Source organism: Schistosoma mansoni, chromosome 4 (genome assembly GCF_000237925.1).
Source record: "Schistosoma mansoni strain Puerto Rico chromosome 4, complete genome".
Lineage (NCBI taxonomy): Eukaryota > Metazoa > Platyhelminthes > Trematoda > Strigeidida > Schistosomatidae > Schistosoma > Schistosoma mansoni.
In genome coordinates, this window is record NC_031498.1 from 602,953 (window position 1) to 664,675 (window position 61,723).

The 61,723-nt window shown below is 34.7% G+C and overlaps 1 protein-coding gene and 2 non-coding genes across 3 annotated transcripts; 2 read left to right on the forward strand and 1 right to left on the reverse strand.

Annotated features, from left to right (window-relative positions):
- Positions 1-14,864: 14,864 nt before the first annotated feature.
- Positions 14,865-14,930, forward strand: Smp_tRNA_00638_Gln_TTG.1.1. The gene has a single exon. It is a non-coding gene (tRNA).
- A 26,415-nt stretch (positions 14,931-41,345) lies between these two features.
- Positions 41,346-41,417, reverse strand: Smp_tRNA_00357_Pseudo_TGA.1.1. Its single transcript has one exon. It is a non-coding gene (tRNA).
- An 8,237-nt stretch (positions 41,418-49,654) lies between these two features.
- On the forward strand, positions 49,655-57,715 carry Smp_198050 (filamin-related; the record flags this gene model as incomplete). The annotated part of the gene is made up of 8 exons (XM_018796477.1): positions 49,655-50,006; positions 50,044-50,159; positions 50,797-51,187; positions 52,312-52,430; positions 52,963-53,206; positions 54,271-54,474; positions 55,734-55,874; positions 57,555-57,715. The coding sequence occupies 8 exons, from the start codon at positions 49,655-49,657 to the stop codon at positions 57,713-57,715; spliced, it is 1,728 nt and encodes a 575-aa protein (XP_018651615.1).
- Positions 57,716-61,723: the final 4,008 nt, after the last annotated feature.

Here is a 61,723-nt window from a genome sequence, read left to right on the forward strand (position 1 = left end):
CTACTTCTACCAATATGGGATTTGAATCGACAACTTCATCTCTGTGCTAATGTGGTATGGCAACTCGAACTGATGTACGTACGTACGAAGTTCTACGTTGTAACTGACTGACTGACTGAGTCGCGTTATCCATTTAGCTATTGATTTCAGATGGCCATTAGCTTTTGCAAGTACATCCAGCTGACGAGTCAAAAGTGGGACGAAACACCTGAATTCCACTGCCTGCCACCATCCATTTTTGCTTAAAATAATTGTGGTTTAATGGCAATATCGAAGCAATTCTCAAACAACTGATCAATTTTAATCCTAAAAATCAATGGTAAGATTGAAATAACCAATACAAATGAAGTCTTCTCATTATTCATATGTAAATATACCATACTGGCGGTGTGGTTTGGGAGCGAAATATACCTACTGACACATTATATCCAGTACTAATGTACCAGGATGAAAATGTTAAATATAAAGAATATTGGTCTACTTGATTTTGTTCGGCATTAGTCATACACTTTTGAGATGTTAAACAGAACATATGAAAATTCTTGGGTCGTACTTATCCTTGATTTATGTATATATGAACATATAATTTTTCATCAGACATGCTAGAAATTTTTTAATACATCTGTGGTATATGCTACTTATGTTGATGATTATAAGCAGTGTGTTGCAGTAACTGAAAGTGAAATGCTTGCCAAGAAAAGATTGAATTGAAAAGAATAGGAATGGAAACAGAGAGTAAAAGGAATAATGTTCGAATTCGAAGAATCATGAAGCATGTAAAAGACAACAGAAGAAAGAAGTGCAAATAATGTATTCAATGTATGATTTTCAAATTCTCCAAAGCACTATGTAATTTTAGTTTTCCTCACCTAAGTTTTTGTGCACTTTACATCTAACATCCCGATTTGATCCTCTGTTGGAATAAATCGATCAACAACAAGAGAGTATAATCCCTAATAACATTTGTGGATGCAAGTTTCAACTGAAATCCTTGTCGCTTGTGAGGCAGTTATTTACCGAAGAAAATGGAGGATGGTTGCGCAATATCATGGATTAGTTAAAGTTAGACTCTAACACCGTTGGATGCCGACTGAGTGGTCTAGAGGTTAAGCGTTCGCGCACGAGACCGAAAGTTCTGGGTTTGAGTCCCACATGTGTGGTCAAGGGCGCTCACCACTGGAGAGTCCCATACCAGGACGAAACGGCCTCCCAATGCTCCCAGGTTTTCAATGGTGGTCCAACATTGACCGATCCATGATCTCGATCAAAACTCAACAATCTCCACAACCCTATACTGAAATTAAGTAATCGATAAGCTTTGAGGAAGCATAACTTACATTGTTTTCTATCTTCTAACATTCTGAATTCTTTACTGGAAGTTCCTTCTCTCAATCACAGGAATCAAATTTTATGGATGTAAAAATGTACAGCGAATATCGTTAGTAATAGGTGACTTTAATGCAGAAAATAAAAATCTAGCCTAACGTTCCCACTGCTGTTCTTGAACGATATTGGCCATTAGTCATACTATAAAAAAATGACTCTCACTTCCGATCAATTACAGTTGCTATTCCGGCGACAATAGCAGCGTTTCAAAAAGAGCCAGATGGAATTTATTGACAAGTTACATGCAAAGCTGCTAAATCACCCATGCTTTGGGGTGTGACGGAAGTTAACGAATTAATTTCTAAATTGCGCACAGAGCTGGAAATTGATTGCAGAATGAATGAATATGCCGGTGAAAGCCTCAATGAATCCTTGACAAACAGTAACTTAAGCGAAGCAGTAGTAGTCATACATGATCAGCCCATTAGCCCAGTACTATCTGTTTCAGAGATGTGCCCTATACTTGGTTCGAATTCTATTATCCCCAAAACAGAACGTGCAAACAATGAATCGTCCAATTCACAGAGAGAAAATATCTTGTTAAACGCCCACAAAATTGATGCGACAACCACCCATGTAGAAACAGAAAAATCGAGCAGTACACTGAATGCAGCCACATTGATTGGAGCTCATCATCCTACAAAAGAAATTTCTGGTGAATCTAATTGTCCAGATTCTCATGCTTTACGAGAAAATATGTCACATGCATCAAATGATAATCAAGAGCCTTGTTCAGTTTTGATGGACGCTGATTATCATAGTGACTCACCATTTACTAGCGGTTTTTCCAATAAATGTGATGACAATATTTCAGAAGAACCAAACTCTGACTTCATGTCAAATGTCGATCCTCACCATCCAGTCAGTCCTAGCAGATTCTCTATTGAATGCAGTAAAAATGTTATAGACAGAACCACATTAAACGTAACTTGGGAGTATGAGAATCCAACGTTCTTTCGTGGGGGAGGATAAGTTCGGGAAATCTAAAATCCGGGTCTCAAAAAGGGGGGTGTTATATCCCGTGGAGATTGGTGAATGGTGACTTTGAGAACTATCTATGGACCAATATGTAATGTATATTTCCTATTGCATGATTGATAAGTAACTCAACTATTCATATTCGTGTCCCTCTTATTTTAAGCTTTATTTTGATCTATGATCTATTATTATACGATTTACCATTCATTAGTTATCCCTAGTCCATTAATTACTGTTCCCACTATTCACAGCCACATTTGAACAAATCTTGTACAAATGTTATTGTCTATTTATGGTACGATGTGGTCAGTTTGTTTGGTATATAAACCCAGTATGTTTGAAAATAAATAATGATTCATATTACAGAGGCAGAGATTGGTGTTCTGGACTTAACTGGCTGGGCTAGGCAGAAAGCAGGACTGACAAGTACTCAAGACTGCTCATTCGGTTTTCGTGTATCATTGCTCTGATCGATAATTCACTCCTCTCTGATTGGCGGGGATCAGCACGTTCATATACTAAACAGGACACGTACTCACTCACTCGATATAACATTAACGAAATGAACTTCCTCTCTCACTCTTCATCTTTTCTCTCAAGTGATCAAGTTTGTATGTATCAGTATCGGCTGCTAGACACCGTGTCTCAAGAGCGGGAAGTTGAATTTCGCACTAACATAACAGGTTTTACGTTGCTTGTATCTGAATGACTGAGTTAAATAATATGGTCTGTTTAATCAACTAATTTGAGAATGAGGCTCTATTTATAACACAAATCTTTTTGAGTCGGAAAATTTTGACCAAGTATCTAAAGATGTATTTTCCTCATCGCAAGGTCTAGAGTTTCTAGGTTTTAAGTTGTGTACGTAAACTTCAGAGGAGCTCATTCTTTAACTACATCGAAACACCTATCTAATTATCCTTAGTTTTATTCAGATCTTCGGTTGGCGTCGATTTTTCATGACAACTTTGTTTAAACTTTCCGAACGTCATCAAAATATCTCAGTAAATTATATATCTAATTTTCAAAAGGGAAACTTCAATATTAACTTCTATGAGCCAAACATTCATCTAAAACAATCATATCAATCGGTTTAGGTTGATTATTTCTGAAATTAGTGTATTTCTTCTAGACATAAATAGTCCAAACCTTAAATAACAACACCATATGATAACTTGAGAATCGTTCAATTATAAAGTACCATTTTTACGTTATTTGGAATTTTTTGGCGAGACTATAATTTATGGACGACCTTTGAACGAAAATTAAGTGACCTTGAGAAATGTGAGCCAATCAGTAAACAGTCAGCATAGAGTAAAAATATATCATACAAAACCATTAGGACTGTCTTGACGTTCGTATTGAAGATTCTCACTTCGAAATTAGTTGACAGTTGTTTTGAGTTCCATACGTTCTTCAATTGTAGAAATGCTGCCCTTGCTTTGCCAATCCTCGCTTTTACATCTGCATCTCCTCCTTGTTTATCAACGATGCTTCCCAGGTACGTGAATGTTTCCACCTCTTCCAGAGTTTCTCCACCAAGTGTGATTGGGTTGGTGTTCTCCGTGTTGCATTTGAGAATCTTGCTTTTTCCTTTGTGAATATTGAGGCCTATTGATGCAGAGGCTGCTGCTACATTTGCTGTCTTCGTCTGCATTTGTTCGTGTGTATGATAGAGGAGGGCTAGGTCATCTGCGAAGTCCAAATCATCTAATTGATTCTGAGAAGTCCATTGTATTCCGTATTTCCCTTCAGATGTCGAATTCTTCATAATCCAGTCAATCACCAGAAGGAAGAGGAATGGGGAGAGTAGACAGCCTTGTCTGACTCCGGTCCTTACTGGAAATACATCTGTCAGCTGTTCTCCATGCACGATTTTGCACTGTAGTTCATCGTATGAGTTTTGGATAATGTTGACAATCTTTTCAGGAACTCCATAGTGTCGAAGAAGTTTCCATAATGTTCACCTGTCCACGCTGTCAAACGCCTTCTCATAGTCAATGAAGTTGACGTATATTGATGAGTTCCACTCAACTGATTGTTCAACGATGATCCGTAGTGTCGCAATCTGGTCTGTGCACGACCTATCCTTACGGAATCCAGCCTGTTGATCCCTAAGTTCGGCGTCTACTGCGTCTTTCATCCGATTCAGCAGCACTCAGTTGAAAACTTTTCCTGGTACTGATAACAAACTGATGCCTCTGTAGTTCTCACATTTGCTCAGATCTCCTTTCTTTGGTATCTTGATGAGATATCCTTCTTTCCAGTCCATTGGCACTTGTTCGTCTTCCCAAATCTTCTTGAATAGAAGGTGAAGCACGTTTTCAGTTAATCCATTGTCTGACTTCAGTGCTTCAGCTGGTATATTGTCAGGTCCTGCCGCCTTCCCACTTTTGATTTGTCTGATGGCCATCTTGACTTCTTCGATCGTTGGTGGAGTGACATCTATGGGAAGGTCAGTGTGTGCTGCTTCGATGTTCGGTGGATTCAATGGGGCTGGTCTATTCAGCAGTTCCTCGAAGTATTCTGCCCATCTTTTCCTCTGTTCTTGAATCTCAGTGATTGTCTTTCCTTCTTTGTCCTTGACTGGTCTCTCTGGTTTGCTATATCTCCCTGCCAATTTCTTCGTTGTATCATATAGTTGTTTCATATTCCCTTCTCTTGCAGCTTTTTCCGCCGTCGTTGCTAGTTCTCCCATGTATTTCTGTTTGTCGGCTTTAATGCTTTTCTTCACTTCCCTGTTTGCTTTTGTGTAGTCTGCTTGTGCTTTGACTTTCTCTGCTCGTGTTCGGCTGTTGTTAATTGCTAGTTTCTTGTTCTTCCTTTCTTGAATCTTTTCCAGGATTCCCATAGAAATCCATTCCTTATGATGATGCTTCTTAGGACCAAGAACCTGCTGACACGTTGAAGTTAGTGCTTCTTTTATCCCTTTCCAGTTGTCCTTCAAAGTAGTTTCTTGTTCATTCAGTAGATCTTGGAACCTGTTGTTGAGAGTTATCTTGAATTCATGGAGCTTGTCAGTATCTCGAAGGAAGGCTGTATTGAACCTTTGTAGTGCTGTTTGTCCAGTTTTCCAGTGTTTCTTTAGCTTCAGTCTCATCTTGGCCACAACCAGGTGGTGATCTGAAGCTATGTCAGCTCCTCTCCGGGTTCTCACATCTTCCATTGATCTTCGGAATTTTTTGTTGATACAGATGTGATCTATCTGGTTCTCTGTGGTTTGGTCCGGTGAGATCCATGTAGCTTTGTGTATGCGCTTGTGTGGGAATATTGTGCCGCCTATAACCAATTTGTTGAATGCACATAGGTTTGCAAGTCTCTCCCCATTTTCATTTCTCTCTCCTAGTCCATGTCGTCCGATTACATCTTCATATCCTGTGTTGTTCACTCCAACTTTAGCATTTAGATCTCCCATCAGGATGGTCAGGTCCTTTCGTGAGCACTTCTCTATAATTGATTGAAGTCTTTCATAGAACTGATCTTTATCATCATCGTTGCTATCATTGGTGGGTGCATAACATTGGATAACGTTCATTGTAATCCCTTGCTTCTTTGTTCTGAATGACGCTTTGATTATCCTGGGTCCATGAGATTCCCATCCTACAAGTTCATTTCGTGCTTCTTTGGACAGCATTAGAGCAACTCCCTGAGTGTGTGGAGCATTTTCCCCTTCGTGACCGGAGTACAGCAGCATCTCTCCTGTACCTAGCCTTAGTTGTCCAGTTTGTGTCCAATGGGTTTCACTGATTTCGAGTACTGCCAAGTTGTATCTCCTCATTTCCATTGCTATTTGACTGGTCTTTCCTGTCTCCCACATTGTCCGGACGTTCCATGTACCTATAAAGAGTGTTGCTCTGGTTGTTAGAAGGTGCATCGGTCTCGTGACTTCCGAAGAATTTCGGCTTTCATCATGAGACGTCATAATTATTCCTTCAACTCCCAGGTCAGAGTTTAAATGGTTTAAATTATTTTTTCTGATTAGCGTTTGTTTAGCGAGTTAGCTTTTCTACGGGATGGGGTCGCTAACCCCATGCCCAACCCTCCTCCTTCACCCGGGCTTTGGACCGGCAGTAACTCTAGAAGAGCTACAGGCTACAGGTAGAGGAACTCATCCATACGGCTCCATTATAGTTGGTCTCTGGAGCCTTTATAAGGTCATAAAAACCCTCTCAGCCTCGACCACATAGCTTCATTATTGTTTGTGTGTACTTCGGTTGTGTAAGTTTATCATTTTTATTATGGATATGTCCCTACAATACTCATACCGCGGAACAGCCGAAGCTTCAGTAACATCTGCGATTATTACAGCCAATGGTACTGGTGCTTTTATTGTACAGTTGGCGGCAATTATTATAGTATGCCTTAGTTTCAATCTGGATCGAGCAATAAAGGTTCCTATTCTAGCAAACGTCTTCCTTCAACATATATTACATCGAAGGACAACATCACGGTAGTCTGCACAAAGTCTATAAGTCATTTAACACTCGTAATTACAAATACAGGAACTTCTTAGTAGTTTCATTTGTTGTAGCCGCTTAATTGTCAAGTCTTCTCTAAAATTCTCTGTGAACCGATCGTACATGAGCATCGGGTACTGAAATTGGCGCCGTGACCTTGAAATCCCTCAAACGCTTCTGATTGGCTCGTTCATAAATTATAGTCTCTCGCCACTTTTTTTTCTTAGCTTTTCATACTAATCCATGTTTCTTCATGTATACTATATACTTTTCTAATAAAATAAGCTTAGATTTTATTCAGTCATTTCATTTTCCTTTCTTTTTTATTCATTCTTAACAGACTGAAACTTCAATGTCTTCAATGCATCAAATTTATTTAATTATATGCGCTATAACTTTTGCATGTAGTTGGGGTCCATTACCATTATTAATCACATTAGAATCATTTGGAACTGTCAATCTTAATTATGCTATTAAATCATCTTTAACAGTTGGTTGGATTGTTGGCTTTTTTGTTATATTTATATTTGAACCATTTATATCATGGACAAATGTATCCGTTCTATTTTGTATATTTTCATTATCATGTTTATTGTCTTGTGGTTATGTTTCTTTTAATATTCATGATGTGAAATTAATGAATACAACCTAATTTGCTTACCCTTTTTATGGGTAATATTAAACTAAATGAAGTAAACATTTCACTATAGTTTTGTTCATTTATTTATGATGGTTAACTCGGATAACAATTATTTTGTTGACTGTACGTAAGTTTTGTTCTTGTTGAAGTCGGTGAAATTCCTTTCTTTGAAATTGAAAATTCATCAATTATTTATTATCTCTCTCTCTGTCACTGGACTTTACACTTCCCACTTCTACCACTATGGGATTTGAATCAACAACTAAATCTCTGTGCTAATGTGGTATAGCAACTCCAACGGATGTACGTACGTACGAAGTTCTACGTTGTGACTGACTTCTTACAACTTATCGTTGAGCTGGTTTTATTCTCTTCATCATCTGCATATAAATTTGAAAGTGTATATCATAGTATTTAATGAAGTTGTAGTAATTGGTTTTACTATCATCTTCTTCACCTTTGGTTCAGGTGCAAATTCTTTTAAATCGTAAAACATGAATTATACATATAGGGTAAATATTCAATTTTAAAATTTTCATTATGTTATCATTGAATAAATAAAAATGGATTATTAAACTATGTGTACATTGTTACAATGGAGTGTTTTCATTAGTTATTTTTATTAGAAACACTACTACTACTAATACTACTTAATCTCCAATTTTCAACTACATAGTAACACTTTGAATAGGAAATTAGCATCCAACTTGTAAGTTTCTAGCAAACTGAAAAGATTGTAGTGCATATACAACAAAGAGAACTGTAACTAGCCCTGATAGATCAGTCAGTTAGTCAGCCTAATAGATCAAATTCAGAATTATTCAAGAATGATAATCTGGGATTATATATTGGATTGATTGTTTCTTGAGTCAAAATTTGTAAGTTACATATCATTCCATATGACTGGTCGTTATTGTTCCAGTCTGTATTGAAGAAAACAAATCTTCCTGAAAAGAAACACTTTGAATCCTGTTATTTCAAAGCTCTTAACGTCTCTAATCCTAAAAGTATTAAACTCAAAGACTTCCAGAGGGCTTCAGGACTTATCTTAGGTCATAAATGTCTTCATTGAAAAGTCATGGAACATAAACCAAATTTAGTTCAATTAACTGCTTTTTATCAGATGAAGATGTCATTCGAAGTCGGTTATCAGAAGGTGTAATGTCCCAGTGTATATCATTAAAACATATGTCGAAAAATACACAATTTACTGATAATTTTTACCCGAAAACTAATTGTTGAATCAGAGATTACAGCGAAATGTTTGAATTGAGTGTGATAGGCAGTATTCACCATAGTTGTTTGCTATACTAATTTCTATTCAGAGTTATGAATATACTCCTAAGGATAAATGTTTCAGAGTATGTTTTTAAAGTAATCACTTCCTACCTCGAGACGTTTTCATAACCTTAGAGTATTTAATGTATATAGTTTTTTGGAGAAGACTAAAGAGATGCCAAGTTTCCTGAACTCCTTGAACTGTTATGACCCAAGAATATTTAAGGTGTATTTTCTTCTCGGTACGAAGTACTACTTTAGGATTGTGTTATATCTTGTAACCTGCGTTCCCTGTTAATGTATAACGTGTTAATACCGCCAATCAGAGAGCTGTGATTCATCGATCGAATTAATGACGCATAAAAGCTCGTGCGAGCAGTCCAGAGTACTTATCAGTCCTGCTTTCTGCCTAGCCCAGCCATTTAAGTCCAAAACACCAATCTTAGCCTTTGTAATATGAATCATTATTCTTAAACATACTGGGTTTATATACCCTGTGACAGATCACATCGTACCATAAAATAGAAAATAACATTTATACAATATTTAACCAAATGCGGCTGTGGATAAGAGAGATAGTGATTGATAAACAGGAGATAATTCAAGAATGGTAAATCGTATAATAATAGTCTATAGGTCAAAATAAAACTCATAATAAGAGGGATATGAATATCCAATACTTCAACATAATATGTTGACTTCTAATCTTTTATTGTTGCACCTAAACTCTCTATGTAAAATTCTTGTAATCATACCGTGGTGTGTGCCACTAATTTCGATAGATATAAGTAGTATGCATCATCAATCGAAGGTGAAATACATGGAGGCAAAAGTTAAGGAAATCAAAGAAAAGAGAACTAGAATAGAGAATGATTGATGTGGAAACGAAGGAACAATGAAGTCTGAGACAATTGATTGACATTTTGCAAATAAAGTGTTTACTGTATGGTTCTCAGATTTCACCAAGAGATTGTGTAATTTTGAGTTCAAATACATTCGATTGTCTCCATTTGTGTTGTCGTTCACTACAATACAACCAAATGGTATCAAATATAGTCTAGGATAGAAATTATTCTCGTTCCGTTTTTTATCTTGTTCTTCGAAATCCACAGCTTAAAGTAATTAAGATGGAATGAGAAAGGGGTTTGTGGAGATTTCATTATTTTCATAGTTGAAATCATGAGTCAATTGAAACTAGACCACCATGGAAAACCTGGAAGCACTGGACTGCCGTTTCGTCCTATTATGGGACTCCTCAGCAGTGCGCATCCACTATCCCGCCTCGCGAGATTCGAACCCAGATGGAATGATTGTTAAAAATACCATGTGTGATAGTACCTTTCATTGATGTTACTTCTAAATCAATTGATTTTCATCTTTATAGTGTTATAGTATTTTGAATGAGTAAGTGGTATTTGTTGTTCAAGTTGAATATCGTGTGTTTAAATAAGTAAATAAATAATACAAGAAATTCTTAAATATTTTATACTGTCATTCCAAACCAATCGATTAAGTATAAGAATAATAATATTAAACAAAGCCATTAATAATAATCAAGTAGATAAATAAAGATTTAGATCGACTCATGAATTTAACTAATGAAATTACTACACTCTCCACAAACCTAATTCTGATCATAATCATCATATGTCCGCTAGTAACTGGCTTCAAGATGATTTCCTGGAGTTCTAATGAGAAGCCGTGACCAATACAGTCTAAAACGTGTCGAGTAGAGACAGGTATCTGCCTCAGACGATAGATGAATGGTTGTGCAGCTATTCATTGATCGATGGATGTTAGACATTAACACCGTTGGACCCCGGCTCAGTGGTCTACAGGTTAAGCGTTGAAGAAAGAGAGATTAGAGGTCCTGAGTTCGGATCCTGCGTGCGATATCATGGATGCGCATGACTGAGGGGCCCCATACTAAGAAGAGATGGCCTTTCAGTGCTTCTAGGTTTTCAATGGTAGTCTAGCTTACATTAACTCATGAATTTAACTATTAAAATTACTATATTCTCCACAAACCCCATTCTGATCAAAATAAAGAATTGCCATAATCGATTGAAATTTTCTAACCATAAACCAAAGACTACTTGTGTAGTGAACAAGAACGCTGGTGGGGACAATCGAAAGTATTTAGGCACAAATTACAAACTATCTTACTAAGATCTGATAACCATACAGCAAACAGTTAATTTGCAAAATAACAATCAATTGTCTCAATCTTCACTGTTCCTTCTGTAAATATCAGTCTATCTTCTTTAATTTCATTGTTCATGCATTTTCCTACCAATTGCGCTTCATTTCAGTTCATTCGTTATCGATCTTCTGTCAAAATACATTCTATGTCTGACCATCGCCATATACAACTTATAAGGATATAAGTAGACCACACTTGGACCTTAGAGCATAAATAAGACTAGTTTCATTATGACAAATCGATATTTTCTCTTATGTCACTCCTTTTAGCCTGGCCAACTTCAGGGTCAACTTGTTAATAATTAATTTTCTAATGTCAACTCAGAGGACTCCTCTTTATTAAACCAAAAACTTAATATGTGTTTTTCTTTTCAGTCTATGCAAATATCCTATTTCGAAGCTGTTAGAATAGTTCATTTTAATGTATTTGAGATAGAGTTCTTTTTTGCTTAGAGTGAATCGATAAAGTATAGATTGTGATTAAATAACACTGAGGACTAAATGTGATATTAGATTATTGGAGACGGATAATGTGATGCACTCCTTTTTTGGTTTACCAGGTTATGGAAGGACAGATGTTGTAGGAAATATTTGAATGTTTATCATCTAATATCTTTATCAGACATTATTCCTGTGCTTATTTAACCTTAAGAGTTGGGATTAAAAGATATCAATAAGTGAATATATCTTAGTAATATTGATGGTCAAGCATTTTCCGAATAACTTATTATTGAAATCTCCTGGACTAAAGGAGGAAATTCTGAATTTTTAAAAGGCTTATCAACATTTACATGAGTCTTAGCCGTCATAAAACCGATCCCCGAAAATTCTTTCCAGTTACCTCTTATCCAATAACTGCATTATTTCTGAATATACACCTATCAACTGAACTGTTCACTCATTTTTTAAAAATAAAAACTCTATGAAATCCAACTGACTTTTCTGCAATTGTAAAACATTTGGATATAATGTGATATATGTATTATATTACTTACAGTAGTTAAAAGTGTTAAAGTGAAAGTATTTTGATTTCCGAAACAATCTCATTAATCCCTCAGATATAACAGACAATATATTGTTTTCCTTCAGAGAAGAATATTATCAACTAATTATCAGTTAAATTATGGTTACAAAAGATCTAGAGATTAAATGTTCGCTCGCGAAACCGAAGATTTTAGTTTGTACATTCCTGAGGAGTCTCATACAAGAAAGAAACAGTCATCTTGTGTTATCACATAATAACAAATCATAGTATTTAGTAAAGTACTCATCACCTTAGGAAATAAAAGTACTTTATCATTGATCAATAAGTAGATTAGATTAAAATATTTAAAGCAAGTTACTCCAATTGAGTATAATTAAAGTAAACCGAACCATTGAAAATATTAATTACTAACTTATAAAAAGTTATATATTTTTCGGTTAAAATAATTACTTATTTTGATTTCAGTTAAGTTAATAAAAGTGGCTAGATTCAAACAAGGCTGCTTACTCTACCCCTTCCTCTTTTTTCTGATGATCGACTAGATTATGTAGACCTCGACATCGGAGAGGGAACACTGAATACAATAGACAGCTCGGAGTCATTTAGAAGATTTGGACTTCGCAGATGACCTGGTCCTTCTATCCTATACACACGAACAAATGCAGATGAAGATAACTAGTATAGCAGCAGTCTTTGCATCAATAGGCCTCAACACACACAAAGGAAAAAGCAAGATTCTCAAATGCAACACGGAGAACACTAACTCAGTCACACTTGATGGAGAAACTCTGGAAGATGTGAAAACATTCACGTACCTGAGAAGTATCATCAACGAACAAAGAAGATCTGATGCAGATGTAAAGACAAGGATTGATAAACCAAGGACAGCATTATTACTGTTGAACAATATATGGGACTCAAAACAACTACCAACAGATATCAAACAAACAATCTTTAATACCAACGTAAACACAGTTAGTTCTATTGTATGGAGATGAAACTGAAACAACTATCACAACAATCATTAAAATTGAACAAGTATTAATAAACAATTATCTACACAAGATACTCAATATCCCTTGACAGGATACCATCAGCATCAACCTATTATGAGGAGAACAAACCAACTACCAGCTGAAGAGGAAATCAGGAAACAACATTGGAAGTGGATAGGAAATCATCATTGAGCATCATGAAACAAGTGCTATCTTGGAATCGTGAATGGATACTGAAAAGAGGAATGCCAATGAACACACTGAGTTGACAACTGGAAGTAGATATGGATAGGATGAATAGGAACTAGAGAGAACTGGGTAGGATTTTCCTGGACACAGTTGGATGGAGAATGTTGATGAGTGACCTATTCTCCTCCACGTGAGGTAACAGACGTAAGTAAAATAAAATCAATCATATGATAAATAATCGATACTTAATTTGTTTAATCTGACTAATTTCATGAAAATAAATCTTATTCTTATAGTGATCCTGTTTGTAAATAAAGAAACTGTCAAAGATCATCTGAAAAAAATGTACAAATTTATAAAGTTTTTTCTACTACGTCTTGAATCGATCTCTTCAACTAAATGTTTTTATTACTTACTTTAGTGTTAAATTCATTTAGTATTGTTTGTTTAAATCTTCCCATTGATATTTAGGAGTACAACTGATCAATCTCTTATTGGCATATGTGCATCCTGTGCGTATTTCCTCAATATTACCTTAATTCCGAAGCATTATCCCAGAGTGAACATCAACTCTGAGATTCATGTACATTCAGCTGACGAGTCCCAAAAATGGGACGAAACGTGCATCCTGGATTCCACTGCTAGCCACTTTCCATCTTTGTTTATAATAACTTTAGTTTTACCTTCAAATAAGAAACATATAAACGATTATTTTTTTATAGAGTTGAAATCATGAGTCAATTGAAGCTAGACCACCATAGAAAACCTGGAAGCACTGAACGGCCGTTTCGTCCCATTATGGGACTCCTCAGCAGTGTGCTTTTTTTAATAAAATAACATTATGAATAAATAGAAAGGGTTATTTGATTATTTTTCTAACGAAAAAGTTAAAATGTGATCAACTAATGAAGTAAACAAACTAGTCTGACTCATTTACAAATTAAATACTGAATTAATCTTGGTTTTTTTCTTTTCTTTTTTTCTTTTTTTTTTGGAACACCATTACAATAATTAACATAATGATGAACATTTTTGATAAACAGCATTAAATAATACTTTGATTTTCTGTATGATATATACATATACATGTTTCTTGGCTGAATCATCATCATCATCATATATACAGAGGGGAATGAAAGCAAGAGAGATAGAGAGGGGGGGAGAGAGTTACTATGTAGGTGTCAGTAACAATTTTGAAACAGAATATAATCTAGACTAACATATTTTTGTATTTGTATCTACTTCATGTATAAAGTCAGTATACATTTGACTAAGTTTGTGTTATGAAAAAAGCAAACTGGACAGAAGAGATTTTTACGCTTTGTCGATGGTTATGTTTTTTTTTTGGCATAAATTGTAGTAATTAGATGCCTAGTGAGTGATTGAGGTCACTAAATACCGAGGTTTGTATAAGTAAAAATGAAAGAACACATGATTTTGGTTAATTTCTCTTAATGATAAATAATTTATCGGTAATAATCAATCAACACAATGGAATAGTCGAGTTTATTTACTCTTGACTAGTTTCTGTTTTTTTTTTATTTCTATCAGTGTTTCACTTCATGTTTAGCTATGACCTCATTTACACAATTACGTGTTAGAAACTATGCATATGTCATGTATTATAGTAACTAGATAATTTAGTTAATTGTAAGCCTTGTTAGGTAACAAAATTAATATATTACATTTCAAATAAACAATACTAAGTGAATTCAAACTTCACCCCATCGCACAAGCAAGTGGCTATCAGGACTCAGTGGCCGAGTGGATAACGCGATGGCGTTTGAAGCGAGGGTACTGGGTTCGAGTCCCAGAGTGAACATCAACTCTGAGATGGAGGTACATCCAGCTGACCAGTCCCAAATAGGACGAAACGCGCGTCAAACTGGATTCCATTGCTAGCCACTATCCATCTCTGCTTACCATGCTTGTGAATTAAGGCTATATCGAGGCAATACGCACAGTATGCACATATGCCAATAAGAGACTGACTAGTTGCAGTCCTAAACATCAATGGGAAGATTCAAACAAACAATACTAAGTGAATTTAAATTTCACCCCACTGCACAATCAAGTAGCTATCAGTACTCAGTAGCTGATTGGATAATGCGATGGCGTTTGAAGTGAAAAGTACTGGGTTGGAGTCCCAGAGTGAACATCAACTCTGAGATGCAGGTACATTCAGCTGACGAGTCCCAAACAGGACGAAACGCGCGTCAAACTGGATTCCACTGCCATATCCATTTATCATTTCTATTTTAGTTCAGTTTCTACTGTCAGGTACACTGTTTAAAGCATTATCACTAAAACGTCCCGGAAATTTCCAAATGTAAGTGAGATTATGAACAGATATAGTTTACATAACCATTAAAAACTTTGAAGCACTGAACTGAAGGAGTGAGGAAAGCACTCACCGAAAACAATAGAAAATGAACGCTCAATATTACGGGCTGATTAAGGTTAGAGTTGTTCGCCACTGGGTCACTGTTCAGTAGTCCACATGTTTGGAGTCAGCGTGTGAGGCCAAAGGCCGTATACTTGATTCCTAGCTTCGCAGTTATGGATAGACAGTACTCAGGTGTCTCATACTAGGACGATGGGGACGTCCAGTACTTTCAGGTTTCCAATAGTTGTCCAAAGTTTGATCTTTGATGTTGCGATTACTTCCAAAATAATATTTAACGGGGTGAAATAGCAAAGCGGAATCAAACGTAAGTTATTAGAATTAAAAATAAACTACAATTATTGTTTACTTGAAGGGATTTTGTGGAGATCGGTTCAATGTGTTAGTACCAAAGAACAATACCTCGCTCATTAGTTACTTACTTCAAGATGTCCCTTAGGTTGTAGTGGTAAGTCAGTAAGGGTAGAGTTCAGACTTGCATGACGTGAAACAGCTGTCACCCATGAGATTGCATGGCCATCGTACTATATCACAAATTGATTTAAGTTCAAATCACACCATTGGATACTGACTCACTCATTCTAATAGCTAAAGGTTCACCAAGATAACTGAAGTCCCTGGCTTCACTCTTTAGTATGATGTGATATGCTACTACTGAACAGCTACATACTATGGTAAAACAGCTGTTCAGTGCTCACCAGTTTTCTGTGGTATTTCAAATGAGATCACTCTGTGGCGACTATTGCTATTGTCGTTACCTTCGCTAAAACATCATTTGATGAATTGAATGAATCACTTAAATGTAAAGCATTTAACGCTATTTATAGTTATCAAGAGTTATCTGCCCCATATTTTTTAATTAACCTTTGACAAATAATACAGAACGCCAATAGCTTTCCATAACTTGTACTCTATGTCAGTTTATTCATTTATAAAAACCGCATCTTTCGACGAACTTACTGTAGAATCAATCGATATGATCAATTCAGTGACTGATATCAATCTGACGTTATTTGTTTCTCAATGTATTAAATCCACTTGATACTGTTTGTTTGAATCTTCCCATTGATGTTTAGGACTGCATTTGAACAGTCTCTTATTGGCATATGTGCATCCTGTGCGTACTGACTCGATATTGCCTTCATTCACAAACTTTATATTCAGAGATGGATAGTGGATAGTGATGGAATCCAGAACGCGCATTTCATTCCATTTGAGTCCCACAGTGAACATCAATTCTGAGATACATGTACATCCAGCTAACAAGTCCCAAATAAGACGAAACGAACGTCCTCGATCCACCCGCTACCCACTTTACATCTCCGCCCACCATGTTCTTTAATATATTGTATCTTGAATACACAAAGCAATCTGAACAATGGTAAGTTGTTTCTCTTTCTTTAATTAATGCAGAAAAACATTTCTAAATTTATTGTCCAGGTATCTTCAACCACATATGCTACAATAATCTGGAATCTTGTTAAATTTAAAATAGAACTACTTCAGAGTTATGCATTGTATCTAATTAATGTCCTTGAACTTCTTTGTATATTCAAGTCAACAACGTATGAAGTACAAATGAGTACAGCGAAAAGTTTTCCTTTATGCAAAGTTAACAATATGAGACTCAGTGACAAGTAATGAATGGATAATTTAGGAAAGAGATAGACTTGAATCTGTAGTCCTGTAATCTGTCTCTCTTACAACTTACCTATAAGCTTCACTTACACATTTCGGGTTACTATTACAGTTAACCATGTAACAGGTTCAATTGAATTGACTGTTTATTCACTAGTGATAATCTAATAAATCAGTATTATTTCATGTGCAAATTTGTTCAAGTAACAACTAGTCAAACAAAGTTGAAGAGGTTTGAACAATTCATACTTTCATCAAGTTTAACTGGAAATCTCTAAAAGTCAATCAGCTCAATTGATTCAGTTTGTTAGAAGAGAGATTGTGTATGGAATAGTTGACTGTAATGGTAACTCATCAAAATGATTTAGACCATCCTCAATAACATCAGTCCACTGAATGACGAAGATTTAACAATTTAAATCTACAATACAGTACAACGGTTTGCCATCTCGTCAGATCTAAAATCTTACTTTTTTAATACATGACAGATAATACCTCAGTTGTTAGGAAATTAAAGTTTGATTTGGTTGTAGCTAGTCGACAGGAAATCCTGAACCTAGGTTTCGTGCTATTTGACACTCGTCAGCACGGTGTCCCTGTAATCTTGAAGGAACTGATGCTCTTTGACAGACTCTCTGACTGCGAAGCTGGGTGACACGGGATCGAATCTGTTAGTGAGCATCAGTTCCCTCAAGATTACAGGTACACCTTGCTGACGAGTGTCAAATAGCAGAAAACCTAGGTCCAGGATTTCCTTTTGACTACCTTCAACCACCATCGTATTTCAACATAGTATGCACAATGTCGAGTCACCTAGACTAGTAGCCACATTGCAATAGATAGAATTTGATCTGCACTAAGAAGGATCTGACATACATGACATTGATCACCACCCAGTGATCAATCAATTGTAAATTATGAACCTGATTATATACAATGAGTTTTAGATTTATTTGTTTGTGATATATCAAACTCATCTATAGTCATTAAAAATGTGTTAACTCCAGAATAATAAACATAAAATCGATATTAAAATGAGGGTATTGACTGAGATACAATGTCAAATACTTTCCCGTACTTAACTTGATGTTCCATTTTGTCTAGTCTTATCTGTTCATACGTGGGATTATAGTTTAACGAAGAAAAATTGTGTTCTAATCATGAGAAAGGAATTTAGTAGATCATATAGATGTATTAAAGAACAATATTATTTAATAAAAGGGAGACAATACAATGTATTTATTACTCAGAAGGGATTTTGTGGAGATTTCAGTATTTTCATAGTTGAAATCATGAGTCAATTGAAGCTAGACCACTATGGAAAACTACGTCTGTTGTGAGATAACAACTCACTGAAGACAATTGGTGAATGGTTGCTCAACTTCGTGGATTGGTTGAAGTTAGACATTAACACCGTTGGATGCCGGCTTAGTGGTCTATCGGTTAAGTGCTCTGGCGCGAGACTGGTAGGTCCTGGGTTCGAATCTCGCGAGTTGGGATCATGGATGCGCACTGCTGAGGAGTCCCATAACAGGTCGTAAACGGCTGTTCATTGCTTCCAGGTTTCCCATGGTGGTTTAGCTTCAATTAACTCATGATTTCAATGATTTATTACTGTTTATTAAGTTATTTCTAGATGAAAGCATTACTTAGTGAATAAAGTGGTAAAAATAGGATTCTAATAAATTCACATCATAATATAAAGTTTATCTCATATCCTAAGAATTTGTCAAAAAGAGCTATTCACTCGAAGGAAGTCATGGTTGCTTTCAAGGTTTCTTGACATTCACTACATATGTTATATCCGACATGTTTAATCATATTTCTGTTCAATGAGCAGATAATTAGTGGATTTCATTTCAAGCCCTAAATTCTATCACATTTACGTTTTTCACATAGCATATCAAGATACTTTGCACTGGATATGTTCATGGTAGACAGTTGTGGATAACTCTAAACTCTTGAAATCAGAGATTTAATGAAAGTCACACCATAATATACCTTAATTACCCAGTAAATGAACAAAAACGTAACTGAAAGTTTTTTGTACAATGAAAACTCTAAGGATAACTTCAATTATTTTAAGGTGTATAATTTCAGATTAGAAATATAATCAAATAATGTTTTAGGATCTTGGTTTTCCCCTTACATATGTTAAGGCCTACTGATCCAAAGGTTTCTGGTACACTAGTTATTTTCAACTACATTTTTTAATGTCTATGTGATAGAAGATCTAGGTCATCTACAAAGTCCGAATCGTCTAGCTGTATCCAGGATGTACATTTAAATTCCATGCTTCCTTTACGATGCATAAGTTTTCATAATCCAGTCGATCACCAAAAGAACGACAATAAAATGACTCATCTGACATCGGTCTTTACTTGGAGTACATCTATCAGCTAGACTTTGTAGTATAGTCTGTCATACTTTTGTTATATACTATTTATATATATATTAATCTACTTCAACAGAATATCGATATGATACATTCAAACTTGACATTTTCATTTTGTCTGGTATAGTCTACCAGTTATCCATGCATAACCGTTTTTTATAGTTTGATGAACATAATCATAACTTTCTTACTTCACCATAACACAAAATCAATATATGAAATTGATCAGCACAAATATCTAATAACTTTTGAAATGATTGAATAGGTAACCAAAAAAGGTTCTTGCTTTGTTCTGATAAGAGAAAATAAAGAATGTAGCTATATGTTCTAATAAATGGAATGAAACTAATTATATAACTATGACTAATAATTAATAACAACTTTTTATTTATTTATATATTTTATATATAGAAACTAAAAAAAACCTGTTAAAATGAATTTTGATAACGTTTTTTTAAATTTTTTTTCTGATAAGAGATAACATTAAAATCTGTTACCATGACAACAATGTACTTTGAAATTGAATTCTTAGAGACAAAAACAAAACAAAAAAAAACAGAAAGAAGTACTTATAAATCGTTTTGTATAAAATATGCAATAATGGGTTTTTTGATAATGTTTATCATAGGTTATATGATAGAGAGGCTATGGAGGAGGTTGAATATTTCATGTACATGGGAAGTATCATCAATGAATAAGGAAGATCTGATACAAATGTAAAAACAAGGATTGATAAAGCAAGGACAGCATTATTACAGTTGTACAACATATGGAACTCAAAACAACTACTAACAGATATCAAACATACAATCTTCAATACCAACCTCAACACAATTAGTTCTATTGTACGCAGCTGAAATTGAAACAACTATCACAACCATCAACAAAATGGTACAAATATTATTAACAATTGTCTACACAAGATACTCAATATCCGTTGACAAGATATCATCAGTAATAACCTATTATAGGAGAGAGCAAATAAACTCACAGCTGAGGAGGAAGTCAGAAAACAACATTGGAAATTGATAGGATATATATATATATTGTGGAAATCATCAATGTGCATCATGAAGCAAACGCTATCTCGAAATCCTGAAGGGAAAAGGAAAAGAGGAAGACCGAAGAACACACTAAGTTCAGTGGACTGATGTTATTGAGGATGGTCTAAATCATTTTGATGAGTTACCATTACAGTCAACTATTCCATACACAATCTCTCTTCTAACAAACTGAATCAATTGAGCTGATTGACTTTTAGAGATTTCCAGTTAAACTTGATGAAAGTATGAATTGTTCAAACCTCTTCAACTTTGTTTGACTATTTGTTACTTGAACAAATTTGTACATGAAATAATACTGATTTATTAGATTATCACTAGTGAATAAACAGTCAATTCAATTGAACCTGTTACATGGTTAACTGTAATAGTAACCCGAAATGTGTAAGTGAAGCTTATAGGTAAGTTGTAAGAGAGACAGATTACAGGACTACAGATTCAAGTCTATCTCTTTCCTAAATTATCCATTCATTACTTGTCACTGAGTCTCATATTGTTAACTTTGCATAAAGGAAAACTTTTCGCTGTACTTATTTGTACTTCATACGTTGTTGACTTGAATATACAAAGAAGTTCAAGGACATTAATTAGATACAATGCATAACTCTGAAGTAGTTCTATTTTAAATTTAACAAGATTCCAGATTATTGTAGCATATGTGGTTGAAGATACCTGGATAATAAATTTAGAAATGTTTTTCTGCATTAATTAAAGAAAGAGAAACAACTTACCATTATTCAAATTGTTTTGTATATTCAAGAAACAATGCACTGAAAAGCATGATGAGCAAAGATGCATAGTGTGTAGCGGTGGGATCCAGGATGGGTGTTTCGTCCTATTCGGGACTTGTTAGCTGGATGTACATGTATCTCAGAATTGATGTTCACTGTGGGACTCAAATGGAATGAAATGCGCGTCCTTTATTCCACCACTATCCACTATCCATCTCTGAATATAAAGTTTGTGAATGAAGGCAATATCGAGTCAGTACGCACAGGATGCACATATGCCAATAAGAGACTGATCAAGTGCAGTCCTAAACATCAATGGGAAGATTTAAACAAACAGTATCAAGTGGATTTAATACTTTGAGAAGCAAATAACTAAATATCAAGCGTCAAGTAAAAGTTTATAAAGTGGAATACTTAATTAATTATTTACTTACTTACGCCTTTCGCTCCCAATGGAGCATGAGCCGCTGAGCAGCAATCTCCAACCCACTCTGTCCTGGACCTTCCTATCTATTTCTATCTAACTTTGTCCTTCAGGATTTCATATGAGGGCTTGTCTTGTGACGCAGTTGGGTGCTTCCCTCAATGTGTGCCCTATCCACTTCCAGTGCTTCTTCCTAATTTATTCCTCCATTGGATGGAATCTGGTTTGTTCTCTCTGACAGTAGGTTGTTGCTGATAGTGTCTGGCCTGCGGTCCCGAAGTATTTTGCATAGAAAACTGTTAATAAAAACCTGTATCTTCTGGATAATGGCTTTCGTAATTCTCCAGGTTTCCGCGTGTTTGTTTGGACAGCATCAATGCAACTCCTTGTGTGTATGGGGCATTTTCTTCTTCATGTTCGGAGTATAACAGAAGCTACCTTGAAGCTGGTCGTTGTTGTCCAACCTGTGTCCAATGTGTTTCACCGATTCCAAGCACCTCCAGGTTGTGTTTCCTCATTTCTGCAGCAATTTGGAAGACTCTCTCGGTCTCTCACATTGTCGGACGTTCCATGTATCTATAAAAATTGTTGCTCTGTTTGTCAAAAGGAGCATCGGCCTTGTGACTTCCGAAGGATTACGGCTTTCATCCTGAGGCGTGATAAATCTTCCTTCAACTCCCAGGTCAGAGTTGAAATGGTTTTAATGATTTTTTCTGGTTAGCGTTGTTTAAGGAGGTCAGTTTTCTCAAGGGATGGGGTCGCTAACTCTATGCCCAACCCTCCTCCTTTATCCGAGCTTGGGACCAGCAGTAGCCCCTGGAAGGGCTACAGGCGGAGTTAAATATTTTGATGATCATACTATATTAGTTTAAGTTAAATATAGGACTTGGTTTTAAAAAAATGAGCTAACTTTAATGGGTAGTGATTTGGAGTTTGAATCTTTGGGTACTGATATTGTTCCTTTATATGAAAATCAACAATGGGATCTAAATACATCCAGCTGACAAGTCCTAAATAAGACGAAATGTTTATCGTGAATTCAACTGTTAGTCACTATTCTAACTTAATATTATCAGCTTATTTGATTCGGAAATTATTTTAATTACCAACAGAAATTGTCTAGTAATTGACTATTATAGAGATCTAATTATTTCATTACAACTCTATTCGTTAAATGTAAAATGAATTGAAATAGAGATTTTGGATCATATAATAATAATAATCATTATTTCAATACAAACTAAATATGATAGTCTAAAGGTAATTGTATGAAAATAAAGTCCAATTAGATAAGTGTATTCTATATGTGCATTTTACCATATGATACTATTATATTGAACCGTCATCCGATCCTGATCCTGATTTTCACTCTTCTTGTACGTCAGTTCAACTTCGTATTTGAGTGGGAAGATATAATTTGAATAAGAATCTCTATCAATGAATCGAATCAATCTACATGTACACAAACTCATTCCTAACTATCAATAAGTATCTACCGGATAATTGAGCTGAATTCCAACCAATAGCGTAGGTCTGTTTCTCTCGAATAATTGTATTGAGTTGAAACTAATAGCATATTCACGTATTATATGGCCTTAAACCAGCATATATGTAGTGTCATGTCATATATATATCTAATGGTCCTAGTCGATCAAATAAAGAATTCACAACAAAGATTGATTAACACCATGTCTATACTGTAACTATGATCTTTTATAAATGAAAAAATCGGATAATAGTATAAAGCACTAAAACATGACTACATGAGTTGTTAAATCATCCTGGTATGAAATGATGATCATGATCATGATCATTCTGATCATCATCATCATCATTATAAGAAAGTCATTTTCTAATTGAACCATTAACAATTAAATTTAAGTACATATTTACATCACAGTATGAAGCTTTTTTGTATAGTTGTACTAATCTTATTTTCAATCCACTTTTAATTATAACAATATTTTCAAAATAGAATAGATGTTTATGGCTGAGCACCTATTCATAAATGTAAACTAATCATAACTTATAGTTGTTTCATAAAAGATCATCTACCGACATCTCTGTGCATTACTACTAAAAATGTTGAGTGATTAAGAATTAGTTGGTGGGAATAGATAAAACTCTCTCTTTAATGGTCCAGTTTGTTCATTCCGTTTTTTTGTCTACCAAATTAATCTGTACTATTATCAGAAGGGGTTTTTTGGATTACTTACTTACTTAATCACTTATGCCTGTTACTCCCAATGGAGCATAGGCCGCTGAACAGCATTCTTCAACCCACTCTGTCCTAGACCTTCCTTTCTAGTTCTATTCAATTTTTATTCATTCTTCTCATGTCTGTCTCCATTTCTCTGCGTAATGTGTTCTTTGGTCTTCAGTATTCCATGTGAGGGCTTGCCTTGTGATGTAGTCGGGTGATTTCCTGCATGTGTGCCCTATCCACTTCCAGCGCTTCTTGTGGATATTATAGTAATTTTAACGACCGTTCAGTGCTTCCAGGTTTTCCATGGTGGACTAGCTTCAATTGACTCATAATCTTTATTACTTTGAGTTATCTTTTCTCTTAACAGTTACATTATAATTTTTTAATGCTTCTTATTAAGAGTTAACTTTTTGATAGAGTACTATTGGAAATGGTGATAGATATTTATTTTCACTCTTGGTATGATACTCGTCAGGAATATACAAACAAAATCCTGTCAGATTTTGGAAGAAGAATTTATGAATCTTATGGTTAGGATTTAAAAAACCAATGACTTACGGTGATCATTCAATGTTATTGTGATCAATGTCATAATCCGAATATGGTTGAACTTTGTCAAACATAGATTCTTAGTAGAACCATAGAAATACATATTAAATCAATTAATTACTAAGAAAATGTTTATATTATAGTTAAAGGTAATTTTACAGAAAAATTTAATTTCAACCACGTTTGTTGTAAGATAGTAACTCACTGAAGACAATGGTGGATGTGCCGCTCAATTTCATGAATCGGTTGAACTAAGACATTAACACCGTTGGATGCCGGCCAGCTCAGTAGTCTAGTGGTTAAGCGCTCGCGCGCAAAACTGATAGGCCCCAGGTTCGAATCTCATGAGATGGGATCATGGATGCGCACTGCTGAGGAGTCCCATAATAGAACGAAACGGCTGTCCAGTGCTTCCACGTTTTCCATGGTGCTCTAGCTTCAATTGATTCATGATCTCAACTATCAAAATTTAATTTTGTCAATAGAATTCTTGAAGTTGATATACTATATGATGATTTAGTTAAAAATTCTCCACTGAAACGTACTTCGATCAAAAGGTTAAAAACGCAATAACTATGTTGTACATCTAGAATTGTTTTAGACACAGATGACAATTCCATTGATGATGAATATGTCCCTTCCGATTCTAACTTATATCTTCAGAATAATAGAAGTTATTTCATGTAAATAGTTTGTTATTCTTGTCAATTTGAATGTTTATAGTGAATAACTATTCAGTTACTAAGAGCTTCAAATAGTCAATATATTGTAGAGCTTCCGATAATTTTCATTGCTTCATTATAGTTCTGACACAAAGAGAGATGAACGAGAGTAGGAATCTGTTGAAAAAAATGTCATTATTTCCGTTACTGTAGGGAACAATGTAGGCTGTGTTAGTTGTTCCTTAAATCTCTCTCTGTCTAAAATGTTTTCACTATAGTAAATCAAGATTATTCTTTGTTTTAACTGTTAGTCAACATCGGTGAAAGAACAAATTTTAAAATAGAATTCCATGAATGTTTGATATTTGCTTCCCTATTTTTTCTCTTTTTGTATATACATATATCTTTCATTGAACTCAGGACTGTCGCATTCTAAGATAATAATAAGCAACTATGGAAAATTAATAAACACTATTAGGAACCTTCTAAGATTCAGAATATTGTTCTCATTATTTTACAAACGGACTAACTACAACTAGTTACAATAAGAACGTCAAGACAGTTAGTTCTATTGTACGCAGCTGAAACTAAAACAACCATCACACCCATCAACAAAATGGTACAAATATTATTAACAATTGTCTACACAAGATACTCAATATCCCTTGACAGGATACCATCAGCAACAACCTATTTTGGGGAGAACAAATCAACTCCCAGTTGAGGAGGAAATCAGGAAACAACGTTGGAAGTTGATAGGACATATATATATATATATTGTGGAAATCATCAATATGCATCATGTAGCAAGCTCTATCTTGGAATCGTGAATGGATACTGAAAAGAGGAAGGCCGATGAACACAATGAGTTGAGAATTGGAAGTAGATATGAATAGGATGAATAGGAACTGGAAATAAATGGAAAGGCTTACCTAGGACAGATTCGGTTTTAGATTGATGGTTAGTAACCTTTGCTCCTTTTAGATAGATAACATGCGTAATTCATAGAATTCTATTTAAAAAGATAATCATTAAAAAATTTCAAACAAAATACTAATCTATATATTTTAAAAATTCGACAAAATGTCACCATGTGAAAAATTTCAATTTTTCAAATTTGATTTAACCAACTGATGAATACGATCGATAAGTCCATTTGTTATTATTGATCTATGAAAATAGATTGTAACTAACAGGTAATTGTCTTTACTTCTTTTTTTGGTTCTTCCAAAAAAATAAAAAAAAGAAGATAACAGACCTAATAATTAATGTGAAGGATAAATAAGTTAAATTTTCATTTTGGTTTTGGAATCACATCATAATGAAATTGGATTCATTTAGTCATGTTTGTTTGAATCTTCCCATCGATGTGTTAGGACTGCAACTGGTTAGTCTCTAATTGGCATATGTGCATACTGTGAGTATTGCCTCGATATAGCGTAAATTCACAGGCATTTGTAAGTAAAGATGGATAGTGACTAGCAGTGGAATCCAGAGTGGAAAACGCGATGGCGTTTGAAGCAAAAGGTACTGGGTCCGAGTACCGAAGTAAACATCAACTCTGAGATGCAGGCACATCCAGCTTACGAGTCCCAATTAGGACGAAACGCGCGTCCTGGATTCCACTGCTAGCCACTATCCATCTTTGCTTATAATGAAATTGGGTTTGTATTTTATATTCTGTAATCAGAATTATATTTTTGGTACAATATAGAATTTTTAGCACAGTGTATTTCAACATGTTACTATTTCTTACTTCTTAGTCGATCATGATGATAAATATTGAGTGAGATCGCTTGTTAGAAGTTATCAGTCTAGCCCCCAAATGCCCTGGTATGGCCGAGAGTGAGGAGAGTCCGCTCTCCCTCTCCAAAAGTACTCACATGGTCACGCATATACATCCTCTGTCAGGAAAGTCCTATTCACTGCATTCTCGTGCCATTACTGTTGTTTACAAAATTGAGAGGACAAAAAGCGAATATCCGGTGCTTTAACCGGGTTGGTGGACACGGAAAGTTCACCTAGTGGAGTTGGAAAACCCTGATTCCAAACCATTGGTGCACATGGGCTCCAGTATCCTGAGGGAACAAATGATGTGTTAATCAATGGTTGGTCATCGGCTACCATGGGACTGCAGCTCCTTAAGATGCTCCATCACCTTGTGGATCAGACCTTTAGGTCAAAGGCTCCGGGTGTAGCCCCCTAAGAAAACTACCTGCCTCGGGAAGTATCACAGCCCTCACACAAATCAAATGAGATTTGTGTGGCTCATATGTATCTGGTGCCCCTATGTAACAATATATATGTGTTTAAATAAATAAATAATCAGACATTTAAATAATGTGCATTCTTTTCTCAGGATATTGACAGCAACCAGGATATCATTGATTGGGCCTTTTGCAACTTGTAAAACGAAATGTTGTACACTTTTCAGAAACGCAGCTGAATAGAAAATTAGATAATTTTTTGAAATATCTGGATGGCAGGAACAGGTATCCACAAACTTGAAAAGAAGTAATTCCATAGCCTACAAGTTTTGTAGAGAATGCTTATCTTTCAGACTAGTAAGCCTTCATCCTATTTTAGGACAAAACATCTCTCTAGTATTTCATGGTTTCTAATGGCTGTCCGCATAACGTCAGTCAGTGATGTGAGTTATGAAATTTAACAATCTTCAAAAACTTCTTGTATCATTTAGTAACAACTTCGACAACTAATGGATACATTTGTGAACAACTAGCTGCAATGACTTAAAACAACTTATCCAAATAAATACAGAATGATATAACATGAACAATTAATTCAGTTCAGAAGGGGGTTTTGTGGAGATTTTAGTAATTTTATAGTTGATTTCATGAGTCAATTGAAGCTAGATCTTTCTTTGCTTGCAATGGAAAACTATCTTACACCTAACATGGTTGGCATTCATTCATTCAAAATTGCCTTCAGCAAAACCGATAGGGTAATAACAACTTTTTTTGACCGTTATAAAATAATGGTCCAAATATTGCATGTTATTGAGTTTCTTTTTAGGTTAACCCTATGCTATAAACGTTTTACTATATTCCTAATCACTAAACTCAAATTGAATAGTGACAAATTTGCAGTGTTTCTCATTTACTCGATTGGTGCCTTATAATCATGATATATAGATTTTTAGATAAACAAATCAAAAGCCGATTTTCGAAATGTTGATAATTTGGATGTTTTAACCTAAAAACAAAACAGAAATATAGGCAAAGATGAATAGTGGTTAGCAGTGGAATCTAGGATGTGAGTTTCATCCTATTTAGGACCTGTTAGCTGGACGTGCCTGAATCCCAGAGTTGATGTTTACTCTGAGACTCGAACCCAGTACCGTTCGCTGTAAACGCCCTCGAAATATCCACTTAGCCACTAAACCCAGACAGTTACTAGCTTGTACCAGCCACCATCCTCCCTTGCTTATAAAACAGAAATACTTATTATAATCATATTGAGTAAATCATAATGTATCAAAATATTGTTTACTTTGCATCGATTTCTTCATACATGTAAGATGAACAGTAATTCCAAGAACTGCTTTACAATCCTAATTTATCCCTAGTTAGGTGGACATTCTTGATATCACTTTAACGTCTGTGAAATGTCGTCCATAAGTTATAGACTCATCATTACTTTTTCTGATTAATATTTCTAAGAACTTACTTTAAATATTAATTTTATAGAAGTTGACTGATAATTTCAAAGACCTTAGTCTCTTCCTTTATTTTCATATTTAGATCAATATAGAAAGATAACGAAAATCAAAGTGCTATGAAACAACCGAATTTTAGATTAAATATCTTCAGATATCTACAATTCTCATCATAAGTAACAAGAATTTTTATGGTAGTATACTTTTTCTCTACAGTAACTAAGATTCTCAGTTCTACTGTATGGAGCGGAGACGTGGAAAACTACGAAAGCCATCCTTTTTAAAAAGTGTGCTGATGTTTTATGTTATCCATTAACGAATATCTTTAACAGATCCTTCTCAACTAATGTCTTACCGAAAATGTGGAGAAAGATAAAGATAATCCCTATACCACAGAAAGCTTCTGGTGATAAAAATGCGAAACTTAGACCCATAGCAATAACTTCACCTTTCCTTAAAATAATGGAAACATTACTGATACAACCACTTCAACCTGCAATAAAAGAGCACTGTGATCCATATCAGTTTGCTTACAAATGCAAAAGAAGCACATTAGATGCCGTTGCTGTTCTGCATCACAATATAGTGTTCGGGTTGGAAAAGGGTAAGAAGTATGTTAGATGCGCTTTCCTGGACTTTACTTTTGCTTTTGATTCTATTTGAAGACACCTCTTACTTAACAAGCTGATCAGCGTCGACACTGACAGCTGGATAACCAACTGGCTACGTTCCTACCTTTCTGGAAGAGAACAGTACACTGTATTTGAAGGAAAGTGTTCAACATCTCTACTGTCTACTGTAGGTGTGCCACAAGGAGCTATTCTTTCACCTCTGCTCTTCTCTTTCTTTCTTCACGATCTGCCATCTTCCACAAAAAACACTTTTGTAAAATATGCGGACGACCTCACTGTATGTATGCCGATTTCTACCTCCTTACATCCTATAGAAATGAATGAGTTTTTGTCTCGTATTGAAAGGTGGTCTGTTGGTAATGGTCTCTTACTCAATCCATCTAAATGTCAAGCTGTTAATTTTAGCTTGAGACATGGACAGAACCTACACTCTATTTTGGGATCACATAATGCTTGTGCCATTGGAGACTCCTTAATAAACACAGTGTCGAAGGTCAAATATCTTGGTGTCATTTTTCCTCTGATCTTTCTTGGTCTTCTCATGTTTTACTCTTATCGAAAAAAGTTTACCGTTTGACATACTACATAAAGAGGCTGCATGCTTTTGGGATTACTCGCCATTTACTCCTACAATTTGTAAATTCCTGCATATTACCTATTATTCTATATTGTTCTCCATTATTCTTTCCTGGGCTTTTGAGAAAAGACTTTGCTGTTTTGCGTAGAGTGCTGAAGGCGGTTTGCAAGGTATGTGGTGAATCTTTTGAAGTCATTATTAATATGCTTGTGGATAGACATCTTAAGTCTTGCAAACTCTTGGCAGGTGTTATCTTATCAGATACTAACCATCCTCTTCATTCATATCTTTCTCCTTGTATATCTTCTGGTAGAACTGTAGTGAACAGAACACGACTGGGGACAATCGAATGTATTTAAGCAAAGATTACAGACTATCTCAATAAATTCTGATTACCAAACAATGAACAGTCAATTTGCAAATTAACAACCAATTGTTTCAATCTTCACTGTTTCTTCTCTTATTCCATTGCTCATGCATTTTCCAGACGTTTGCGTTTCATTTCAGTTCTTTCCTCATCGGTCTTCTGCCAAAATACATTCTATGTCTGACCCACACCATATACTACTTATATGGATATAAGTAGACCACACCACACTCGTCCCCCCTTTAAAGCATTCGTTCATGCGGTGGTTCTGCTCGCCATGCCACTATCTTCTTTCACTGCAGTCTGTGCCAAACTCTCCGTCAGAATGTCGAGTCTGCGGCGCGCTGACCTCCATAGCTCCGTCGACCTGCCGGGGCACCAACATCCGCATCCACCCGGCACCTGGGACGTTCAACACCCGTACTCCACCGGCCTGCTGAGCCATCTACATCCGATGTCCGCCCAGCAGCCGCACGTCCCACTGCTCCTCTCCGTCGACAGCACCCGCTACAGCCAACGCCGCCCCGCCAGAACACTCCACTCGACGCCAACTCTCCACACCAGACTGCCCCAACTAGCACCTCAACTCCAGACCCGCAGCGGCGTCCGCAGAACAGCACCCTTCCTCCTCCTGGTTGGCAGCGACACCAAATGTAGTGAACAGAACACGACTGGGGACAATCGAATGTATTTAAGCAAAGATTACAGACTATCTCAATAAATTCTGATTACCAAACAATGAACAGTCAATTTGCAAATTAACAACCAATTGTTTCAATCTTCACTGTTTCTTCTCTTATTCCATTGCTCATGCATTTTCCAGACGTTTGCGTTTCATTTCAGTTCTTTCCTCATCGGTCTTCTGCCAAAATACATTCTATGTCTGACCCACACCATATACTACTTATATGGATATAAGTAGACCACACCACAGAACGAGACGTAAATACATTAAAATCCATACACGCAAGCAAGTCTATAAAAGTTCTGTAATACCTTACTTAGCAAATTTACTTTGTGATGAACAGGCTGTTAGAGTTGACCTAGTAAATAACCTGTATTCTTAAGCATGTTTCAAATTTGATAATTTGTATAAACTCAGTTTTTCTTACACCTTTTTCATTCCTTTTTCTGTTTTTTTTTTGTTTGTTTTTCTTGGGTTTTTTTGGTAAAAAACTTGTTGAGATAACTCGTGCTGAGAATTCTATATTGTATCAGATTATAATATTGAATAAAGCCATTAATAATAATAATAATAATAATAATAGTAATAATAATAATAATTAATCCAGAAGATACAGGTGTTTATTAACAGTTGTCTACGCAAGATACTTCGGATCTGATGGCCAGACACTGTCAGCAACAACCTCCTGTGGGAGAGAACAAACCAGATTTCAGTGGAGGAAGAAATCAGGAGGAAGCATTGGAAGTGGATAAGACACACATTGAGGGAAGTCACCCAACTGCGTCACAAGACAACCCCTGACATGGAATCCTGAACGCCAAAGGAAAAGAGGAAGACCGAAGAACACATTACGCCGAGAAATGGAGACAGACATGTGGAGAAGAATGAACAAACACTGGACAGAACTAGAAAGGAAGGCTCAGGACAGAGTGGGTTGAAGAATGCTGGTCGGCAGCCTATGCTCCATTGGGAGTAACAGGCGTAAGTAAGTAAGTAAGATTCTATCATAACTAAAAATTATAGAATTTATTCGAAATGATAACAGGATTGATTTATACTGAAACATTCTAGGGTATATTTAATCATTTATTTATTCAAATATTCTGCTGCTCACTTATACCTACATTCTGACAAAAAATTCTGATTTCTTGTATCAGTTACACATTTACATCTATTCTGTACAGAAGTCAGTTTATTTACGATCGATTGATCATCGGGTAGTGACCAATGTCATATTCTGCTTGGTGCAGATCGAATTCTATCGATTAATTTAAAATGTGTCTTGACATTGAGTACATTACGTTAAAATGCAAGGTAATTGTTGTAGGCAATCAACAGGAAACTCTGAACCTACGTTTCATGCTATTTGACACTCTTCAGCACGATGCACATGTAGTCTCTAGAAAATTAATGCTTTCAGGCTGATTCAATCGCGTGTCACCTAGCTTCACAGTCAGAATTCAAATCTTTAAATGAATAATGCCCTATAATACGAAAACTTCAGTTTACATTAAAGAAGTTTTCAGTAGTATATATACCATAAAATTTTACAAAAATGGCAAAACTCTTATCAAAGAAAACTAATAAAATTGACTGGCACAATTATTCCCTTTGTTCATTTATAGATTGATTGTGTGATTATATTATTATTATTATTTGTTTCATTATTATACGATTTGTCTATTAACTAATCGATTGTCTGCTTTTAACCAATCATCTACATTCTTCATATTTATATGTAGCCCACGCAGATTAGTTAACAATTCTGTGCCATACTAATAATAATAATAATCATCGTATTAGTGACATTAGCCAGAAGATTTAGTCACAGGATCATTAAAGATTTACAAATAAGGTGAATTATTTTGGTAAGTAGTAACTATGGTATTTATTTGATAATTTAATAATTATATACTATAACCTTTTCTGGTGCTTGTTGCTATGTAACTAAATTTTTTTCTGTCCGGCATAAAGTTTTGATGTAATTACTTATGTAAATATATGATCAGGGATTTATTCTTTACCGAATACTTAGCTAATACAATTCATCAGAATTGATTGATCACTGGGTGGTGATCAATGCCATGCGTGTCAAGTCCTTCCTAGTGCTGATCGAATGCTATCGATCAAGTTGCAATGTGACCACTAGTTTAGGTGGCTCAACACTACGTGCACTTTGTTGAAATAAGATGGTGGTTGGAGGTAGTCGACAGGAAATCCTGGACCTGGGTTTCGTGTTACTCAGCACTCGTCAGCAAGGTGTGCCTGTAATCTTGAGAGGACTGGTGCTTCCTGACGAATTCGATCTCATGTCACCCAGCCTCACAGTTAGAGATGTCACCACTGAGCTATTCGGGCCACAAGCTGATACAATTCATATAATAATTAAATAACCTGACCATACTTTCATTTCAGTATTTCTAATACAAATTAGGAAGAAATTAATGGTAATTCATAAATAGTACAGGTCATATTTATCAGAAAAGGTTTCATTTATTATTATTATTAATGGCTTTATTCAACATTATATTTTTGGTACAAAATAGAATTCTCATCACAAAGTATTTCAACAAGTTTCCTTTTCTTATTTCTTGATCGATCCTTGCGATAAATATTGAGTGGTTGCTAGTTAGATGTTAGCAGTTCAAGAATCGACATCTGAATAATGTATATTTTTTCTGTGCATATTGCCAGCAACCATGATGTCTCTGATTGGACTTTTTGTAACTTGTACAGCGAATAGTTGTAAACTTTTCAAAAACGTGCCTAGATAGGTTACATGATTAATAGACATAATGATATGTTAAACCAAATAAGAAAACGGGTAACTTGTTAGAATATCTAAATGGCAGAAACAGATAGCACAGATATTTAAGTATGCCACCTTATGAAGGAATAATGAGTCGATAAATAATATATATTATACTGTTTTGTCATATTTCATCAAGTCATTCAGTTACGGGTTAATTAAAATTACCAATTATGAAACAGTCTTTTTAAAAATCACATCAAACTATAAGTAAATTCAATGATAAATATACTTCGTATTTCTGACGTTTCCACCATGGAAAACGTGGAAGCATTAGACGGCCATTTCATCCTATTATGGGACTCCTCAGTAGTGCGCATCCACGATGTTGTGAGATATCAACTCACTGAAGACAATTGATGAATGGTTGCTCAACTTCATGGATTGGTTGAAGTTAAACATTAACACCATCGGATGCCGGCTCAGTGGTCTAGAGGTTAAGCGCTCTGGTGTGGGACTGGTACCTCCTGGTTTCGAATCTCTCTAGGCAGGATTGTAGATGCGCACTACTGAGGAGTTGTGCAATAGGACGAAACGGCCGTCCAATGCTTCCAGGTTTCCCATGGTGGTCTAGCTTCAATTGACTCACGCTTTCAACTATGAAAATATCAGGGATTGTTTCAATGTAAATATTAAAGTTAGTCAGTATTATGCATAAACATTATATGAATATTCTTCGTGTGAATAACTTCGAATATTCGGTAGTGAACAACTCACATGTTTGTATAAGGATTTCTGCTTTTATAAACTGACTTGAATGGCATGAGAATAAGGCTGATAAAGTTACGAAAAGAATTCTTAAAATGACTATGGTAGACAATTTTGGATAAAAGTTGAAAAATTATCCCAAGCACACAGAACACAAATTATGGAGTGACACTTTAATGGCTCAATATTCTGGTGTACAAATTATTTAATTATTAGATTTTACAAGGGAAGTTGTGTTTTTTTTTCCAAATAAATAAGTTTAAACTAATTCATTCGATTAATAAGGTCGGATAATAACTGTCAGTGAAAGCTTAGGATAAGCGTTTCATATTGTCTGGAACTGATAAAAATGTCATACTTACTGCTAGCTACTACCTAACTTTGGTAAATATTTGTGATTCAAATGTTAGTATCAAGAGAACTAGTTCAGGACCCACATATACCAGTTGAAACTGATCATTTCTAGTGCTTTATATCTAAACAGGGAAAATTATAAACTCTCACAGATACAATTTCTCTTCATTTATTTAACTTTTCTTATATTGTGTTTCCCCTTTCACTGCATTTTATTCCATAGTTTAGGCTATCATTTGATAACAGTTTTATCATAATAGAAGAGTACAGTCGAAAGAGAAACAATTTTAACTCTAGAGAAACACAAAACGTTACCTTCACAATTCCTGATATTTTAATTTATCAATACAGCTTATTTCTGTCAAACAAAATATAGGTCAATCAGAAATTTTAGTACCCATGATGAAAATAACTCAGTCAGTACTTGTGTTATTGAAGTTGTGTGATGATTAGCAATTGAATCCAAGATAAACGTTTCGTTTTATTTCAAACTAGTCAGCATGATATATCTGCATTCTAGTGCTGATGTTCATAATGGAAAACAAGAACTTAGTACCTTTCACTTAAAACGTCAACGTGTTATAGCATACAAATCTTTATAAATAAGTTTCATATTCGTTGCGCAAGTTAGTGGCTTTCTGGATTCTGTATCTTAGTGAGGTTTGAGTTAATAGGAACTGGGTTTGAATCTCGGTTTGAACAACACCACTGAGATACAGTAATGTCCAAATAATTATGAACCTCTATCCATTTTTTATTGATAGTCTAGGATCAATTGGCAATAGTGAGTCATTGGAGACTGATTAACTGCAGACCATAGCATTGACAATGTGAAAAAAACTAATCTTTACAAATATATTTGTAGCATATCTCCCTATTTGTTTATTTTTACTTACCTACTTACTTATTTTCGGTAGTATAATATTTACTTTAACTGTTGTATTAAATCGTGTGACTCTATGATGATGAAAAAGACAATCATAAATGTTTACATTGATGTATGTATATATGACGGTATGTATTTTTGCCTGGCTTTTTTTCTGTCATTCTGATCTACATATTGGAAGTGCATTATTCTTTTCTTAGTTTTTTCTAAAGTACCATTTATATTCCCAGCAAAAAAAAAACACCAAATACATATTCGAATTGAACTTACATTGTTTACTCTTTCATTGATGAATCGGCATGTGAAAAGGATAACTAGAAAATATCATTATGTAGCTACACTGTTTCAAACTTTCAATGTTCAGGGTGAACAAAATTTATCTCATTCGTATATGAATGTTTATATATCCATATACAAGAGACAGTAATTACATTTTCAGTTTTCTTTCTCACCATTTGTTTTCCCAGTACTTTGTTGTCACTGTTTTGGTTCTAACATTTCATTTCCTTCTAGTGTTTGTCTTGATATGAGGGTTTTAAAATGTTTTTACCGAAGTAAAATAATGCAAAATCCACATAACATGGAATAATATAACCTCATAAGTTTTACAATTACAAATGTTGAAACCGTATACATTTTTTGTAGGTGGTACTCGAGAAAATAAAGGAATACTGTTTTGTCCTAGTATAAGACGATTCAATAATGATTATCCACGAGATATCCATAAGGTATTTCCTGGAGTTTAGTGAGAAGCAGTAACCAGTGGATTTCAACCAGGTCTGTTGAAAGATGTCAACTCACTGAAGACATTGGTGAAATGGTTGCTCAATTTCGTGGATTGTTTGAAGTTAGACATTAACACCGTTGGATGCCGGCCAGCTCAGTGGTCTGATGGTTAAGCGCTCGAGCGTAAAACTGATAGGTCCCAGGTTAGAATCTCGTGAGACGGGATCGTGGATGCCCATAGCTGAGGAGTCCCACAATGGGACGAAACGGCTGTCCAATGCTTCCATGTTTTCAATAATGTTCTAGCTTCAATTGATTCATGATCTCAACTTTATAAAATTACTAAAATCTACACAAAACTATCTTCTGATATCCACGATAATATGAGAATTATTTTAAATGATCTATCATTTCTCTAAACAATGATACTATTTGAAACAAGAAATAATAGTACACTTTTATGAATAGTTTAAGAAAAAAAACTCAGAATCATATGATTTTCTACTGAAGTAATAAACCACTGAACGTTATCTTTATGTGAATTTAGAAATAACATTACGAAAAGTACAATCTTTTTCATTGAGCTATCATTGTTTAGTCTCAGAAACTGACTAGAAATTTTACACTGACCTTAATAATCTCATATTTCTTTTCTTTTCTCTCACGTCTGTCAAATATTCAGCATCATTATTATTAACTAACCGATCTGAACTGTTCACTTATGATTGATGATCGGTAGTTAGCATATGAGTAATATTTGAGGTACAATGGGTTATTTTGAACCTTTGCTAACTGCATTCTCCTGGCAATGAGTTAGTTTATCTGTAAAAAAATGTAATATTTCTATATTCAATAACCATTATCAGCAAAAATGGATGGTAACTAGCAGTGAAATTCAGAACGTGCGTTTCGTCCTATTTAGGACTAGTCGCCTGGATACACCTGCATCGATGGGAGGATTCAAACAAACAATAGAAAATGACAATAATCATTGTCTTTGAATATTTTCAAGTAACTGGATTCATACAAAACTGAAATAATATACCATATAATAAAAAACTTTTATCCTATACTCATTAGTACTAATGATATTTTCTGAAAACTAAATAAATCGAAATAGCCATTTGTTTTCCAGCATGTTATCGTACGATCATTTTAGATGATTATGAAAAGATCTGAAATGGGTTTTATGGAGATTTCAGTATTTTCATACTTGAAATCATAAGTCAATTGAAACTAGACCACCAGGGAAAACTTGGAAGCACTGGAAGGCCGTTTCGTCTTATTATGGGACTATTCAACTGTGTGCATTCACGATCCCGCCTAGCGAGATTCGAACTCAGGACTTATCAGTCTCGCGCCAGAGCACTTAACCACTACACCACTGAGCCGGCATCTAGTGGTGTTAATGTCTAACTTTAACTAATCCATGAAGTTGAGCAACCATTCATCAATTGTCTTCAGTGAGTTGATATCTCACAACATCGTGGATGCGCACTACTGAGGAGTCCCATAATAGGACGAAATGGCCGTCTAATGCTTCCACATTTTCCATGGTGGACTAGCTTTGATTGACTCATGATTTCAACTATGAAGATTATGAAAAGGTCTAATTTGGTATACAATCAAATAAATTCACTCGTAAATCCCACAATGAATAACAACCCTTCCTTAAAGTTTTAGATACACCTTGTTGATGAATGCCAACTACCATACGATTCATGTCATGACTTGTTTTATTAATTACCTTAAACCATCTATTCATTAAACATAATTCCATGTTTTCAATTACAAATATTTCATTAAGTTATCCATCATGTAATGTAAACTACCTGATGACAATATATACATAGATAGATGTAACAGTCCTTATAGTAAAAAGTATTACATCATTTCATTGCAATGTATGGTATTACTTTCATTGTTTATATTTTATTGTGTCATTTAATTTATTGATTTGTACAAACGGAGTAACCTTGAGTACCTTCATTTTTTTTGTAAAAGAAAAAAAACAGCATTGCAATGAAAACTATGTATATTACTGAAAATGAAATATGTATAGTTTAATAACATACCATAATATATAGATAGTACTGTCACCTAAATGTAATATCAACAATAAGATAGAATATTGTTGACAAATATAAATCAGTAGTTCATATAGAAATCAGTAGAGTTTATTAACATTTCTGAATCCCATACGCTGTTGATACTCCAGTGAAAAACACTAACAAACAAACAAACAAAACGTGTTCAGTAACCTTTTTAAAAATGAACTTGGAAGTATGAGGTGTTTTTTGGTTTGTTTGTTGCCTTATTTTAAACAAAATAATTTCAAAAGAGGTTTTATGGAGATTTCAGTATTTTCATAGTTGAAATCATGAGTTAATTGAAGCTAGACCAGCAAGGAAAACTTGGAAGTATTGGACGGCTGTTTCGTCCTATTGTGGGACTTCTCAGCAGTGAGCATCCACGATCTCGCCTCACGAGATTCGAACCCAGGACCTACCAGTATCGTGCAAGAGCATTTAACCGAAAAATTCACATAATCTTAAATCATCAATGTGAATAAATTTAGTACTCTAATCAGTTTTCAATAGTAAGTTGTAATAAGCAAAGATGGATAGGGGGTAGCAGTGGAATAAAGGATGCGCGTTTCGTCCTATTTGGGACTCATCAGCTGGATGTACCTTCATCTCAGAGTTGATGTTTACTCTGGGACTCGAGCTCAGTACCTTCCGCTTCAAACGTCTTCACGTCATCCACTCATCTACTGAGTCCTGATAGTCACTTGCTTGTGCAATCGAGTGAAGTTTAAATTCACTTAGTATAACATTCTACCTATTTGTAGTTTTTTTTTTTTTTGAAATAAGCATGTTTACAAGTATTACAAACTATTTTTGTTGATGTTTTGGGGGGGAAGTTGAATAGTTAGCGAAACAGTGGTTATATATATATATACATTTTTTTAAAAGAAAAACAAAACATAAATCTACAATTTGTTTAAACAAAACATAAATCTACAATTTGTTTAACACAGGAAACAGAATACTTTCCAAGGTAACACATAAGTTATTCGGTTATTTGACAATTAACTAAATCATAACCTAATCTAATAAGACAATGGAAGTGCTAAATATTTTGTTTTTGTTTTTGTTGCTACAATCCATTACAATTATGAAACTATCAATAATTTTGGTGTAGGTAATGACTAAGAATTTAAGGGGGAGAAGACGAAAAAACACATTCATTAACCATTCTTTAAACATATACATGTCATCATTATGATATACTTAAGGTTTATCTCTATGATGTAGAGATCAATCTATTTGATAAATTATTTGGCAATAGTAATGATACTTATAGATTCATAACTTTCACAGTTTGATACGAGGCTTTATTGATAATAAACTTTATATTATGTAATAATGATTACATAATAGTAAATTTTGATACTTTTTTTTAAGTTCATAATACCTAACTGATATTTTTCATAGATCAAAAATAGTTTTCAGAAGGGGTTTTGTGAAGATTTAGTATTTTCATAGTTGAAAACGTGAGTCGGCCGTCCAATGCTTCCAGGTTTTCCATGGTGGTCTAGCTTCAATTGACTCACGCTTTCAACTATGAAAGTACTAAATCTCCACAAAACCTCTTCTGATAATTAATATAATCCTATGCTCACTAGTGACTGACCGAGAAGTACATCCAGGAGTTCTAGTGAGAAGTAGTGACCATTGGAGTTCAAACCACGTCTATTGTCAGATAGGAACTCACTGAAGACAATTGGCGAACGGTCAGTCAAATAAATAAAGGAAAAAGCTAGTTATCAAAACATGACTGTATTTATTTAAAAGATTAAAGTGAACAAATGTTTTTCTAGAAGGGGGTTTTGTGGAGATTTTAGTAATTTTATATATAGTTGAAATCATCGTAGATTAGTTGAAGTTAGACATTAACACCGTTAGATGCCAGCTCAGTGGTCTAGTGTTTAAGCACTTGCGCGCGAGACCGATAGATCCTGAGTTCGAATCCCGCGAGGCGGGATCGTAAATGCGCACTGCTGAGGAGTTCCAAACTAGGACGGAATGGTTTTCCATAGTGGTCTAGCTTCAATTGGCTCATGATCTCAACTATATATAAAATGATTACAATGATTACAAAATAACATTGTTGAAGCTATTGGGATCCATGTTCACGAACTAACCTTTGCATTTAAAGAAAGCCTTTACAATTTCTTTCTCTCTATCTTGGATATCGATATTAAAGATAGTTTTAGTGGAACTTTGATGAATCACCTACTATAGAAAAATTATTCATACGCCTTCACAAATCCTTCTAATTTGTATTTTTTTACACATTCCGTCCCTTGATTCTTACATAGCTACTATAAAACTGACCTTTCATCATAATACTGTGCTAATTAATTTTCAATATTATGTAACCTAGCAACTGTCTGGTTTATTTTTCATTCTTTCAATTATTCAGTATTATTTTAGAATCATAGTGAAACTATATGATTAATTACGTAACCCAATTACTCAATGAGTATTACTTCATTGCGGCAAAACATATATATATATATATATCAGTGTAGGGTCATGGTGGAAAACTGATTAAAAAGAGAATTTTTCATAGTTGAAAGCGTGAGTCAATTGAAGCTAGACCACCATGGAAAACCTGGAAACACTGGACGGCCGTTTCGTCCTATTATGGGACTCCTCAGCAGTGCGCATCCACGAACCCGCTCTCGTGAGATTCGAACCCAGGACCTACCAGTCTCAAGCCGAAGCCCTTAACCGATAGACCACTGAGCTGGCATCCAAGGGTGTTAATGTCTAACTTCAAACAATCCACGAAATTGAGCAACCATTCACCAATCGTCTGCAGTGAGTTCCTATCTCACAACAGACGTGGTTTTGAACTCCACTGGTCACTGCTTCTCACTAGAGCTCCTAGAATTCTTGACTCTGTTCCTCTTCTAATTAAATGTCAAAATAGGAATTTTTCACCATATCTTTTAAAACATACAACATGGTCTATATAATCATGACACTTTCTCTGGAACTAGACTTTTTATAGACAATGAGGAGTGTTAAGATACTTACATAACGGAGAATATGGTCTATATAATTGGGAATTTTAGGTAACGATGGACAGTAATATACTGGTTGACTCCCTTGTATTCTTTAATTTTCAAACTGTATCTTTTGCAGACCCTAGAATAATTAAACACTGTAATCATCACATAGACAAAACGCTCTGATCAACTGCAATGAGAATAAATATAAATAAGTTTTTTCATTGTCAAAACTGTAGAACTAACGATCGTAGCAGTACATTATTATTTTGGTTTGTCTGTAAAACCAAAGCATATCTCGTTTATTTGTTTACTAACTAATATGATACATTAGAGTACTAAATAAAAGTTTGAAATTTATTTTAACAGTTGAATTCATGAGTCGATCTAACCTTGACCATGATTGAAAACCTGAAAGCACTAGACGTCCATTTCGTCCGAGAACGGATTTCTAAAAAAGTGCACACCCACGATCTCTCACATGGGACTCGAACTCAGGGCCGGGGTCGTGGATAAGCAGTGCCGAAGAGTCCCATACTAAGACAAAATGGCAGTACAATGCTTCCAGGTTTTCCATGGTTGTCTAGCTCAGATCAACTCATAGATTCAACCATTAAAATTACTACAATCTCCACAAACCCCTATTCTGAAATATATTTATTTTTGTATAAGACTAGAATTCAATAATCACTTGACATCAATCAGAAATGATTAATTTTGCAATACTGTGTTGTAAATTATCCGTGGATTCTGTAATGTGCAAATCATGAATGTAATATACAATGAAAAGGCTCCAAATAAGTGCAAGAATCTAGTTATTAAGTCAACTTGTTTTTTCAAATATTTACTTCAAACTACATTGTAATCAACTCTCTAATATAAGTGTACAAATTCATAGAATATAATTCATTTATTCTGTTTCAAGGCTCCCCATATATCTTTCATATATCTTCCTCAACTTTAATAACTGAATTACATTAAGTTTTTAATTCACATCATGTCTCTGGAACTAGACTTTTTATAGATAATGAGAAGCGTTAAGATACTTACATAACGGAGACTATCTATAGCTTAACATCAGGAACTTGAAGATATTGTGTTCTCTTAGATGAATTGACTAACTATAAAGCTGTCATTACCTTTCCCAATAACATCATCAGCACATGTTTCAAAAAGAATTAGACTGTTGAAATTTTGTTCACAGTTGACTAACAACTTATTCTAAGATAGTGGTTGGAGTTAATCAACAGGGACCGAATCTGTCAGGGAGCATCATTTCCTTCAAGATTACAGTTACACCATACTGACGAGTGTCAAATAACACGAAACCTAGGTCAAGGATTTCCTGTTCGCTACCTCCAACCACCATCTTATCTCAACATAGTACACACAATGTCGAGTCACTTAGACTAATGGTTACATTGCAACTTGGTCGATAGGATTCTATCTGCACTAACAAGGACTTGACATATCTGAAGACAATAAGAGTTTATTTTAGCTAATCTTATGCTTTTCTTCATTTTGTAAATCATTATTTATTAAATAAAAATAATATATATTTGTAATATCCCAATGAGTAGAAAAATGAAACTTTCTAACGTTTCGTAACTCAGTGTAAGCCACTTCTTCAGAGAATAAATCATTCATTAAATTATTCATTAGTTCTATTAAATACAAAAAAGAAACATCATGCTTATTTCATTGTTAGATTATGTTTTATTAATTAAGTTTATTTGCATTGGTCTTACAAGATACTAAAAAATGTGATCTTCAAATGTATCCTACCAAGAACAAATTCAATAATTACATATATATCTATATTACGTAATAAACGACCAAATGGATGTAATTAATTAGTTTTTCTTTCTTATTTTTGTTTAATTAACATAATCCGCCAATTTTAATTGAATTAATAAAGTTCACTAGGGAATTTCGCCAAAATTTTCTTTTATTCTAAAATCACTTTCTTTTTCTTCATGTATCTTTCTTATTTCTATCATCATTTGGATTGGTGATTTAGGCAGCCATATGAATCAGTAATAATAATTTAAAAGTTAATACATAGAATCTTTAAAATGTAAACTTGTCATTAAAGATAGATAAATCATTTAGATGTTAGAAACTAGTAAGCGGTTGATTACAAATGACTACAAGGCTACAAATATACTTTTTTATATTTTAATCGAATCTCCACTTTATGAATGAACCTGGAAGCACTGAACGGTCGTTTTGTCCTATTGTGGGACTCCATAGCAGTGCGTATCCACAGTCAGGCCTCGCGAGATTCGAACGTAGGACCTTCGGTCTCGCGCGCGAACGCTTAACCTCTAGATCACTGAGCCAGCGTCTAGTGGTGTTAATGTCTAACTTCAACCAATCTACGAAATTGCACCACCGTCCACCATTGTCTTCAGTGAGTGACCATCTCACAACGGACACAGTTGAACTCCACTGGTAATAGTTTCTCACTAGAACTCCAAGAAATACCTCTTGAAGTCAGTCACTATCGTACCCATTATCATTATTCTTAGAAAGGGAGTTTTGTTGAGATTGTAGTAATTTATTAGTTGAACTCATCAGTCAATCTAAGCTAGACCACCACCGGTAGCCCTGGGTTCGAATCTTGAGAGAGGGATTGTGGATGCACACTGCTAATGAGTCCCATGCTAGAAAAAAACGGTCGTCCAATGCTTCAAGGTTTTCACTAATGGTCTATGTTATATTGACTCTTGAATTCAATTATTAAAATACTACAATTTCCACAAAACCCCCTTTTTAAAATATATTCTTGTTATATTCCAATGAATAGAAAAATTGTATATCTAACTTTTCATCTAAACCTGTGTTAATTTAATGTCGGTTATTTATTTACTCTGAAGAATCGACCTACATTAAGTCACGAAACGTCAGAAATATAATTTTTCTACTCATTGGGATATAAAAACAAAAAAAATATATTTATTATGAACTCTCTACTCAATTTATTTGAAACTATTAAGGTCGACCTAGGTATGGATACCAATAATGATGAATGTTATTCAAATAGAAAAAGCAAATCTAGTTTTCATAAATTCAGGTAAAAAAAACTTAATGTACAATTATCATTAAAGTAGTCTGTGAATTTCGATAGTAATTCATTTAATAATACTGAGGAGTCTCACAATAGGACGAAACAGCCGTCCAGTGCTTCCATGTTTTCCTTGGTGGTCTAGCTTCAAATAACTCATGATTTCAACTATATATAAAATAATACAGATTTAGTTAAATTGCTATAGTTGACTAGAACATTTAATGACCATTGGTGATATGAGTCACATTTTGCGAAAACAATACACTAAGTACTGTATAATCAGGCATATTTTGTTGTTGTTTTTTTCTCTCAAAATGGAGAGCGATTTCATTACTGTCAACTAATTATCATCATCTGAAACAACTTGAGGCAGATAATCGTTTTGTTTTTTTTTTGGCAAAAAACGGATAAAATCTCTTTAAGGAAATTCCTCGACTGTTTAAGTGTCCACTATTAAACGATGTTCTATCACTTACCATGAATAGTTCTTAAAGTAGTCTCATTTTTACTATGAATGGTTACTTCATTTAATCGTTTTTATTAACCACTTATGTTGCATAATAGTACTAAAACAGAACTAATGTAAAAATAAAAAAATTCATGATATAGCTACTTACAATATGGGTACTTATTAACTAAGAAAGTCTTTTAAGTATATTGTGTACAATAGTTGGTATTAATCGAATAAAATCCCCGTCTATTAATTCAGTAGGTATAAACTATACACTTTGAACTATTACGCAACCTTCTTTAAATGTTTTAAGTCTCAGATTACCTCATAAAGCTACTTTTATGAATATTTTGACCGTGTTCATTCTTCAGGTTACATAAAATTACATATGACATACAGTATATTGCAAATATGTGTTCATACATCTAAATTATACAGTGCCTAATCACCTTTAATGAACATGATATTCATGATGAAAAACTTACAAGTCCAAATAGACGGAGTTGGTTTAGGCAAAATGCACCAGTATCCCGAAGTGAAAATATCGTGAGTTAGACACTAGAAAAACGTACATTACCTTGGGTCTTCATCACTTTAATTTCTTGACAATTTTAGTATGTGGTGAGAGTCTTAAGAATCCTATTAATTTAAGTTATGAACTGCTTAACAGCTGAAATGTGATAGAACAGTTTAGGAAAGCTATTGTTTCAAAAAATTATAAGAGGTAGATTTGTTTTCAGAGAATAGCACTCCGTGATTGACTGGTGTAACACAGCTCTAGAACGCGAAATCGGTTACTAATCGATATCCATTCTCCATGAAACATCCTTGAAAAATCATTAAAAGTCTACTAACTTACGTAGCTATGCAGCCTTTATTCATTTTATGTTGACACTTAGTCACGCACACCTTCACTATTGTCAGAATCTAAGGATTCTTCAAAAGGTGATTCGGATGTGACATAATAACAAATAATCTTCAGATGAAAAATAAGGTTACTGTAAAGTAAAATTATCAGAAGAACATTGGAAGAAGGTTACAAGTGTAGACTGCATAAAAATCTCTTCACATGTACCTCTTGGTTCAAATCGAAGAAGATTATATTTTAAAGGCTATAAAAGCTGAGCTTCCATTTCCAGAAACTTTCTTTGGCAAGTAGTTGAAAAAGTGACAAATTATCCTATGGAAATTCTCAGGTGAACTCTATTTAGTATTCCATTATAAGGTAAGGCTCACTTGTCTTCCACATCAACGCAAATGAATTCAGATTCGAAATACAGAATACTGAAATCTACATATGGACATCAAGCCATATATTTAAATACTAACATCAATTTGACGCTAACCACAACGAACTGATTATAGAGGTCAGTGCTCCTTATATCAACCTAGACAAAAGATGTTCCTACTGATCCGTTTATCCAATTTAGGAAGCTACGTTTCTAGAAATTGCTATTGAATTCTTTGTATACAGTCGTGGACACAATGTTTAAACAAGAAATTAGGACACAAGTAGTATGAAAACGTGTTTTTGTGAATCGTGTACCTGTAAAAATTGAAACTGGTGTAGTGATAAATGAAGTAAAGTAAGAATCAGTATGGAAGGCTAGATTGGATAAGAAAAGTAATAAATAGGCAGTCACTCGTAGTCTGCCTCACGGATGTAGGTATAAAGATTAAATAGATATTATGAATCTTTGTCATGTTATTCAATTAGTAGTCTTAATCTACAGTAACTGGCTGGAATGATGTGACTGTTCAACTTAAAAGATCTGATGTGGAAGTCATACCATCAAACGATTTTTTAGACTGACATTCTTTAACTGATGGTCAGTCTAGGCTGTTACTTCGGTACTTTTAGGTGATATGAAGAATTTTGCCGGTGAAATGATCTATTGAATAGAATAGATCAACAACAACTAATAAACATAAGCTAGAAATTCTCTTCCAATAAAACCGGAAGCGCATCATGAGCTTTATGGCCTTATAGTGTGAAAGTTTGTGAAAGAGGGAGACAGTGAAAATTACAAGGCCTTTTCTGCATAGGCTGAATCAAATCGTTTTCTTAAAATAACTACTCCTGTAGTTCTTGCTAATATTCAAAACCTCTCACAAGAGTAGTTGTCGGTTCTTCGTTGAGCCTCAAGAGCAGGAAAAATGTGCCATAGTTGAATGTCGGACCGCCACATCTAGCTCATTTCATAATTATTTCGAGTATCTTTGGAGCTCACACTGGTGCTACTCACATGCAGTGACTCTCCTTAAATGAAGTAAGTGTTTGATTGAGCACTTAAGGCAATTCCTCTGAAGCTATGGTTTTCTGTTGAGGCTAATTAAAACGGCTTTGTGAATAGTTCATTTTATATTTACGATAATCACCGGCTTATAACGATATCCATCCTGGAGTTTTTAAAGTATGATCCAGATACCCTCTAATTATGAGGTAGATCATTTTACTGTAACAAAGGGAAAGTATTTTTCCACAGTGCATAGTCAGTGACCATGTCAATAACCATACATCACATCTTAGTTTGTTCTTGGTAATTTTAGTCCAAGAAGCAGAGATCTGAGCAAATGTGAGAATTATAAGAGCATTAGTTTGTTATAAGTACCAGGAAAAGTTTTCAACTGAGTGCTGCTGAATCGGATGAAAGACGCAGTAGACGCCGAACTTCGGGATCATCAGGCTGGATTCCGTAAGGATCGGTCGTGCACAGACCAGATTGCGACACTACGGATCATCGTTGAACAATCAGTTGAGTGGAACTCATCACTATACGTCAACTTCATTGACTATGAGAAGGCGTTTGACAGCGTGGACAGGTGAACATTATGGAAACTTCTTCGACACTATGGAGTTCCTGAAAAGATTGTCAAAAATATCCAGAACTCATATAACGGACTACAGTGCAAAGTGGTGCATGGAGAACAGCTGACAGATGTATTTCCAGTAGGAACCAGTGTCAGACAAGGCTGTCTACTCTCTCCCTTCCTCTTTCTTCTGGTGATTGACTGGATTATGAAGACTTCGACATCTGAGGCTAAACACGGAATACAATGGACATCTCTGAATCAATTAGACGATTCGGACTCCACAGATGACCTAGCCCTCCTATCTCATACACACGAACAAATGCAGACGAAGACAGCAAACGTAGCAGCAGCCTCTACATCAATAGGCCTCAACATACACAAAGGAAAAAGCAAGATTCTCAAGTATAACATGGAGAGCACCAACTCAATCACACTTGATGGCGAAACTCTGGAAGAGCTGGAGTCTCTCACGTACCTAAGAAGCATCGTTGATAAACAAGGAGGACCGGATGCAGACGTACAGGTGAGGATTGGCATTGCAAGGGCACCATCTCTACAACTGAAGAACATAGGGGACTCAAAACAACTGTCAACTAACTTCAAATTGAGAATCTTGAATACGAACGTCAAGATAGTCCTACTGTACAGAGCTGAAATGTGGAGAACTACATCCATCGTCAAGAAGGTACAAGTATTTATAAACAGTTGTTTACGCAAAATACTCAACATTCACTGGCCGGATACCGTCAGTAACAGCGTTTTATGGGAGAGAACAAACCAGCTTCCAGCTGAAGAGGATATTAGGAAGAGACGTTGGAAGTGGATAAGTCATACATTAAGGAAACCACCAATGTACATTACAAGGCAAGCCTTAACTTGGAATCCGGAAGGGAAGCGGAAAAGAGGAAGGCCAAAGAACACATTACGCCAGGAAATAGAAGCAGATATGGAAAGGATGAATAGCAACTGGAAAGGACTGGAAAGGATTGCCCAGGACAGAGTTGGAGGGCGAATACTGGTGAGCGGCCTATGCTCCTCGACGAGGGGTAACAGGCGTAAGTAAGCAGTAGTTTACAGGGAGGCAAACGAGTTTTGATTTACCCTGTCTTACCCAACTGACTCTCCTGCTTCCGAACATCTGGACGTTTTTCTAGTGTTTCGTAAACCATGTCCATCACCAGTACAAAAATCCAGGAATAAGTCACTATAGCTTCGGCAGAGACGGACTGATTTCAGGAAGCTGTCAGTCAAATTCGTTGTCAACTAGGAAACAGCTACATACTGTTCCTATCCATACTGAAACAACACAAACTAGATACCAATGTGTAGGCTTCTTGACTCTCAATCACGATATGTTAAAAACCCTACTCCCAATCTGCATTCCTTATCTCGACCTGCGTAGATCGTTTGTCTTTATAAGATTCATTAACTCGGTGATCTAAACTTTCAGTCCTGACTATCAGTTTAGCTTGAAACAGGTTAAAAAAGTAAGACGATGCGAAATATAACTCGAGCGATGCAAAACAATTGTGAAACTCACTACTTTTTATTTCATGTTTGATTTTGTTTAATCGTTCCCACTACTGCTTTACATAGGTTAATTGTCTTGGAGCTGCCGCTAGTTTGACCAATCAGAATAATGGATCACGATGAAGATATCAGTGATAGAGAGTGCGGTCTTGTTGAATCAGATGAAGAAACTCGGATGGCTGAAAAGGAATTGGCTGAGGATGCACAATGGAAAATATTCCAGAAAAACACTTTCACACGTTGGGCGAATGAACATTTGAAAAAAACTGATTTTCTTATTGAGGATTTAGAGACTGATTTGAGTGACGGTCTTCGTTTAGTTGCTCTTGTCGAAGTCTTATCAGGACACAAGTTTCGACACGTTAACAAAAAACCAACGTTCAGAACTCAAAAGCTTGAAAATGTAACTACTGTCTTAAGATATCTTGAAGAGACTGAAGGCTTGCGCCTCATCAGTATAGGTATCTATGAAAATAAACCTTTTAACCAGTATTTCAGACAGCAGCCATATTGTTGATTGCAACTTAAAACTCATACTTGGTTTGATCTGGACCCTTATTTTACATTACTCTATATCTGTACCTCTGATAGCGGATGAAGAAAACGTTCTCCAAGTAAGTGTTAAATCTGTTCTTATTAATCTTACGTTTTCGGCCGGTACATTTCTAAGTACAAAATACCTATTGTTGTATGAAGTATTCATTAACACTTTTGTCCGCAATCTGTATATGACCAAATTACATTTTATTACTTATTTTATCTAACTTCCAGTAGAATAACGACTTTTGGAACCGTTCACTGTTTGGCTACACCCATCAGTATCTTAAAATGTGTTATAGTAGCTTTGTGACGTTAATATTCTAACTAGTAAATACCCTAGGCAATCGTTATTTTTCCGTTCCTAACCACTGGGATCTTTGTCGATCAAATAAGTTGGTATTTGTTGTTCTCTTTGTCTTCAGTGGCAATTTGTCAAATCGACCGAATGATCGATAATGTAGCCCTAATTGTTTGGATATTTGGGGTCTAACTATCTGTGGAAGTGAATTTTTAGTTAAGTATCTTGTTTGGTTATTTAAGTGTCCTTATAGTGTATCTCGAACCTAGCTATTAAATTCAGATGTTTAAATCTCAGTTTGCTGGTGACAAGTGGTCAGTATTCAGGCAGTCATGATGGAATTTTCATTTATTGATTGTGATACAACATGATTCAAGCCGTATTTAGATAAATTGTCCTTGATTTGTTAGCAGGATGATAGAAACCAAACTCAAGGTCCTAAACAGCGTTTGCTCAGTTGGGTCAAACAGAAATTGCCAATGATCCCAATTCGAAATTTTACTACAGATTGGAATGATGGTGTAGCTATTGGAGCCCTCGTTGATGCTTGTGCTCCTGGACTTTGTCCGGATTGGACTCATTGGGATCATCAAAATCCCTTGCGTAATGCTACAGAAGCTATGACAGCTGCAGATGACTGGTTATCTATCCCCCAGTTAATTCGGCCTGAAGAAATGATCGATCCTAATGTTGATGAAAAGTCGATGATGACTTATATTAGCCAGTTTCCCAATTCTTGTTTAAAAGAGGGTGCACCACTGCGAGCTAAACTGAATCCTTCGAAAGTACGCGCGTATGGTCCAGGTAAGTTTGGTTCATCTTAATAAACCCGAATTATACTTGTCCATATTATGTAATTCCAGACTTCATTAAACTACAAGTTGCCGTTAGTGGTTGTTTTACGAGTTATACGTAACTCATAAGTACTTGGTATTTTTTAATTCTTCCATTCAATGTACTTTTATACTAAGTCGAATATTCCGAGTTATCTAAACAGAAGTCCCCAGTTGTCTTTGTTTGACAGCATATTCATACACATATTGTAGTCTAAACAAGCAATATTAGTTCAAGCTGTCACCAACTTTTGTAAGCACAGACCCAAAGCACAAACTGGTTTAGTATTCAATAATTGACTTCTATAGAAGAAATATCTCATTTATCTACTATATATTCTTTTCGCAATAACGTTTTCTGAATGATTTTGTGATTTCACACAATACCTACATTAGACCATAGTGTTGGTCTCCGTTGTGTTCCCTCAATACTTGTTATAAACCATATGGAAAATCAGGCGTGGTAAGTTCGGGTACCCAAAGCACTATGGAATTTACCATGTTTTATTTTGCACATAGTATCAGAAGGGGTTTTGTGGAGATTTAGTATTTTCCATAGTTGGAAGCGTGAGTCAATCGAAGCTAGACCACATAGTATTAAATAATACTTTAATGTCAGAGTTGTAAAGAAAAACTACTGTTAATGTTGTGATTTGTAAATATTTGATAATGACAAAACAGTAGCGTATAAAGTAATTCTCTGTGGCGGTTTTCATCGATCCTATAGTTTAGCTCTCAAGTCAACTTGCCTAAAAATAAAGAAACGTTCAAAGTCCGGTAGGAGTTTTAATCAATAACAAATTGTTCCCTGATTTGTTTAACTATTTATAAGTCTCCACTTATTGCATTAACTAAATTGTCGAATCATATGGCAATGAAAAGTTTGGTAATTTAAAATTTTAGAACATCTAAACTTTCGTAACCGATGTTGGTTGGAAGTTTAGTATAAACGGTGTGTTCGGCCACCAATTACTTCGCTATTGCTATCATAACCATCCCTAAAAGGAACGGCCGTGTTTCCCTCCCTTTCTTATCCCATTTTAACTCAAATTCCTTGTATCTTGAACTTTTTTGTACATTATTGTAACTGGCTAGGTTTGGATTCAAACGAAAATAGAATTGGTGTACCGGCTAAATTCTATGTAGAAACAGCTAATGCTGGCAGAGGTCAACTAGAAGTACTTGTAATTAATTGCAGAGGTGTTAGAGAAACAGTAAGTATTAGTAATTTTTATGTTTTACACTATACTTTTTCACTGTTATTGTGTTTAAGAAATCTGATAATTAGTTGATGATAGTTAAATGTCATAGTTTCGCCAATAATCCAAGAACATATTTATTTTATTCCTATACAATGAATATTTTCTTTACGTATAGTTCGTAGGCATTTCGTAACGAAACTAGTTAAGATAACTTTTATTCATTCTCGAAATCCGTTGCATTGTTATCGTGACATGCAACATTTTACAATATGAGTTGGTTAAGTATTTCGTTCTCGTAATTTTTAAAAATATGTAGTACTAAGTTTGACTAAAAGTTCGGTAAAATTCGAGTGGGCGTTACAAAATGTGGGTAGTTGTGAGTCATAACTCTAAAAGCTTTAAAAAAAATATTGTTCATCAATGACTAATAGTTAAAAACGAGAGTGAAGTTTAAACAAAACTTCTAAGCAAGCTCGAACTCTATAGAATAAGAAATAAAGAGTTTTTAGATAGGATAATTGTTTTTTTTTAAATTTTGTTTTAGTGTGAAGTGATTTTCGACAATGAAACAAATCAAACGTACTCTTGTGTGTATGAACCACGTTTAGAAGGTGAATATCGTATAGTTATAAAGTATGGTGGACATGAGATACCTAATTCACCTTTTCGTGTTAATGTCAAAGGAATACTTGTAGACCCAAGTAAAGTAACTGTAAGCGGTCCAGGACTACAAAATTCAGAACTTAATTGTGTTGGTCGACGTACTCATTTCAATGTACATACTCATAGTAAGTTTGTCTTTTGAATGGGTTATTACGTTCCTGTATACTATAAATGATACTATTCATTGAAGTTCTGTACTCCTTGAAAAATCAATGATGCCATTTTTTTAATTTTTGAATAAATTAAATATGCTAATAAATGCTAAGGTAAAGTTTGTACCGTTATTCAATAATTCGTCTATTTGAAAAAATATGAGAGTTGAACTGAAAGCCAATTCATCATTAAGAATAAAATTAGTTTGAAAATACTTCGTAACTTGCATGAAGTCCCTTTCAACCTTTTCAAACGCTTCAAAAGTGAAATCACTTAGTGCACAGTACTTATATTCAAAAAACGTAAAATATTGATTAAAGTAACTGACTGTTATAGTATTGTATTTAACTTAGTTTTATGTTGGTTTGAAACCGTTGGTGTGTGATTTTTCGCCATTTGCAGTCATTTATATCGGTTATTTGACGACTCATAACCGTGATTACTTAACTTCTACTAGTGACTTTGTTTGATACTGTGATTTTTAATCTGATTACTACGACCTATCTCACTAACCTCCTATCTCATCTTACAATACACGTTAAACTAAGTGGTCACTAATTTTTGCAATACTTGCCGTTTGGCAAGGATTCATAGTGTCATCAACCAATCTAACCCCTCTTCATATTGATACTTTTACGCGTGTACTGCCAAAATCAAACAGATTGCAATTACTAATGGAGAAGCTTTAGCATTTCAAAATGTGAGTGAACATTCAAATCCAGGTATTTGCTTGTCTCAGCGTGTTTGCCATTTTATTGTTTTTGGATGTACTGTAGCACTTAATTCCGAAATCTCAACTGATATCGTCAAATTTATTTGTCAATAACTAATATTTCCGTCTTTACAAGTTGGTTCAGTTAGTTATGAGATGTAAAGTTTGAATCACGAGACATTAGCAAACATTTACTAATTTCATATGTGCTTATACTTACTAATCAAAAATATTTGTCTGTAAAAAACAGGGTAATTTATTACGTACGATGGACCAACTATATGTTTTTACTATCTTCATACCTACACAACCTTACTGTTTTAGACGCTGGAAATGGAACAGTAGACTGTCAGATTGTTGATCCACACGGCAGGACTGATACTGTCAAACCACGTATTACTTGCCCCGGTGGTGATGCGTGTTTTGTTGTTGAATATACACCAAAAGAAGTTGGTGTCCATAAAGTATTTGTACAGTTTGCGGAGAAACAGATACCTAATTCACCATTTCAAGTTGAAATAGCACCTAGTAAGTTTTACATTGTGTTATTTATTATAGTGAAATTAAATATTTTGTTCATCTAAATTGGTTATCATTTAGAAGCTTAATTAAATCATTACATAGTTATTGTTTTATTCAGGAGAGTCTGGTAAAGGTAAGTTTTAATAGCATGCTACTTCCCTCATTTTACCTGGAGAAAACCAGTTTTCTTTTAATTTAAAGACTTCATATTGCGATATCGTTAAATATGGTACACTTCTCCTCACCTAATGTCATATGTATGCTTATAAGCCATTCAGAATTCATCCCTTTCTGATGTACTGTATTTGTTCGTAAGTAATCATATTGGTTGACTTTATTTGGTTGTTTCTCTTCACATTTTTCTTATCAAACTAATATTTTGATTTCACTATTCATTCATACTATAAAATTGTTTTTAAGCGTTGTATCTGCTCATATTTACGTTTCTTAAATAGAATTTGTAATGCCGAATTACAAATGACTAGTACTCATTATTGCATCTGGGCAAAATTGGTTCCCGAATTCAATACTTTATCGTTTTTGTTCTTGTTGTTAGAAGTTCTAGTTGATTCTTCATGAAAGTGATAATATTCATACTGTATATCTCATTTGATATATGTATATATATGCTATCATTTATTGTTAAAATTACATGTTTATGAAAATCCACACCGTTGAAATTGTACTGTTTTCTGATTGTGAATGGTTCTTGAGATCCGGTTCTACTTATATTTAGAATAATCAACTTCAATTGAACCTGAAACAATATTTCTAGTGAAGTCTATAATTTATCCATTTCTTTTTTGAAAATTTAAATTAGCTGCAGCAATTGCTGCTCTTTCAGCAGTTATACAAAATTCAACATTCAATCAAAGTGTCAAACAATCTATGCTTAATGAAGTGCCGGAAATAAAGAACACTTCAAAACAAAATGGTTTTCATGAAAATCCTGATGTTGATGATATGAAAGTAGAAAATGAAACTGTATCATCTGACTCTTTATTGATTAATTCATCTGAACGTAAAAATGAAAAGAAACAGCTAATTGATAATCCTGTCAAAGAAGAATCATTTATACACGAAATAATTGAAGGTGACATAAGAATAACTGCCTGCCTACTTGCATGTACATTATATTATATATGTGCATACATCTTACTGGAAATTAATGTTTCTATGCATGATACCTGTTCCATTTACATACAGTTTTATTGTTTTTGTATAAATAAGAAATTTAATAAATGCTAATTTCTCTTACATTTCAGAAGTTCATCCTGAATTAGCTTATGCTACTGGAAGAGGTATACAAGCTCGTGGTATACGTGTACAAGATCGAGTGAAATTTTCTGTTCATACTGAACGAGCTGGTGACCAAGCTCCACTTTCAGTTACAATGACTCGTGCAGGTACATGAGATACTAACTTTGGATTTTATTACTAAATTTTCTGATTACTTTCAACTATAATTACATTGTACGAAGTCGAGTTCAGTTTCAATTGCTTGAATATTATCAATTTACAAGCACTTGATACTTCATTTACATTGCATTTCACCACCTATCTAACGATACATTCATGTGTGAGACGTAGCAATACTACCCAGCTGCCCAAAAGAAAGTAGGTATTGTGGAACACAAATCTGCTACCTATTAGTTGAAAGTTGATCACCTTAGTCATTATTCCACTTCTGTAGTTAACTTCGTATTAGCCGTTAGATAACTTCATCGAACTTCATTTTAAACATACAATATTCAAATGGTAAATGATCAATAGTCCAATTATTATTTGTTTGTTTACAGTCCACAAAAATATAATTTACTTTACAAAACTGGTAAGTTTTTTATAGGTGATAGTAATAGTAGGCAGCTAGTGAATGAGTGGTCGGATTTCAGAGACAAAAAATGTTACTTCACATATTTTCAATGTGACTTAACTTTGCCCTTATGACCTAATATAAATAAATAAATAAATACATAGTAAGCCAACATCTATCTATAAGCTTGTTTTCAAAAAAATAACAATATGTGATTTTTGTTTAGTTTAGGTGAATGTTGAAAATAAAACAAAACCCAAATATAGTTCAGTAGATAGATTCTATTGTGTGCGTATTGTTAAAATACAAATATTGTAACTTACAAACAATGAAACATAATATGCTCTACCTACATGTTTCGGTTTCATATTATTATTAGTGTAGGTTTTGTGGAGATTAAAGAGTTTTCATAGACTTAAAATCATGAATTGATCCTAGTTAGACCATTATTGAACCCTGGAAGCGTTAAATGGCCGTTTCGTCCAAATGTGAGGCTCCCCAGGAATGCACACTCACTGCTCTGCATACGGCAATCGAACCCAGGACCTTAGTGTTCACACACAAACGCTTAACCTCAAGAGCAGTGAGACAGCGTCCAACAGTGTTCATGTTTCACTCCAATCAATTCATGATATTGCGCGACCATTTTTCTCCTGCGGTGGATAACTATCATGCCCTCTAACGATATTGCTCACTAGTGACTAGCTTCATATGGTTATTGTTTTCAATTTTTCATAATAATATGTAAAGAGGTATATAGTTTTATGCATGTTAGGAAAAAACGCTCTTCTTTGACTTAGGTGTACTTGTAAAGCAAGGAAATATGTCTGGAATCATATGATGGAATCAGTTGTGTCGATGATAATTTTATAGTTTATATCACTTATTGATCTTAGATAATCACTAGGAACCAGGAAGTATTGAACAGTTGTTTCATCCTAATGTCGGACTCTTCATCAGTACACATCCGTGATCCTACCGAATATCGAACCCAAGACCATCAGGTCATTAACCCACCATTCCGTGATATTCATGGCCAACCTCAACTATTGGTCACCAATAGTTTTCTATCAGTTGTATAGTGTAATGGAGTTATTCTGATCCTTAATTGGATTGATAAACCATGGTGCTCCTGTACTTCCAGGTTTTCCATGGTGGTATAGCTTCAATTGACTCACGCTTTCAAAATATAAAAATTTATGTTACACAATTTTACTGTCTCTCCATCCTGAATTCTCAATTTTTTTAAAAATTGTTTTCCTATAAACAAAAGATGGTCAAAATGAACCTGTGGAAATTCATCAGATTGATAAATTTTTATGGGATTGCTTCTATAGTCCACAGCGACCTGGGAAGTACATACTTAATGTACGATATGGCAATGGACATATTCAACATAGTCCTTTTACTGTAAGTAATACATCTGGTCAGTAAAAGTATGCTTCTTTTTGTATATTCCTCACCAAGAAATGATTTTTTCTCTTTAACCACACATTTGTTGATGTAAAGGGATAGCAAAAATATATATGCCCCACACAATAGGAAAACGAGATTGTGCAAAGGTACATGGAGGAAGGCTGGTACAATACAAAAAAACTATAATCTCGAAAAAAAATTAGTGGATGAGAGTAGTAAATGGTTGGATAGGCAGTTCAGATAAGAATAGTATGACTGAAAAGATCCTTTTAGTTATTGAAGGTTCTCTTGCTTTTATAAAGAAAGTAAAAGGAAATTACAACAGGACTGCCACTGGCTTCTATTCTGAGCCATTTTTGGTAACGTCTCAAGCGACTGAGTTGAAACTTCTCTAGGACCCTAACCAGGGAGTCGAGAAGCACCGACAGATAACTTTTATATACAGCTTTATTTCATACCACACTATGAATATCATAAACTAGCCACCTTCGCGTTTTCCAACCAATCCCAACGTCAGCAAATAATACACAATGTGGAATTCGCTGGGATGATATTCATAATGTGTCCAAGTATATAGGTACATGGGTTCGGCTGCCCATTGTTTATACTGATTACGTAAAGTCTATTAAGATGGGTCACTTATTTATCCAGTTCCAAAAACTAGTAATTCTCTCCATCACCAAATCCTCTCACTATTTACAGAAATCAATTTTGTGTGGTGTATGTTACTTATGGGGCCAGATATATATATGCAATATGTAGCAGTAACTGCAATGTTTGCCAGCAAAAGATTGAATTGAAAAGAACAAGAAAGGAAACAGAACAATAGGAATAACGGCTGAATTGTAAGATCCGTGAAGTATGTAAATGATAACTGAGGGAAGATGTGTAAATAATGTATTTAATGTATGGTTTTCACATCTTAGGAAGGCACTGTGTAGTTTTGCTTAAAACAATAAATTAGTTTTCCCCACCTGAGTTCTCTTTCACTACGATTGAACTTACTTTGAAAATAAGTATTTCATCATTATGTGTTTGATACATCTTATTTTAATGAAAGATTTGAAAATGTGGAATACACTCCCTACAAATTTGCTTTTCTCTTATTACTTCTCTACTAACTAGTAGTAAACCTCTAATGGAAATAATCTATTATCGTCGTGAAATTGCTTTAACTCACATAACTATAGACTCGCATAAAGAAATTTATTTTATTTAAAACGTAATATTTATAAACAAATGAACAATTCAATTCATTTGTATTGGTCGTTTGAATCTTGCCACTGATGTTTTGAACTACTATTAATCAGTCTCTTTTAGCATACGTGCATCCTGTGCAGATGTTCTAGATATTTCCAATTAAGTTTCTAAGCGTTATAAACAGAGATGGATAGTGGCTAGTAGTAGAACCCAAGAAATGCGTCTCATTCTATTTGGAACTCGTCAGCTAGATGTACATGTATCCCAATGGTACATTCAGCTAACCAGTCCCAAATAGGGCGAAACACGCGTCATGGATTCCACTGCTATCCACCATCCATCTCTGCTTAAAATGTACAATCTTATCATTGCATATTTCTAAACTGAAAAGTCGTTTTGTTTTTCAATTTCGTCCGATTGATATTGTGACAATTATTCAATGAAATAAATTTATATATCAACCTTATGTATCGAAACAAAAACCGAACTTACTCATCATTACACATACAGATTCATACATTCCAGTACTGTGTTGCTGTGTGTGTAGTTACAACAAAATATAAATTAATTATATGTTTTTGATTTTGCACTCTGCTCTTTCTCTCTGTCTCACTCTCTCTATATATTGTGTGCTAGTAACATGATTTTTTCTCAACTTGAATTCAATAATACTGCTTTTGTAGATCCAAATTGTTACTATTGTATCATTGTAAATTACAAAAGTTCATGTGTGTTTTTGTGTCTATTACAAAAGTCTTAAAACAAACTCAACTGATCAAATTTTAATCTATGATAGTGTTTTGTGTTCTAGAATGTCTGTACATCGTTGAATGTCTAATGGACTAGACTGTTAATGTGTGTAGAAACAATTTTTTATAAAATTATCTCCAATTAAATTCATTTTGTATTGTTTGTTTGAATATTCTCATTGATATTTAGGACTGCAATTTCTTATTTGCATATGTGCATACTGTGCGGAATGCGTCAATATTGCCTTAAGCCACAAGCATTATAAGTAAAGGTGGATGATAGCTAGTAGTAGAATCTAGGACATGCGTTTCATCCTAATTGGGACTCGTCAGCTGGATGTACCTGCATCCTATAGTTGATGTTCACTCCGGAACTCGAAACTAGTGCCGTTCGCTTCAAAAGCCATCACACTGTCCACTTAGCTACTGAGTCCAGATAGACACTCACTTGTGCGGCAGGTGTTGATAACCCTATGGCCTTTGAAGCGAATGGTACTGGGTTGGAGACCCTGAGTGAACATCAACTTGGATGTAGGTACATCTAGCTGACGAGTCCCAAATAGGATGAAACGCGTGTCCTTGATTCTACTGCTAGTCACCGTCTACCTCTGATTAGTTCCCATTGTTTAAAAGATTTAAAAAAGTTAGATATTTAAAGATAATTATCAGTGATGTTTGGTGTTAGAGGAAATATTAAAAACCAATTGAGACATTAATCGTTCATTAACTGAACCCAATTCATCTATTTTAACATCTAATAACCGACAATCTCATTGTTACATAATCAGTATAACTACATCTTAAGAGATTTCAGGCTGTTTCTATACAGCTGTATCCTAATATTTTGATATTTTTATACCAGGTATAATCAATATAGATTCTGACCCAAATCTTCATTAGCCTAAGTTACTATTCTACATGAACACAATGAAATAAAATTAAAAAAAAGAATCGTAATAATGTAGCAGCGATGATAGTGAGAAAGACTAAACATTAAGAATATGGTTCAAAAAGACAGATTGGAGTGGTATATATTCGAAAGAAAGTTTAAATATCAGATCAAGAGTATCCATGGTTTCACCAGTCGATTTTGAAATTGGTAGTATATCATAAAATTCTCAGAATTGATTTAAAGGTAACTTTGTGGTGTGGTCTATTGATGTCCACATAAGTAGTATATGGTGATGGTGAGACAGAATGTATTTTGGCAGAAGATTGATGAGGAACGAACAGGAATGAAGCGCAATCGATACGAGAATGCATGAATAATGAAATCAGAGAAGACGGACTGATATTTGCAGAAGGAACAGTTAAGATTGAGACAATTGATTGTTATTTTGCAAATTAACTGGTTTCTGTATGGTTATCAGAATTTAGTGAGACAGTCTGTTATTTGTGCTTAAATACATTCGATTGTCCCCACCAGTCTGTTGTTTACTACAACGGTACATTGATGAGAGTTAATGTTGAATATACGTCAGTTTACTATGTATCTGAATTATCTAAATTTCAAGGTTATAACTGCCCTATTGTTATGGTCATGAATTAAGACATTCGTACGTTACTATGTAACACTAATGAAATAAAATTTGAATATTGTTATTGTCATTATTTTAGCAGTGTAGTGAACGAAGACTTAGTGGGGAAAACCAATTTGTTGTTTTCTGCAAAATCACACTATCCCTTTGTAAAATATGAAAACCATACATTAAATACATCATTTGTTTATCTTCATTCAGTTCACCTGCACATACTTCATCATTCTTCCCATCTTGTTGTTATTCCAACTGCTGTTCGTTTTTCCTCCTCATCTGTTTTTTTTCCGTTTTTCCGCTGGTAATCTCTCCACTTCTAATTCCTGCTACACACTACTTATGCCTCTACTCATAGGTACTTCACACCACAGTGGTGCTATTTTCAAAATTATGAAAGTAGGACGTTGTGGCAAATGTAAAACGCGGTTCGTTGACTTTTCAGGAGAACCAGACACCATCCACACATTCATATGACAATGCAAACAGTACAGTTTAATCTCGTTTAACAGGAGAGACAGACATCGTCTAGCTCAGGCTTAACC